Source organism: Lotus japonicus, chromosome 3 (genome assembly GCF_012489685.1).
Source record: "Lotus japonicus ecotype B-129 chromosome 3, LjGifu_v1.2".
Lineage (NCBI taxonomy): Eukaryota > Viridiplantae > Streptophyta > Magnoliopsida > Fabales > Fabaceae > Lotus > Lotus japonicus.
Window position 1 is genome coordinate 74,581,772 of NC_080043.1, and position 71,597 is coordinate 74,653,368.

The 71,597-nt window shown below is 35.9% G+C and overlaps 7 protein-coding genes and 2 non-coding genes across 11 annotated transcripts; 3 read left to right on the forward strand and 6 right to left on the reverse strand.

Annotated features, from left to right (window-relative positions):
• Window positions 1-3,610: 3,610 nt before the first annotated feature.
• On the reverse strand, window positions 3,611-5,412 carry LOC130745864 (protein TIC 20-I, chloroplastic). The gene is made up of 3 exons (XM_057598267.1): window positions 5,264-5,412; window positions 4,991-5,175; window positions 3,611-4,371 (listed from the first exon to the last, which is right to left on the reverse strand). The coding sequence occupies exons 2-3, from the start codon at window positions 5,163-5,165 to the stop codon at window positions 3,731-3,733; spliced, it is 816 nt and encodes a 271-aa protein (XP_057454250.1). The 5' UTR covers window positions 5,166-5,175; window positions 5,264-5,412; the 3' UTR covers window positions 3,611-3,730.
• Window positions 5,413-5,507: 95 nt separating this feature from the next.
• On the forward strand, window positions 5,508-5,579 carry TRNAW-CCA (transfer RNA tryptophan (anticodon CCA)). The gene has a single exon. It is a non-coding gene; the product is annotated as a tRNA-Trp (tRNA).
• A 10,871-nt stretch (window positions 5,580-16,450) lies between these two features.
• On the reverse strand, window positions 16,451-18,247 carry LOC130744712 (uncharacterized). Its single transcript, XM_057596869.1, has one exon. The coding sequence runs from the start codon at window positions 18,245-18,247 to the stop codon at window positions 16,451-16,453; it is 1,797 nt and encodes a 598-aa protein (XP_057452852.1).
• A 7,748-nt stretch (window positions 18,248-25,995) lies between these two features.
• On the forward strand, window positions 25,996-31,288 carry LOC130745863 (probable sulfate transporter 3.4). The gene is made up of 13 exons (XM_057598266.1): window positions 25,996-26,400; window positions 26,600-26,648; window positions 26,748-26,955; window positions 27,217-27,388; window positions 27,816-27,881; window positions 28,087-28,200; window positions 28,292-28,408; window positions 28,541-28,667; window positions 28,765-29,051; window positions 29,151-29,341; window positions 29,447-29,532; window positions 30,336-30,412; window positions 30,608-31,288. Exons 1-13 carry the CDS (start codon window positions 26,071-26,073, stop codon window positions 30,749-30,751), a joined length of 1,968 nt encoding a protein of 655 aa, XP_057454249.1. The 5' UTR covers window positions 25,996-26,070; the 3' UTR covers window positions 30,752-31,288.
• A 328-nt stretch (window positions 31,289-31,616) lies between these two features.
• On the reverse strand, window positions 31,617-34,421 carry LOC130745865 (uncharacterized). 2 transcript variants are annotated; one of them, XM_057598270.1, is made up of 4 exons: window positions 34,277-34,421; window positions 33,587-34,101; window positions 32,425-32,651; window positions 31,617-32,072 (listed from the first exon to the last, which is right to left on the reverse strand). In XM_057598270.1, exons 2-4 carry the CDS (start codon window positions 33,808-33,810, stop codon window positions 32,065-32,067), a joined length of 459 nt encoding a protein of 152 aa, XP_057454253.1. In that variant the 5' UTR covers window positions 33,811-34,101; window positions 34,277-34,421; the 3' UTR covers window positions 31,617-32,064. The 2 variants fall into 2 exon arrangements, with proteins under 2 accessions (XP_057454253.1, XP_057454252.1); XM_057598269.1 differs by having other exon boundaries at window positions 34,200-34,421.
• A 4,546-nt stretch (window positions 34,422-38,967) lies between these two features.
• LOC130745866 (uncharacterized protein At3g28850-like) lies at window positions 38,968-40,373 on the reverse strand. The gene is made up of 2 exons (XM_057598271.1): window positions 40,164-40,373; window positions 38,968-39,932 (listed from the first exon to the last, which is right to left on the reverse strand). Exon 2 carries the CDS (start codon window positions 39,808-39,810, stop codon window positions 39,292-39,294), a length of 519 nt encoding a protein of 172 aa, XP_057454254.1. The 5' UTR covers window positions 39,811-39,932; window positions 40,164-40,373; the 3' UTR covers window positions 38,968-39,291.
• A 1,781-nt stretch (window positions 40,374-42,154) lies between these two features.
• TRNAR-UCG (transfer RNA arginine (anticodon UCG)) lies at window positions 42,155-42,228 on the forward strand. The gene has a single exon. It is a non-coding gene; the product is annotated as a tRNA-Arg (tRNA).
• A 6,222-nt stretch (window positions 42,229-48,450) lies between these two features.
• LOC130745867 (heat shock 70 kDa protein 15-like) lies at window positions 48,451-54,897 on the reverse strand. 2 transcript variants are annotated; one of them, XM_057598273.1, is made up of 10 exons: window positions 54,731-54,897; window positions 53,242-54,424; window positions 51,560-51,787; window positions 51,396-51,491; window positions 51,052-51,279; window positions 50,096-50,284; window positions 49,849-49,995; window positions 49,536-49,685; window positions 49,305-49,435; window positions 48,451-49,070 (listed from the first exon to the last, which is right to left on the reverse strand). In XM_057598273.1, exons 2-10 carry the CDS (start codon window positions 54,412-54,414, stop codon window positions 48,854-48,856), a joined length of 2,559 nt encoding a protein of 852 aa, XP_057454256.1. In that variant the 5' UTR covers window positions 54,415-54,424; window positions 54,731-54,897; the 3' UTR covers window positions 48,451-48,853. The 2 variants fall into 2 exon arrangements, with proteins under 2 accessions (XP_057454256.1, XP_057454255.1); XM_057598272.1 differs by having other exon boundaries at window positions 50,096-50,290.
• Window positions 54,898-66,762: 11,865 nt separating this feature from the next.
• LOC130744714 (transcription repressor OFP14-like) lies at window positions 66,763-67,386 on the reverse strand. The gene has a single exon (XM_057596873.1). The coding sequence runs from the start codon at window positions 67,384-67,386 to the stop codon at window positions 66,763-66,765; it is 624 nt and encodes a 207-aa protein (XP_057452856.1).
• Between the last annotated feature and the right edge of the window lie 4,211 nt (window positions 67,387-71,597).

Genomic DNA, 71,597 nt, shown 5'->3' on the forward strand with positions numbered 1-71,597 from the left:
ATTAATTCAATTTTAATCAAAATAATCTATTTATACCTCCAATTTTCAAAATTGGATTGTAGACCCAAAAAGTAACACAAATAGGTGAAGAAAATAGAGAAACAAAATTAAAAAATATGAAGTGGATCGGAGGTTATTAGAACCCAACGATGCGGTGAAGCACCGTTTTTAACAAAATCCAACATCTTAAACCAACAGAGCGTTCACTCACAACTTAAAGGGGTGAAGTTCACAAGAAGTAGTTGAACAAGTGGGCTTTGAGGATGTGCGATTCACGTTCTGGGGTTCAAGTCGCAACAAAACTTTGAGGCATGGTGGTGCCATGGGGTTTCACATTCTGGGACGGTGGTCGCCGTGTTAAAGAGAGCAAAGGCTTGGTGGTGATCGTTTGTGGTGAGAAATATGATTTGGAGATAGATGGGACGTGGACTTAACAGACAGAGTTGATGGTTTTTTAAAATTTAATTCAGTAAAATTATTTTCATAAATTAATGTATGATAGTGTATATGCATTAAATTTATTTAAATTTTCACTAATTAGTAATTATTTTTTAGTAGTGACGAATTTGTTTTCGTCACTAAATTTTGCCTTTATAAAAAATGGGGTGGAGTGTAGATTTTAAAAAGAAATGGGGTGGTGTGTCATTCTTGCAAACCTTGAGAGGGGTGAGTGTATTTTACTCTAGATGATAAGATGAGAGAGATAGAAACAAAAAGAAGTGGAAATGAAGTGTTTAAAAAATGAGGTGTGTATATATCATTACTCGATAATCGATGGGGAAGAAAGAGGGAGTTGAGTGGTGCTTTGCAGTTAAGGCACGGATTTACGAGAATGCCACTGGGAGGGAGGGCACTGACCTATGCTATGTGGATAGTGAAAATCTAATCAGGCGTATTTGTTACGGCTTGCAAATTAGGACAGCAAGCTCTATGGAGTATGGAGGCAAAGGTGGCAGTGACGTGTTCTCCTCGGTGGTTACCTGGGCTGGGGCTGCCTTGCCTTATCACAATCGATAGTCATGATAATATTTTATCGCGCTCACAATTAACGCACTAAGTGGTAGAAAGTTGGCAAATGAATTTTTTCCGTTATTAACTAAATGGCAAAGATTAAAAGATTTATCTTTGATTGTTAGAATTGATTTTTCATTCTCATTATAATATTTTGGATGTATTGATTCTTTTTTTTTTGGTACATTTCTTAAAGAAAAGACTGGGGCTTGGACTATGACCTTAAGGTGATGATGCCCATTGCATCTGCCAACAACATAATGTTGATTCCCTCAATCGGGTTATCAATGGCCACGAGAGCTTCATCATGCACGCACAATGTTTAGTTAGGAAATTCGCACAAGTATTACCTTTCTCTTAAAGTGTGGTGCAACATCACATTTCAAGCACAACCCAAGAGCTCTTTAATATCTCAAACAAGGAAGGCGCAAGCATGTATAGGGGAAGAAGTAGACTTCACCAGCGAAACAACATCCAAGGAGTCATATTGTCAATCCACCACCCGAAAACCACGATGCCAAGCTAGAGACAAACCATGAAAAATGGTGAGTAACTCCATATGAGGACTATGAGCCATGAAGAGCCCCAAAAAAGCCACACATCCACTTGCTCAAACTATCCTTGAAACAGTCCCCCCAAAAACCACCTCTGCTAGGATTTCCTCTCACACTTCTATGAACATTCAACACCACACTATTCAACAAATTAAGCACTCATTGGACCATTCTCAAAGAAGGTGTAGAGTGTTGAGGACCAACAAAACAATGATTAATATTCGGGTGAAGCTTGCTTCTTCCCCTCGACATGCCTACACCTCCCTTGTTTAGGATATTAAGGAGCTCTGAGGTCGTGCTTGGAATGTGATGTTGCACCACACTCTGGGACAATATTGGAGGAGTGAACATGGATTCTTACCCACTATTACAAATCGTGTAGTTCGCGGAGGGGACCAAACCACACCGGAACCGATGTTTCACTTTTACCGTAGTCAAAGTTACTACCAAAATCAATTATATCAACGGTTAATTATGGCAACATTGATCTAAACCTTCAACGCCACTTCTCAGCCTTTACGTCCACAAGGAACAACGTGACCGACTTTTTACCCTCTCCAGTGCAGTAAATTCACCTATCCCAAACCATGTTGAGGGGGCTAACAATGCTGACCTCAAAGGAAGGGTTAAGATGCTTGAACTGGACAACGGGGTGGTGGAAAAGTGTCTTATCATTTGTTGAAGGAATAACCATAGTTTCTCGAACCGAATAAAAACATAAACATTGTCATCATCATGTGTAACCTCTCTTACCAGCTTGTTCTGTCCTTTGGGGATTGACTGGCTGCCAAAAGAATTTGCCAGGCATTTACCATGCACGCTGTATGTCGGTGGTTAAATGGCTCTTTGCTTATTGTACAAGATATAACCTAACTATGAAAGTGTTATAAAAACATATTAAAGTAGGGTCTTTGACCCTCCAAAATATCAACAAAAAAACATATTAAAGTAAAACAAAATTATAAATCAATGATTTTTTTGAGTCACAGTCAATTTTTTTTTTTACTAAATCTATAAATAGACGCATTTGCGTTTAGAAAAACTATAAATCTGAAAGTCCAACTTGGGTTTTAACCCAGCTGGGCAGTAATGGGCCTGGCCACGATAACATATTTGGAAGAACCAAGTTAGACCAAAAATTCAATGGAAGGCCATGATGGAATTATCCTTTTAGTTATAACATGTCTCTTATTGAATTATTACGTTATGATTTAGTATTGCAGTTGACCAAAAACAGATACAGTATTGCAAAATTGCTCTATTAATATTTGTTACTCTTGTTCTGCTAATCCAAGTGCCTTAAGGCTTTAATAGAATCTTCTATGAAAAAAAATTGAAAGACCATTGTCAGCACAAACAAAAAGCAGATGAGGAAGAATATCTTGCAGCCAGAAAAACAAAATGATGAATCCAAACACATCCAACCAACAAATTGCTGATGCAAAGAGCTATAATTCATTCACAATGCCACTTCACTTTCACCTTCATTTCCATTTCTCTTTTTCTCTTCTCTTTCAATCATATCACTCATCACATCTTACTTTCCCTCTCTTCTGTTCTCTCCACTTCATTTCTACTTAAATGAGTGTAAATGAAACTTAATTTTGGTGCAACCTACAAGTGTGTTGGTATTCTAATGAAAAATATATACGAGTTGCCTATTCTCATCGACAATTCTCCACTATTTTCCCGTTATTGACAAGCAAGTGTAGAAAGATATTGCTCAAGCATGTAAAATAATACTTCTAAAAGTAACTAAGAAAGAGGCTGAGCAAGCCTTGAATCACACCACGAGCAAATAATCCCTAGCTTGCCCTGAAACTAAATCATGTGAAAGATTATTAATGCATTGTGTCCTATCAATCTCAGATTCCTCGTTGTGGATTAGATAAGTTCTTTAACATGTTTAAAATTGCCATCCCTAAGTAAAGACTATGAAAAGAAAATATGCATTTGTCATGAAAAAAAAATATTAGAAAGGAAATGCCAAGAGAGAGAAAATAAACCCTGAGAATACAAACTTGATCCATATCAATAAAACGAAGTAAGAAAAATCATAAACATCAAATAAATACTAAAAAGACTACTTGTTCTTCAGTTCCCCTTAACAAAAACTCTGATACAACAACAATTAACAGAAATGTAAACTTTTTACATCTTCCTCATTAATCATATGGAATTTGGATATATGCAGCGTCACAGATAAAAGGGATATCAGCATACATACCGACAATAGCACACCTTATGCTCTCTATGACAGTAAAGAGATAAGCAAAAGAAACAGCAGTCCAGAAATGCATTCCTAGTTTACCCCAGTAGAGTGACAATGGCATCCAACGGCTCACAGTCCCTATAACCTGCAGGGCTATCTCCAATAGCATTCCCATTACCACATGAAACCTGAAGAAATGAGGCCATTCTTTTCTCCTCACAATTCCAAGATATGCAACAAAAAAGTACGCCATGAGAAACCAGCTCGGCAGGCTACCAATTGCCATAAGAAAAGGGTATGTGTAGAATTCAAAGAATTCCAAAAACGGGTGCAGGTTGTACGCTGTCTCTGCATACATCCATGTCTCATGTAAAGGCATGAGGTAAGGGAGGCATGCTAGTGTTCTCCACCACCATCTTGGTTTTTTTGTCATGGGAGGGAAACGGAAGCTAGACGGTACATCCTTCGCTGCTCGAGGGGCCATAGAAGACTTGCGCACCCTGGGTGGTAACACAGGGACAGTACGAAACAATAGGTTTTGACCCCCACTTAAAAGTAGGCTAGATGCACTAGACATGTTTGACAATGCAATTCCTAGCAGAGAAAGAGTTATAAACAATTATACGAAGCCCGATTTAACAAATCTCTAAACATTATACTCATAACCCCCAAGAAGATGTTATATGAAAGCATCACATTCAATAAAATCATACATGGCCATTGAGGCCATTTTTATAAACATCATGTAGGGTTTTGACTTTTGATACATTCACACTCACTATCTCTCCATCTCGTTTCCACCCTATTGGAGTTAGGAAGATAGAAGAAAGTTAGTCAGATTACCGTTATAGCTAATTAGGAGACTTAGATTCTGCAATATACAAAATCCTTGTATCATTTTCATTTCATTCTCAGTAAATCTAGTTCCTAGAATGAAACGAATAATACAAAGTGTATTTTATACATTGCAGAATTTAACCGTCTAAACTCCTAATTAGTTAAGACCGTAACCTAACTAACTTCATTCTATCAACTTAACTCCAATACACCGAATTTTTTATCTCTATCTTTATTTTCTATCACATCACTCATCACATTCTATTCCCTCGGGTGTGGACAAATTTTTATTGATCAAATAATAGTTTCATAACTCGGAAGCTTCAACAATTCACATCATAATGATTCAATTTCAGTAAATGAAAAAGCCATGTACCTCGAGGAACCAAGGATTTACTTTCCAAACTATGTCCCCATGAACTCCGGATATTTGAAACAGCAACCTTAGCAGGCAGTTGAGAAGCGCAACTGAAGACAGAGCTACTACCTCTGCAAGGCCTAGTATTGAGAGGGGCATACCCTTGGTGCACAATGCATCCGTTTCGAATCATGTTCGGTCAACTAGTAAAATGACAAAATCACAATAAAAGATTTTACAGCATCTACTGAGAAAATTGAAGTGAAGAAGCAAGGGGAAGAAAACAGATACCTCAGTTGTAGTTCGTGGCTCCAGTGTTGAGAGAATTCGAAAGCTTACGCTGTGCGCTTCATGGTTAGGTTTATCTGCTCTTCCATCTCATCTCAAACAACAACGAGAGAGAAGATAAAACCGTATCGCTGTTCAGCTGGTTCCGGCTCGGGTTTCGGGGAATCGCGTTGGGCCTGGGCCCAACCTCATCAACGTTGGGTTAAGCTCACGAATAGATATTAAAAATTGGAATACTTATAACATCGGATCTGTGGCGCAATGGTAGCGCGTCTGACTCCAGATCAGAAGGTTGCGTGTTCGATTCACGTCAGGTTCACTTTTGGACTGATTTTTATGGCCAAAATAAACGAGCGAAAATTGGGGTTATTTATTTATTTTCTTAGCTAGTGGGCCTTCAACTCATTTTTACAATTTTTGTTTGTTTGCTTAATTGGAGCTGTTTATGATAAAAGAATATGGATATGGATTTGTGGTCTCTATGAATATGCTTATTCCCTAATCTTGTTTGTTTGAAAAGTAAATAAATATACTTTCAATTTAAAAATGCCTTCTCTCAAAATAAGTAACCTTGGTATAGTTTCCAACTAGTTGAAAAACCCGTGCAATGGTGACTTGATTATATTATATTTAATATATAATATTATATTTTTGTAATTTTTTATAATTTTTTCGATGGGTTACTTTTTTAAAATTTATTTAATCTATAATCTACGGATCAATATGCATGATTTTGAAAAAAAAAAATGCATGATTTCATTAAAATTTAATCTACAATCTACGTATCAATATGCATAGTTTTTAACATTATTGTTTTTTTTTACTATCCTCTCATCAATAAATTTCTACAAAATATCCATTATTGTTTTTTTATTTTATTTTACAGATATTTAAAAACTAAAACTAATTTTAAAGCTTATAATGTATTAATATCTAACGGCACTATCAGGTTTGATAAATAGATGTATTATGAACCTAGGCACTTAAGTTAGGCTCTGAGCGAAAAAAAAAATTCACTTCTTTCTAATTCTTCATTCTTTATTTAATATTTTTATATTTTTTTCCACCTTGAAATCAAATGTAATATAGAAAAATCAAAACAAATTTATATTATTTCGTGAAAATATAGGTAAAAAAAAGTGTAATTAATTAATTATATTATTATTTGCTGCCTGATTTAATTATTTTTAAGAATTCATGTGTTATTGGTTTTTTGTTTTGGACGAAATTGGGATAATATGGGGGTGGATAGTTCAATTGGATTAAAACCAACCTAAAACAAAATAAACCACACGTAAATTAAATATGTCTTTGTACTACCCAATCACGTAATCATTTTTTTGAAAACAAATGGTAAAAAGTAGAAGAAGAGTACGCGTTGGGTGCACCTTGTGAAAATTGGGTATGAGACAAAGAACATGAGAAGCATGGTATTTTTTTTTATGCCCTTTAAAATATAAACCATAGTTGTAGCATGATAATTTTAGTTTCCTAAATGCCAGACATTGTAACACACACAGCCAAGAGACACACAAAAAGCAAGAGGAAAGGAGCGATATCCATAACCCAATTAATTATTTTCCTCCATCAGTCAGCAAGAAAGAATTAGTAAACCCAAATGATGAGGATCATTTCCTCTATAAACCTATTACAGAAAGGGAAATTTTTTCCTCATGTGGGGGTCATTTGTTAAAGAGTCGATTAGATCCTCAAAACTCGACAAGTGTGCTGCCAAGTGCAAGGGTGTGATGCCCCCAGGGCCCTCAAGATATACTAATTTGTCAAGAATTATAATAGCCCATTTCATGCTATTGTAAAATGAAATCAAATGCCCCGGAGAAATTATTTTAACTTCAAGTTTTTTTTTGAAACTAACTTCAGGTTTACTACTCTAGTACAATCTGATTATGTTTTTTTTTTAAGTTAATGCATATTTTAATCTATATCTTGCATCCAATAACAATTAACCTCGTTATGATCGGAAAAATAAAAGTAGCATAGTCGTCGTTCTTGATATATAGAAAAGAGAGGTAGATTGAAAACAACCAAAATAATAAAATATAATTAAGATTTATAATTTAAAAATGAAGACCAAAATTTAAAATTATCCTTTACAAACTAAATAACAAAATATGAAAGTAAAAATAGATTATGTCTTCGGTCACAATCAAACAAAGCAAACTGCTGAAACAAAAACCGGTTCAAAAGAGCGATATTTTCTCATCCATCTTTAATCTTGTTCTTCTTTCTTAATCATTATTGGAACCTTGTTTGCTGACATCTGAGTATCGTCACAAACATCAATTGTGGCCTTGATTCAAAAGTTGGGATTCATGTGTAGTTAGGGACAAAAACATATTTAACCATAAATAAATTGATTAATAAAATATAAAAAATTTAATTAATTTATTTAAATGTGATTGGTCCACCTAGATCATGAGTTATTTAACTCAAATTTCACCATGAGTTATTTAGACAACCTCAATAATACTAAAATACAACGCTGTACAATGATGATGTGTTTTCACTTTCCATTGTTGTACTTTAGCTGGGATACATGCATTTTGGTCTTCTATCAATACAATAAAATAATCTTAAATGATGCTCTACATTCTTTGACAATGTATTTCAACCTTCAAATTTTTTTAGTTTCACAGTGATACATGTACTTTTTAGTCTTTTGCCCTAAATAAAATTTTCAAAATAAATAGGTTTTGCACAAGTAGGTTTTTGGTGTCCCATACACTTCAAGTATAAGATAATTATTCGTTTAGGAATTCACTTGGCCTTGATTACGTTCTAAATATTTTCAATAGGTTTGAACACTTGCACTCTGATAAAAGTAGACTAAATTAGAGGTTGGGTTGCCAATTGAACCATATCTTGTGGTCTAAATAAGTTATTCCACTAGCTGCCTAGGATTTCATGTATACAAAATTATCTTCATACCTCAAATTCACTCATGAGTGTGCTTGTTGTTTTGTGATGAATGTTTATAATATGTGATATGATAAGAAAAGAAAATAGAGATAATATGAAAAAATATGTGAAAATTAAATGAGATAGAAGAATAAATGAGTGTGCTTGTTGTTGAAGTACAAATGCGAATGAAGTCTCATGTTGAATGAAATAGCAGGTTTAATTTATAATTGTAAGAACTCATTCACGCATTCTCTTAATATTTTGTGATGAATGTTTATGAATGATATTTTATTATGCCTAATAAAAATAAATTCATGGAAGATGTGGTGGCCACTGGCCACGGGGGAAATTAATTTATTTTCAAGTAACTTATACTTTATCACAATCTCATTATAACTTATAATGTAATCTTATATATTATCAGATCTAATATGATGTGCTAAAGGAGCACAAGAGAAAACCAAAAGAGCATTATGCTTTTCTATAAGCCCAAAAGAGCCTTGTGGTATATTCCAAGAATAAACTCCACTTGCAAATTATCTCAACGCTTTCTTTGACCCTTCACATCCATCCCTTATGAGTGACTCAAAAGAAGCACTTATTTACCATAACCAATTTCCCAGGCAATTCTTCAATTCGTGTATTGAACACTTGTCTCCTGCTATCCGACAAGATTGTGGATTATACTATTTCATTGTGCCCTAAGCGATGGAACCCTGTTCTTGTTATGTTATATTGGTTCAATTTAATCTACACTATGCCCAAAAATATCAAAGCTTGGCATTAGCCTGGCTTCTTCATAATGCTAATTGCCAAGTATTGCTTAAATTATTCAGTTGAATAATTAGGAAGAATTCTACAACTTTGGAATTATTATTAAAGATGTTTGAGTCCAAAAGTAATTGCCATTCAATTTTATGATCTTTATGTGAAGAGACCATTTTTTGTATTAGAAATGTTTTTTATTGTTGTTAGTCTAAGCTAAAAGTATCCAGATGGTTGGCAATAGGTCTATATACATTTTGTTAATCATATGGGAATCTATTTGTAGTTTTTCGCTTTTGATGCATTCTTGTTAAATTAATCTATCTATTACTAAGAATACTCTGTGAATATAGCAGGTGTGTGCTTCTGCTCCTATCACAAGAGACCCTTAATTAAATTTTCATTTCAGTATATAAAGAGTAGCTTTGAGAAACTTTGTTTGATCATTTGGAAAGAAGAATCCAATTCCTTTTAATTTGGTTGAATTAAATTAGGAGGTCTATGTCTAACAGCACTCATGATTTGATTTTAGACCCTAATTATGATGTCTAATCGTGAATGCCAAGAGACTTTGAGAGTCTATTTCATGTTCGAGACTTGAAATGTGAGATCCCAAGTTTCAATACTCCAAAATGAGGTTGTAACAGTTTGAAGCATTATAACTTGGGATCTCACATGCATCGATCCCTAAATCTCAAAATTGAAAGAGACTCTTAGGGATCGCTAATTAACGTTCATGTTTGAACAATATAATTACAATTTCAGCTGAAAATGAACACATAATATTACATTTTATCATTATCTTTTTTTCATATCACATATCATTGTGTCACTCTTTTTGTCATTTTCTCGGTGTCTACCCAATATTTTCCGTCTAATAATTAAAACCTCAACTGTGATGTCCTGAAACAACTAATGGCTATATCTCCTAGCTCAGCTGTCATTGATTGCAAGCAATCTGGTCCTATCAAACTATTTTCACGGTAAACGGAGAACCTTTCAAAATGTGTCTAAAGAGAAAGGTAATTGCATATGGTCCACCATTTGTTCCTTTTGATTTGGCAAGTATTCTGATCCATCAATTGTGGATACCTCATAAATCTTGCACTACAACTTTTCCTCATCTTGTACAAACCATTTCCTGGCAGCTATCAAACAAAACTCCTCTCGCCGCATATACAAGATTGTTGCTTCTAGTGGTTCTTGATGAAGAGGATTCACAATTTAGGTTGGAGAAACTTTTGACTTTGTGACTCTGCGGTCTGCGCACCAAGGAACTATGAGAAGTCAGACAACTACTACTCAACCTTTTCTCCAATTTACTTAGCCATTTGCAGGTTTTCATGGAAAATAAATTTGTGAAGTAAATTAGCAGCAAGAAAAGAGATTACACTGAACCATCCGCGGGGACGATATATGAAGTTCTTTTGTAAGTTTTCTAAAAAGGTTTTTTATTAATAGGTTTTAAAACATGAAATAAATCACCTATAAGAAACGCTAAAAATAGCGTCGGTCACAACACCAACACTAATTGATGTTGGCTGGACCGATGCAAAGTCCTCATTAATTTTAAAAACATCGTTTCATATGAGAAAAAAAAAGTAATGTCAGTCTGGCTGATGTTAATTCACGTCTCTTAAGCGCACTCAAATGACGGACACTAATGATATAATCCAAATCCTCTAGGTCGATATATGGTAAATAAAATGCAAATAATAAATAAAAGGCTTAATTGCAACTTTTGCCCCTGACGTATACCAATTCCACGATTTTAGTCCCCCACCTAATTTAATTACATGGATGGTCCCTGACTTTGCTGGCTGTCTGCAACGTTGGTCCTGCCGTTTATTTGTTAACAGAGGATGCTTACGTGGATGTCCAATTGGAGAGAGAGAAAGAAGGACTGAAGAGAGAGGGAAGCATGTGAGTTGCACGTGAGACCTTCAACGATCATATTCTACCCTCTTCCTCCTTAAAAAACAGAGCACCGTGAGGAAGATGTTTCGAAGCTTGAGATTGAGCGAAAAGTGAAGAGATAAAGAACGAACGAGTCCCTGGAGGCGAGGAAGAAGGTTGAATCAGTTGCTGGTCTCTTTCTCTCTCCAATTCGACTTCCACATCAGCTAAGTGACCATCCACATAAACCTCCTCCATTAACAAATAAACGGTAGGACCAACGTTGCAGACAACCAGTAAAGTCAGGGACCATCCGTGTAGTTAAATTAGGTGAAGGACTAAATTCGTGGAATTGGTAAACGTCAGGGACCAAAGTTGCAATTAAGCCTAAATAAAATGAGGATTAGGGTTGTCCCATTCCTCAAATTCTCACTCTCTCACTTTCTCTGCCCCTCATCCTCTGTGTCCACGTCATCCTTGCAACCTCCTCCTCCCTCAAATCATCCTCCTCCTCTAGTGATGTCTTCATTTCCTGCTCTTCCTCGTTTTAATTGTATCATATATCAAATTGACCATAAACTCTAAAATATTTAAAAATAATATGAAGATTTGATGATTTTATGTATATGAAAATTGAAAGAATAACCAAATTTGTTTAATTTTAAAAGTAGAGGTACATGTTAAGCTCGAAAAAATATAGGGACCAAAATTACAAATGTTCAAACTAAAAGACTAAAAATGTAATTAATCTTGTTTATGGGTTACTTAACTTGCATTCAACCAAATTGATATTTTTCTTATTTTATATTAAAAAAAAATCATCCTAGTGTGAGAGTACCCACAAAATACATCTATACATTTTTACACTTTTTTAAAAATAATTCTATATGAACTTACTATTTAAGAAAAATCCTTTTTAAAATTTAGTTTTACGATACAATTCTCAGACACAAACTCATTCTTTCAAACTTAATTCTACTAAACTTAATTTTTATAAACTTTTTGAAATTAATAAACTTAGTTAAATTGACCAAACTTAGTTCTACTAAATTAAAAACAAACTCTGGTCTTCAGTGCTATTTGATTTACTTAAAGAGGGAATAAAATATTTGGGTTTAACGGAAGGACTAAATTTGCCTGACCCAAATCATCCAATGTAGTCAAAAGGTGGGGCTAGAAATATTTAAGATTTGAGTGGCAACTCAGTCTGACTAGGCATGCACTTGGTGCCAATTATAATTTTTCTGTTAACTAAAACTAGAAGTAAAACTGTTATTAATAATTAATAGCATGTCTAAATTAACAACTTATATTAATCAGTGGTGCCTTAATCAGTATATAAACGAGCGACATATCTTAAGAATTTAAGTGTGCGTTGTAGCTTCACATTAGTTAAAAATGACTAATTAACATAAAAATAATTTATAAGATTGGATAAAGATATGATGCTTCATGCTTGGTCTTTTGAATGATGTAACTCTTCAATGTTAACTCAATTGCTGCAGACTCTGCTATTTTTGGCTCTCCGTGTCTCCCTTCTAACCGCAATCGCATACAGGATGTAAAAGGCTTCAATATACTGCAGCCGTCTCTTTATTTTAAATAACATCCGTAGAATTTGGAGAATTTGTTCTTGGAGTTGATATAGCCACTGAATTGGGTGCTGCAGCTAGTAATGTCTGCAATGGAAACGGATCTCATATGACATATGCCCCTTCTCACGCGCACTTTGCCGTATTAGGAAGCGAAAAGAAAAATATATGACTCGTTTGGTACGCCGTATTATGCATAATAATATAAGCTTATACAATACATTATGAGTTTATCCATTGTTTGATGATGACATTGTATTGTATAAACTTATCCATCAAATCCTCTTATACGTTAAAATGACGTATTATTTAATCCATCATGTGAGTGATGGATAAGGCATGATAAGGTTGTGACGTATATAAGTCACCATCACCACCACCCTCCATTGCTGCCAACTTACACCACCATTGGCCCCACCACCGCCACCGGTGTTGCCGCCACCACCCGATCACCACCGCCGCCGCCACTACCGCCCTACCGTCACCACTGGTGTTGCTGCCACCACCACCACCACCATCGTCCTACCGTCACCATCGACACCACAACCACCACCCTATCGCCACCACCACCATAATCGTCGCTACCACTCTATTGCCACCACCGATACCACAACCACCTCCATATCGCCACCACCACCACCATTGCCTCCCCCCTCCACCGTAGTTGCCACCCTACCGCAGCCGCCACCGCCTTACCACCACCACCACCACCCTATCATCGCCACCACCACAACCACCATCGCTGCCACCACCACCACCAACCTATCTCCACTGTCACCACTACCGCCACCGCCACCAACCTACCACCATTGCCACCACCACCACCAACCTACCACCACTTCCATCACCACCGCCACCACCGTTATAATCACCTCCATATTCGATTTTTATTATATATCATTATTCAATACTTCACTAAACATGAAATTGCATTAATTTAAACGATATGGTAAATTATACAGAGTATGGCCCAACGCTGGATAGTATAAGAAAGTTATCAGGGCTTATACTATCAGGCCTAATACTATCAGGTCTTATACTATCATGCCTTATACTATACATCGCACCAAACGGGCCCATAGACTTTTGAAATTGGTTTCTCATAACATGGAATAGTTTATGATTAATCAGTTTAACCGTTTAACTTCTTGATTTGACTAATAGTTTACACCAAGTGAGATACTTTTTTCACATTAATTTTAGTCCTTAAATACTATTTTAACAAATTTAAGTTTTACAGGTTTTAATCCTTATAGTTTCATTTATTTAGATTTTGGTCCTTATGTTTTTAGAGATTTTAATTCCTATATTTTTATTTATTTTTAATCTGAACTATTTATTTCTTATTCATTTTAACTTTGAATTTATATTTTTTAGTTTGCCAAAACAAACAACCCCAATTTCATGTAATGAATTTGTCCCTAACAGTTTTAAATCTAGTCCAACTTATTGGCGAATATTGCTCGTTCGTGTATGGAAAATTCAAACAAAATACATATTTTTTCAGGAGCTCAACTCCTAAAAATTTCAAGATTAAGGAGGATTGCCTTGGAACAATATTGGGATGAGTGACCTCCTAAGAAGAATTCTGAAGGATAAAGTATGCGAGATCAATACTAGTATATTCTAACTTTTAAGTTTTATGCAACTTGCAAATTGTTACTACCAGGGGCGGAGTCAGAATTTTGACATCAGGGGGGCCAATTAGATCAAACAAAGCCTTTATATATGTATATTTGAAAACACTTTACAAAATTATAGTGTACAATAGTAAAACGATGTTGTTTATTTCCACCGTGATTTTGGTTCACCATGCTTTTTGGTCGTTTATCCAAAACACACTCTGATTTAAAAGAAGAAAAAATATTTTTTCCCACAAATACAATAGTATATTTTGAAAGAATCACATTTTTCATTAAGTATGTTAAGGAGAAAAATGTAAACATAATTAAATATGTTATAAGTCTGAAAACGTAATAAATGAACTTTTTAGTAATTTTATATCTAAAATTAATTTAACTTTAATTTATTTTATCCGAATAACATTCAATTTTTAAAATTTTACGTATGATTTTCATAAATAAAAAATTCAATCTTTTATCATTCTTTTTATCAAATTTCATTATATCAAACATACTTTTATCGAAAGATGATCCAAATGGACTCCACATGTGTAAATCAAATGATATAATTGACTTTTTATAAGTAGAAGAAATGTATAACATATAATTAATTTGAGTATGAAAGATATTACCAACTTATAATTTTGCGAAAAGTAAAAGTCAAAATAAATAATAACTCAACAAATGTGTTTGTTTTCTTAAAATGATACTCTATATTCATATATCACTACCACAAAAAAGGGCTTGGGTAGCGGTTCCCTTCAGTGTTGGGTAGCGGTTAAGTGTGTGATGCTGAACTCAGCGTTGCTAAATTTGGGTAGCGGTTCCAAACCGCTACTCAATTAAAATTTAGGTAGCGGTTCCAGGAACCGATTCCTATCGCTAAACATTAGCAGCGCTTGCAACCGCTACGCACGTGTGAAATGTTTTTCCTGGAACCGCTACCTAACTCGTTTTTTTTTTTTTTCAATCGCTACCTACACATTAGCAGCGGTTATATCCGCTACGCAGGTAGGGTAATATTTTATAGGAACCGCTACCTTACTCTTTTTTTTTTTTTTTTTAAATCGCTACCTACACATTAGCAACGGTTATAATTGCCACCTTTACTCTTTTTTTGTTTTTTTGTTGACAGTCCATTTTTTTTTAACAGAAACCAATAAATTCTTATTTTGACGGAATAAACCAATAAAATTAGAGCAATGCTAATTTCATAGTTGATACTCAATCCATATATTTGCTGAAACCATAACAAATTCCATATAGTTCTGAGATCTCAAATAAATTCTACCCACAAACTAAATAAACAGACATTGATTGTAAACTACACTTAGAAACCGAATTAATTAAAAATTGTCCATAAACAAATTCCATAGATCTAAGATCCCGGAAACCAGATACCAACAACTACATTGTAAGTGGCAATCCTCTCATGGTAGGCATAGTCTATTACCATTTCTCCAAATGAAACAACCAGTGAACTTGTTTCTTTGCAGTTAGTCTTCCTTCTCAGTAGCAAAGGCAACATAGAACTTCCATTCAGCAGCAAACCTCTTTTTTCCTGGCATCAAAAACTTATCTGTTAGAATTATTTAGATTAGATAAAGATATATAAAAATAATCACCATTTAAGTTACATTACTTGTATTCTAGAAGCTGGAATATGTGCATAAATTGCAAAGTTTAACAAAAAAAACTAGCACAGTGGATCAATATATCATACAAATGACAGCCATATAGGAAGCATGAGAACAATAATTTGAAAGACTAAGATAATTACAACAGTATCTTATCTTATATATTAAAGTCTACACATAAAAGTATTTAGACAATTAAAACCAACTAGCAATCAAACAATCAATCAACCACACCAACACAACCAACCGGCATCATGAATCTGAATCAGAACTTTAAAGACACACCCCACATCTACCACCAAAACAATTAACATTGGCTCTTGACAACACCACCCCTATCACGCATTGTCAAACTTTCAACACAAGAGACTTTGGCCATGCTACAAAAGCACCTAATGCATCTCATATAAGCCGGGCCACACAATTGTGTCTCTCTAACTAAATGAATAGTTAGATGAACCATTATGTCAAAGAATGAAGGTGGAAAATACATCTCAAGCTCACACAAAGTAACAATAATTTCATTCTGTAACGCCGGCAACTTATCAGGATCAATGGTCTTGCTACAAATAGCCTTGAAGAAGAAACATAACTTTGTTATGCTACCTCGCACCTTTTTGGGTAAAATGGAGCGTATAGCAACGGGTAGAAAATTCTCCATGATTACATGACAATCATGAGACTTGAAGTTCTTCAACTTCAGGTCTTTCATCGATACAAGGTTTCTGATATTTGATGAGTATCCCTCTGGAACTTTCACACATTAAGAAAATCACAAAAAACAATTTTCTCATTTCTGGATAAAGTGTGAGCAGCTGGAGGGAGATATGTACGTTTTCCCTTTTGCACCGGTTCTAGTTCAGTTCGTATACCCATCTTAAGCAAGTCTAGCCTCGCATTGATGCTATCTTTAGTCTTTCCCGGAACATGCAATAATGTAACAATTACACTATCACATACATTCTTCTCAATGTGCATGACATCAAGAAAATGTCGTACGTGTAATGATTTCCAATATGGCAATTCAAAGAAAATTGATTTTTTCTTCCAACCCAGTGAGGGAAGTTCTTTAGCGAAATCCTTACCAAATTTACAGTCCAAGTATTTCACTTTTTCAAATAGACCATCACCATCCAATGGCACAGGAGCTATTCGTTCTTCTGAGTTCCCATTGAAAGCTTTCGTCCATGTCCGATACTGATGATTAAGATGCAAAAATCTACGGTGAGCGAGATAAACAGTCTTCTTACCATGTTCCAACCAGATTGAATCTGTACCATCTTCACATATAGGGCATGCACATTGTCCTTTAACAGTGTATCCTGACAAATTACCATAAGCTGGAAAATCATTAATAGTACCAAACAACACAGCTCTTAGTGTGAATTTTTCTTCCTTAAACCTGTCATACACCTCCACACCGACCTCCCATAGTTGTTTCAAGTCCTCAATTAGAGGAGTCAAGTACACGTCTAAATCATTCCCCGGTTGTTTGGGCCCAGAGATTAACATAGTCAACATCATATACTTGCGCTTCATGCATAGCCATGGAGGTAGATTATAAATCATCAACATCACTGGCCATGTACTGTGGGTGCTACTTTGATTGCTATGTGGGTTAATTCCATCAGTTGATAGTGCAAGGCGTAGGTTCCTTACTTCTTCCCCAAAAAGAGACTCATCATCATCAATGATTCTCCATTGAGGTGAATCTGCTGGGTGTCGAAGCTTTCCATCATCAATTCTTCCTTCTGCATGCCATCTCAGGTTCTTTGCATCTTCTGCGCTATTGTACATGCGCCTAAACCTCGGTATTATGGGAAAATACCATGCCACCTTTGCTGGAGATGATTCATTTTTCTTATACCGGGGGGCTGTACATCGAGGGCACGTCTTTAACGTTGCATATTCATTTCGAAACAAGATGCAATCTTTTGGACAAGCATGTATTCTCTCATAGCTCAATCCAATTGAACAAAGCATTTTTTTAGCCTCATATAATCGGTTAGGAAGCACGTTATCCTCTGGAAGCATATCTTTCAAGAGAGTTAGTAACTTCGTGAAGCTCTTGTCAGTCCATTCGTTGCCGGCTTTCAAGCTATACAGTTGTAACACTGCTGACAATCTTGTGAATTTAACGCATCCATCATATAATGGCGTCTCTGCATTAGTTTTCAACCTATCAAACATCTGTGGACACTCTCTGAAATCTTCTTCAACCCTGTTCACGATCTCTTCAACACGATCGCCCTCATATGCATTTGTCTCGGCATCAACATTGAGAGTATGACTCACGTTAGCCTCCAAATTACTAGATTCATGTCTTCTCTCCCCATGCTTTGTCCAGCAGGTATAACTTTCATCAATTCCAAATCGTAGTAAATGCTCTTCCAACTCAACTACATTAACTCGCCTTGAATGACAACAATCTAAACACGGGCATATTATACTATTGCAGTCCGTAGCATGCTCAACTGCAAATGCGATAAACTCTTTCACTCCATTCTCATATTCGTTCGACAAACGGTTGGTAAACATCCACTTTCGATCCATACTTTTTTTTAATCTATCAAAAATATAAATTAATCACGACTACTTGTAAAAAAAGCATAGACTAATCTAGAAGGTAGGGAATATGTGCAAAAAAAAACTTTCATCTTAAAAAACCCAAATTTTGAGAAAATGACATCTTTCATAGTACTTGGTTATATGGCTACCTAGCTGTCTCTCTTTTAACTTTCATCTTTGTAATTCAGGTTCCCTCTGATACGATTGTCCTACACGATGCTGGGACAAGAGGTTCGACAATCGCTTAACAATAAACAAAACTTAACAACAAAACAATAACACTCAGAAGTTGTTAACCCAGTTCAGTGAAAACTTTCACCTACGTCTGGAGGGTTTGCACCCAAAGAAAGGAAATCCACTATCTCAAGATTCAGGAATTACAGACACTCATGAACACCTCAGTTCATAGTTCACTTCCTAATCTACCCAGTGTATTTCTACTTAGAATCTCAACCTAAGTATGAGAGCCCCTCTCACTTCCTCTCAATCACTGCCACAATGATTGGTAAACACAATGAACAATCAGAGTTTGAATGTAATCAAACAACACAGAACCCTTCTTTGCTTTATAGAATCAGTGAGCAAAGAGGATTCACAAATAACAAAGGACGAAGCACAATAACAAATCCTAAAACACTCAATCTCTCTTTCAGCTTCGGTAGTCTTCACGTTTTAGGTCTTCATCCTTTTATAGACTTCAGCAGCGGTAGCATGGGCTTTAGAGTTAGCACGGGCTGAAGAAACAGATTCCAATAACAGCAATTTGAAAACGTAATCTTAATAGATTCGGTTTCTTACTGCACAAGTAAAGATAGAAATCAATCTTTTAACAAAGATTGTTTCAACAAATAACAACCCAACAACTAAAACCCTTCTGAGATAGTTACTTGCTCCTCAAGTAACTCAAAACATATCTTCAACAAATCTTCAGAAGGCCCAAAACAGAAACACGAGCTGAGGACTGATGTCCTAGCCTCACGAGGTCAGATGCCACACGGCATCTGCTTCGACAATCAGTTGTTTTGACAAAATGCAAGGCAACATGTTCCAACAATCTCCCCCTTTGTCAAATTTTGTCTAAAACAACTCACAATCAGAGAGGATAAAAAACTAGAGAGACAATTCTCCCCCTTAGTCAGAGCTCCCCCTCAAACTGATGCATCTACACAACCAACTACCATACTTCAGAAGACATAGTCGGAACAACCACTTAGCAGCACAAACACAAAACCAAAGGTACAATCAGCCTTAGCACATGATGACACCAAAATAGATTAGCTTGAACATCATCGTATCAGAAATACTACCATCTGAAGCTGGCAGCACATACCCAGAAGTACAGCTAACAGAAATACTGCTCATCAGAAGCACCGTCAGAAATACCGCTCATCAGAAGTAACATTTCAGAAAACAAACATAGCCATCGTCTTGAACTTGTCTTCAGACCAGAGCTAACACTATCAGAACACACATAGCACAGTAGAAACAGAAGCAACTTCACCTAACTTCTGAGAACATGAACATCTGAACCAAAACAAACTTCTGGAGGGTTGTAATCTGCGAACATCTGAACAGAACCAACTTCCACTAACTTCTGAACATAAACAACTTCTGAACCACAAACTTCTGAACATAAACAACTTCTGAACCACAAACTTCTGAAAATAAACAACTTATGAACCACAAACTTCTGAAAATAAACAACTTCTGAAAACACTGTTCACACACTTCTGAAACTTCAAAAACAGCTGAAAACATCTGTCACTTAAACATCTGAACAAAACACATGCATACTAGCAACTACTCCCCCTTTTTAGCACAAATTTGCAAAGGGTGCACGAATACAGCAGAAACAAAACAAACTAGTCTTCAGAACTGGAGTCCTTTCCTGCACTACACTCTTCAGATCCTTCCTCCTCTTCATTACTCACATTCGGAGCAGCAGCACGGTGTTCACCATCTTGACGTTCTTCTTCCTGTAGCTTGAGTAGCAACGCATCAACTCTGAGCTTCCTGGCAGTGCTCACCCTGATTGTCTCCTGCAAGGCCTTGGAAACCTCCAGTAATTCAGCAATGATGGCTGGCCTTAGCGTCAGATTCAGTCACAGGAGGAGCAGATGTCCTGCTGGTTGGTAAGGCAATGTCTAGAACATGTGACTCCATAAACAAACGGTGATCCAAAGTGATTGGAACTCCACGAGACATAGCCACATCATCTGCCCTCAGAATCTGAGGATGTTGCTTTAAGATTATCTCAGTAAGAAGTGAAGGAAATGAAACAGGCAGCTTCACAGCACAAGTATCAGCATGCTTCAATGTCTGCTCAAACACAAAAGTTCCAAAGTCAAAGGCCATAGACTTGCCAATCCTATAGATCAATTTGGCAAGCGTTGCAGAAACACCAGAAGTATGTTGAGTAGGAACCCAATTCACTGCACCAATCCGGTTAAGAATAGCATACTTCACACTCAGATTTCCAGTAGACAACAACTTTTTGCTGGGCCACTTCTTCACATGACCGGCAGTAAGCTCCTTGGCAACATCATCCATGGACACTTCTTCATCAACAAATTCAATAGCACTCCGTCCAAGTGCTTGATTGATCACAGCAGGGGAAAACAATACACATTCAGCCCGTACATAGACTTTTCTGAACTCTGCACTATCAGGAAGTCCCACATCAACAGAGAGATTCACCAGGAACTCTCTCACAAGCTTCTCATAGCACCTTCCAACATTCTGAATAGTCTTCATCAGACCTGCTTTCTCAATAAGTGCAATAACATCTCTGCATTCAAGAACATCAGAACCAACATCCCTTTCCTTGGCCATTCTTCTCTTGCAAACAAACTTCCACTTCTGAACATTCTCTTCTAAGTGGAAGGACACTCTATCAATAGGGACATCAGGAACATTCTGAGGAACACGCTTACCAGAAAACTTCTTTTTATCAGAAGATCGAATGTCCTGAACACCGACTTCAACATCTGACTCAGAGTCTTCAACTTCAACTGGAATCTTCCTCTGCTTCTTCTCAGTGGGAGCCTTTGCTTCCTTTTGCTTCCCCTTACTCTTCACACTGGCCTGTCTGGATTTCTTTGATGGAGTAGGTGTGATCTCAGGAGAAGAAATCCTTCTTTTCTTCTTCATTCTCGCAGCAACACTATCAGCAAAAGTCCCAGTCAGAGGAACATCATCAGAAGCATCATCAGAGATTTTCTGAACAGAGGCTGGATCAGCATCCTTCGACGAGGATGAAACAGAGATATTAGGCGTGGTAGCATCGCCTGAATTTTCATGAGAAGTGGAATCCTTTCCAGGAGTTTCTTGAGCAGAACTTCCCTTAGACCCAGTTGTCTCAACATCAGCCACAACATCAGGCACAACATCAGGAGGCGATTTCACTGGAGAATCTTCATCATTGATTTCTTCTTCGTCAGGAACATCCTCAAGGATAGGAACATTCGGAGCTTTGCTATTCTTGACCTGTGATTTGTAGACCTTACACGTTGGGTTTCTTGATCGCATCTTCTTGGAGGCTTTCTTGGACACAGAAGACGGTTGAGAAGGATCACTCTTCAAACCCATACACTTGACTCCTTTAGCAGTTCTTTCAATCTTGGCCTTGACAGATTCCTTCTTTCCTGAACTTTGAGACATGACGAATCGAGAGGAAATACAAGCAAAGTACAGAACAATGAAACAGATTTGCAAATCAGAGATGATGAGTCTTGAAGAAGATAGATGCACAAGCGGTTGAGAGAACACAATTTGCCCGTTGGAGGTAGTTATAGGAAATGTGAACCATGAAGTAACTTTCTCTCTGCTGATGTCACAACGGCTGTTAATGATGACCAAGAATAAACTAGCCGTTGACACACTAGGGCACGCTAATTGCTATGCATCAGAAAGACAAATCCCTAGACTTCCTCTTAATTTTTCAAAAGTGATAGCATCAAGGGGTTTTGTGAAAATATCAGCCAACTGCTTGTCAGTTGTCACATGCTCCAAGTTGACAATTTTATCCTCCACCAAGTCTCTAATGAAATGATGTCTAATATCAATATGCTTGGTCCTGCTATGCTGTATGGGATTCTTGGAAATATTGATTGCACTGAGATTGTCGCAGTACAATGTCATGACATCCTGTTCAACATCATACTCTTTCAACATTTGCTTCATCCACATGAGTTGAGTACAACTACTTCCGGCTGCAATATACTCTGCTTCAGCTGTAGACAATGAGACACAATTCTGCTTCTTGCTAAACCATGAAATCAAATTATTCCCTAGGAAGAAACATCCACCAGATGTGCTCTTTCTATCATCTGCACTACCGGCCCAATCTGCATCACAGAAACCAACTAAAGAAGAATTTGTATCATGAGTATAGAGAATACCATAGTCACTCGTGCCATTGATGTACTTGATAATTCTCTTGACTTGTAGCAGATGACTAGCCTTAGGAGCTGCTTGAAATCTTGCACATACACCAACTGCAAAGGTGATATCTGGTCTGCTAGCAGTGAGATATAACAAGCTTCCAATCATGCTTCTATAGAGACTTTGATCAACATCTTCTCCTTGCTCATCTTTGGACATCTTGATGTGTGTAGCAGCAGGAGTTCTCTTGTGACCAGCCTTTTCAAGACCAAATTTCTTGACTAGGCCTTTAGCATACTTACTCTGAGATAGAATCCTCCATTTGTTTGACTTGTAGTCCTAGAAAATAGTTCAATTCACCAACTAGGCTCATCTCAAATTCAGATTTCATTTGTCGGACGAAATGCTCCACCATTGAGTTTGACATTCCTCCAAAGACAATGTCATCCACATAAATCTGTGCTATCATGAGCTTACCTCTGTCATTCTTCACAAACAGAGTTTTATCAATTCCACCCTTGCTGTACCCATTGCTTACAAGAAATTCAGTTAACCTTTCATACCAAGCCCTAGGTGCTTGCTTCAAACCATACAAGGCCTTCCTCAACTTGTACACATGATCTGGATGATGCGGATCTGTAAATCCTTTAGGTTGTTCAACATAGACTTCTTCATTCAAATAACCATTCAGAAAAGCACTCTTCACATCCATCTGATAAAGTCTGAACTTCAAAAGACAAGCAACACCTAACAAGAGTCTTATAGATTCCAGTCTAGCTACTGGAGCAAAGGTCTCATCAAAATCAACTCCTTCTATCTGAGTATATCCTTGAGCAACAAGCCTTGCTTTATTCCTTGTGACTGTTCCAGCTTCATCTGATTTGTTCTTGAAGATCCACTTAGTGCCAATGATGTTTACTTCTTCAGGTCTAGGCACTAACTCCCATACTTCATTTCTTCTGAACTGCTCTAGCTCTTCTTGCATAGCATTTATCCAGTATTCATCAGTGAGAGCTTCATTAACATTCTTGGGTTCTATCTTAGAGATGAAACAACTGTGAGCAATTATACTTCTGGATCTGGTAGTCACCCCTTCTTGAAGATTACCAATAATGTTTTCTTGAGGATGATTCTTCTGAACCCTGATTGATGGAGCTTTGTTTGTTGTGATATCTTTGTCTTCCTTTTCATCAGCACTTGTTTCTGACTCATTGTCGAGGGCGGTTGCTGGAGCATTAGCTGGAACATCAGCACCATCATCATCTTCATTCAGAACTGCTTCTTCCTTCTTGCTTGGTTCATCATCCACAGTCACATTCACAGATTCCATCATGGTCCTTGTGCGAGAGTTAAAAACTCTATAAGCTTTGCTGTTCATAGAATACCCCATGAAAATTCCTTCATCACTTCTAGGATCAAGCTTCCTCATAGGATCACGATCTGCAAGAATATAACATTTACTTCCAAATATGTGAAAGTATTTTACAGACGGCTTTCTACCTTTCCATAGCTCATATTGTGTAGAGGATGTCCCTGCCCTGATGGTGACTCTATTATGTATGTAACAAGCAGTACTCATGGCTTCAGCCCAGAATTGGTGTGGAATCTTCTTAGCATGTAACATTACTCTAGCTGATTCCTGGAGAGTTCTATTTTTCCTTTCAACAATTCCATTCTGCTGTGGAGTGATGGGGGCAGAAAATTCATGGCTAATACCTTCAGTTCCACAGAACTCCAAGAATTTTGAATTCTCAAACTCTCTTCCATGATCACTTCTGATTCTTACAATCACACAGTCCTTCTCATTCTGAAGTCTCAAACATAAATTCTTGAATATTTCAAAAGTCTCTGATTTTTCTCTCATAAATTCAACCCATGTATACCTTGAAAAATCATCTACACAGACAAACACATACCTTTTTCCTCCCAAGCTTTCAACCTGCATGGGACCCATGAGATCCATGTGAAGCAATTCCAGAACCTTCGTCGTGGTCTGATGCTGGAGCATCTTGTGTGGCACCTTGGTTTGCTTACCAATCTGACATTCTCCACATAGCTTTCCTTCTCCCAAGCTCAAATTGGGCAATCCCCTTATTGCTTCATCAGCAATGATCTTTTGCATGCTCCTGTAGTTGAGATGTCCTAGTCTTTGATGCCATACATTCACCTCATCTTCTTTAGTTAACAAACATATGGAAACATGAGCTTTTTCTTCTGATGTCCACATGTAACAGTTGTCCTTTGATCTGACTCCTCTCATCACAACTCTCTCATCGTCAGTGGCGGTGTAAAAAAAAACACACTTTTTAACTCGAATAATTCATTATACATTTACAATTTGGTAAGAAATATTGTGGCATAGAAAATAACATTTTCTTAGCATAGATCAGTCGTATATGTTAAGTCTTGCAAACTTTACATTTCAGATGTCAAATTTTGAGTGTGAAGTGTGTGTTTTAGATGTCCCACATGTTTTTGGGGTAGAGCTAAGCTAATCCAAATTCTGAGACTTGCATTCCTTTACTTTTATTTGTTTTAGGGTGAGATGAGATGAAAGGAAGAGAATAAAAAGGAGTTATGGTAGCGCGAGAACAACTCTCTCCGTTTGGTTTGCACCAACGAGAGAGAGAGAGAGAGAGAGAGAGAGAGAGACATGGGCCCTACCATCTTTTCTAATCTCCTAAACTTTGAAAAGAAACATAACTCGGCAACGCGTGTTAGGCTTTTTTTCCGAATTTTTACGCATAACTTTGGCGGTGTAATATATATATATATATATATATATATATATATATATATATATATATATAATTCGGTAAAAAAACCTTGTAGCATAGAAAATAATATTTTATCTTTCCACTCTCCGCAAACAAACAAAAATGAGATATGATTGACCTCATTATTTCTCTTATCTCTTGCTACTTTAATTTTTTTCATACCAAACCACCTACAAACTCTACTCTCTTTCTCACAATTTTCTTTCCACTATCTTCTTTCTTCCTACTTTCTTTCTATATTTCTCCCCTTCAAACTAAATACACAGTAAAATGAAGAATTTTGATTTATTCGCACCACAATTTCCCTACCATATATTTTTCACTTATTTTGTCTTCCTATCTCTCTTACTTCTCTATCATGTCATCTATCATTTCTCTTTTTTTTTTTTCTAGGTGGATGTGTTGTTTGAGTGTGAATTAAAATCTATTCTAAAAGAAGAAAAAAACAGGGATGTGACGGAACAGCCCCTTCAGAATTCCAATAATAACGCCAATTTGTGAACAATAACCTCCACCGATAGGGACAGACACCTGCCATTGCTGCCATGGTTTTCCCTCTCTATAAATACAGAGCTACGCAGATCCTCTTCATCACAGAAAACCAAGTGAGCTCTTCTACTCTTCGCGTCTCAACTCTCCACTGCAACAATGGGTGTGAGCACCAATGGCAATAGAGTTGACTCCTTCACCACCACCATCAAATTCCAAGCTGAGATAGCAATGCCGCCGTTGGAAATCCACAAGGTTCGCCTGCCACCGGAGCGCACCACCCTGCAGAAACTCCGGCACAGGCTCTCTGAGATCTTCTTCCCTGATGATCCACTTCACAGGTTCAAGAACCAAACATGGCTCATGAAGATTTACCTTGGGCTTCAGTACTTGTTCCCCATTTTCCAATGGGCCCCTGAGTACCACCCTACCCTCCTCCGCTCCGACATCATCTCCGGTCTCACCATTGCCAGCCTCGCCATTCCTCAGGTCACTAAATTTTCCTAACTTCAGTAACCGTTAAAGTCTCACATTGACTAGAAATATGTTCTGCTCGCCCAAAGCTATGTCATAGTTGTAGTCACAATTGCATGCATGTGCTGTGCCTTTGCTTTTTGGCAAAAATTGGAAATGTAAGTTAAGATTTCATTGAATTTATCTCTCTTTTTTTTTTTTTTTTTTTTTGCAGGGAATCAGTTATGCAAAGCTTGCAAACTTGCCTCCTATTATTGGATTATGTTAGTAATTATCCTCTGTTTCTGCAGGGCATTGAATTGTTTTGTTTTGTATGCATTGTCAATCTTTTAATCTGAAATATGATTATGGATATCGTGCAGATTCAAGTTTTGTGCCTGCTTTGATATATTCCCTGCTTGGAAGTTCAAGACATCTTGCTGTTGGTCCTGTTTCCATTGCATCTTTGGTGATGGGATCAATGTTAAGCGAATCAGTTTCTTATAACCAAGATCCAATTCTGTATCTGAAATTGGCTTTCACTGCCACTTTCTTTGCTGGTTTATTCCAATCTTCTCTGGGTATACTAAGGTATTAAATTAAATCATGCCCCCGCTGAATATAGTTTCTTTTTTATAGGAGAAAATAACATAACATCATGCCTCACTTGACATAGAACAGACATTACTAGAGGGGAGGGGGAAAAAATATCAAAATTCACTGGCAACAAATTCCTTTTCTTATTTTTTGTTAAAAAAAGTTGAGTTGAATCTTTGGGAATTTGAAGGCTAATTTTTTATTGGCAAGTTATATTTTAATGATTGAAAAAATAACCTTTGATGGTGTATACAGGTTAGGCTTTGTAATTGATTTTCTCTCAAAGGCAACACTAGTGGGTTTCATGGCTGGTGCAGCGATCATTGTGTCACTACAACAACTCAAAGGGTTGCTTGGAATAGTTCACTTCACCGGCAAGATGCAAATAATACCCGTAATGGTCTCTGTTTTCAAGCATAGGGACGAGGTATGTATTTTTTTATTTTTATATTCTTTCCAATACTACAGAAAAAAAATTGAGAATTTTTTAAAAGGACGGCTACAATTTAATCTATATATTTTGTAATTATCTTTTTGCAATTTTAAATCTGACGGCTAACATTCTAATAGCACTTATTCTGTTTTAACAAATATAAGAATTAACCACTTTCAAAAAAAAATCAAATATAAGAATTAACACTATCAATGAGACTGCTAACGCTATTTTCTTTAAGATATTCTTTGCTTTTGACTTTTATGTTAAGAGATCAGATTCCAATTATTCATGAAGTGAAATATGGAATAGCTAGGCCATTAAGGGCCACTTTCAAATGTTTTTGTCCAAGTGATGCACATTTTAGCATAATTAAATATGCATATATGCTCATTTAATTTTTTTGAGAAACTTTGTGCAGTGGTCATGGCATACCATTTTATTGGGAATCAGCTTCCTGGCCTTCCTGCTTATAGCAAGGCAAATTGTAAGATTATTTTATCTTGCATATACTAATAACATGTATCATATGGGATTAGGATCCTCTCGTGTACTGCGTGTCTATTTTAAACACAAAATTGCGAAATGAGAAAACAGTAGGTTTTCACATGAGAGAATCCTTATTCGTCTGCTCTTTTTTATGACAATTCACCTGATTCTTAAGATCTGAAAATTCTGTATGGTTGCAACAGAGCTTGAGGAAGCCAAAATTGTTCTGGGTTTCAGCAGCTGCCCCATTGGCTTCAGTTATTCTGTCTACCATTTTAGTCTCTTGTTTGAGAAATAAGACCCATACAATTGCAATTGTAAGAAAGGACACTCTAACTTGGTTATTTTAAGCACACAAGAGATGCTATTTCTTCCTAGTAACACTTTGTTTTGTGTTTTCTCTGGCAGATTGGTGAACTGCCAAAGGGACTTAATCCACCATCATCAAACATGTTATACTTCAATGGTCCTTATTTGGCCCTCGCTATCAAAACCGGACTTGTCACTGGGATCTTGTCTCTCACTGTAAGCTGTTTCAAACCTAGAAACATAACTGGTCATGAAGAAGTTTACTAAAGTTAATGTGTAAACTTTTTAAAAAAACATGGTGTCCACCTTAGGCTTAATAGCTTAACTCAACTGGAACTTCTGTTTCAGGAAGGAATTGCTGTAGGAAGAACATTTGCTGCACTTAGAAACTACCAAGTAGATGGAAACAAAGAAATGATAGCCATTGGTGTTATGAACATAGCTGGCTCTTGCTCTTCATGCTATGTCACAACAGGCAATGATTCTTCTCTCATTTGACCGTGTGAATTGTAGTTATTGAAGCAATGAACTTCTAAGAAAATATCCATTCTAATTTTAAAACACACTTGCAGGATCCTTTTCACGATCAGCGGTTAACTATAATGCCGGAGCACGGACAGCAGTCTCTAATATTATCATGGCTTCAGCAGTTCTTGTGACCCTTTTGTTTCTCATGCCTCTGTTCTATTACACTCCAAATGTTGTGTTAGCAGCCATTATCATCACTGCTGTTATAGGGCTAATAGATTATCAAGCTGCCTATAAATTGTGGAAGGTTGACAAGCTTGATTTCTTGGCCTGCTTGTGCTCCTTCTTTGGGGTTCTGTTCATTTCAGTGCCTTTAGGCCTTGGAATCGCGGTAATCTTGTAATTCACCAATCTGTTTCCCGTTATTACAAAGCTGAAAATATGCTAATGCTATGCAATTAAAACTTAATGACTTCGCCAAAATCTTCAGGTGGCAATATCAGTCTTCAAGATCCTGCTTCATGTCTCGCGGCCAAACACACTGGTTTTGGGGAATATACCAGGGACAACGATATTCCACAACCTTAACCAGTATAGAGAAGCTTTGAGGATGCCTTCATTTCTCATTTTGGCGGTTGAGTCTCCAATCTACTTTGCTAATGCAACTTACCTGCAAGAAAGGTTAGATAAGGCGAAAAGTAGTGTTAATTTTATGTGAAGTTTCAGTCTAGTTTTTTTCTGAGTGATTCTAAGATTCCAACAATCTAAGAGCTTCTCCTGCTATAGGATATTGAGATGGGTTCGCGAAGAGGAAGAACGTGTAGAAGCAAACAAAGAAAGTACATTGAGGTGCATAATTTTAGACATGACAGGCAAGTATTCCATTTCACTTGCAAAGTTTGTTATCTGAGTTTTGAGCATGGTTATTTGTATCGGTATTGCACGATACGTATGGCGATACGATACGAAAATCACCCCAATGATGCGTGTCCCATGAATGTATCTTTTTGTGTTCGAATCGCGTCCTGAATCGCATGAATTGCAAGTGTATCACATGTATTGTATTGTCAGGCGTATGACACGATTCGAACACAATCTGGAATTCGTTGAATCCGAGGTCAGGTCTCGCGACCCAGTTCGTGATTTAAACATTTCAGATGCTTTTTTAAAAAAAAAAAAATTGGTCAAGAATGTTGTTTCAACTATTTTTCCTAGAGATTAGGGAGTGAGACATTTAATTTCATTAAAAGTAAACCTAAAAATTGTTGTTGCTGCCACGTTTGTTTTCTTCTTCTGTTCATCACTGTTTCAGTTATTCTCTGCCTCCTACCAACGTTGGCTTTCTTCTTCTGTTCTTCACCGTTTCAATTTCAACAATTTTTTTCCTAGAAATTAGGAAGTTAGACATTTAGTTTGGCTTATGGCTTGGAACTAGGTTGAACTTGAACTTTGTGAGATAATTTTTCTTCTTATGGCTTGGATATTTGATTATTTTGAACTATATTTATATGGTATATTAGTATATTATTCAATTTATGACTTAATTTTTTGTGTGTCTGTATCTAATGATACAAGTTATGATATGATACGATACACATACACGATACGTATCTCGATTTGATAACCATGGTTTTGAGAACATTTTTGCTTAAAGATATTTCTTTTTCTTTTTCAGCTGTTACTGCCATAGACACAAGTGGGATAGACACTTTATGTGAACTTAGAAGGATGCTGGACAAAAGATCACTTCAGGTACTAACTGCAAAGTGTTACTTCTTCACCTCGTTCTCTTTCACTACACCACTCCACATGCTTCCGAAAAATAATTTTTGGAAGCTACCAATGGTGGTGCAGAGAAAATGAGGTGCAAAAAGTAACACCCTTCAACATTTTAAGACTTGATCCAGTTTTCTTTATATTCTTTACATTTTTAATTGATTGGTGCAGCTTGTGTTGGCAAATCCTGTTGGAAATGTGATAGAAAAGTTACACCACTCAAACATTTTGGATTCCTTTGGGTTGAAAGGAGTCTATCTCACAGTGGGAGAAGCTGTGGCTGACATTTCATCCCACTGGAAAGCTCAAGCTTAATTTCCACAGATGAATCTCAAGGACAAAGGGAGATCACGGCTTCTAACTTTCACCACAAAACTAACATTGGAAGTTTTTCGCCAACCTGCTGAGTACTTTGTTTTAGTAAAAAAAAAAAAACCTTGAAAATCAGGGTGTTTCATATCTCAGGATGTTATTTTTATGTCTTCTGTTACTTTTGTCCAATTTTGGCTTTTGTTAGAGAAAAAGAGCATCCAAGCTTGAAATATGGTGACGATGACTTTATTCTGTGGACATTAAGGATAAGTATGAATATATTTATTTTAAGAACAAAGAAAGAATTCAAGACGAGTGTTTGACTCTTCTTTTGCACAACTTTACATCACCAAATTGTGCACATTTTCCGATCATTTTTATGCCTTTATTTTCAAAATTTCAAGCTCATATTATGCCACTTTCATCAATAGAACTAGCACAAGCACATACTATTGGAGAACGCCATCGTTAGAAGCAGCGTTTCTAATGCCTAAAGTGTAAATCATGCAAGTTCTCTTGTAACTTAAACAAGGTTAATAACCATGGCTCTGTGATGAATGCATTGTGATTTAGATGTCATTCATTTAACGTGAAAATTATGAAATGCTATCATCGAAGTACAAGATTAATGGTGATTAGATGCACCATGACTTGATTGGCCACATAAAAGGATTAACACTGGAATGAAGAAGAATATTCATAATTCATATCTTAAACTAACAAAGGCCAATTCAGATATTCATCAAGGTGAACCAAAACATGATGTACCTTCTACAAATTATTGGTTAGAAACTAGTGTTACTATGCAACACTCAGCAATCAATATAGAGGGAGTCAAGAAGATCAAGCATGAACGTGAGGTACAAAATTATCAATCAAAAGAAGTTGAAATAAAAATCTGACTGAGGTTAACAATCCAATAAAAGGTAGTGCCATAGAACTAATATATATTTCCAAGATTTTACAGATCCAAGAACTCGCAAAAAGGGTAAAAAAGAATAGAAGCTCAATCAACTAAATGCATCATCTTAACCAAAAACACTTGGAGAGTTAAAAACGAAATAGAATCACTTACACTAAGACTTTCAGAATCTTCTGAACAATCATGTACCTAGTCTCGTCTGATTATCTATGTTTTACTCTATTGCAACTAACCAATAGAAAGGAAATGTAGGTCTTTCAATGGCATAGCAGAACTATGTACTTTATGAAGTTCATGGGCTTTATCTTGAAGATCATCCAATATATAGAAACAAAAGTTGTTACCATCCTGAGGCACAACTCCCTTCTTCAATGCAACACTTGAGTTCTACCAATCAAACATCTGCAAGGAACTCAACTATGTTAAATCGAAGGAATAGCCAACCAATACAAATATTGCTATTCAACACACCATTACGTCCACATAACGAAAATTATTAGTTAACAAATTACTCAGAGAGACGACAACTTTTACAATTTGCAATAGGATGGTCAAATTCAAATAACTATATACAACATTTGCATAAATTAAGTTTGTCCCTCTGAGTTTGACATCCTGAACAATATTCAGGCTTCTGAAACAGGTAAACACATAACCAAGGAGGATACAAAACATAATATATTGCAGATAAAAAATCTTCAAATAGCACATCTCCATTAACCAGCTAAACATCAATAAAGGAGGAAGTTCTTACTTGAACGTAATCGTGTTATTGGTATCTCCTGGAGTTCCCGCCTGATACACAAATATTCACCTAGCAAAGCCATCACTGCAATTCCAGTACCATTCACAATCCACCACGTTATAGCAGAAGGCCAACCCCCGTACACAATGCATAGAAACAGATGGATGATGTAGAGAGTGGCCGAAAAATCCAAGCACTTCTTTGCTCTTTCAATCAAATACAGCATATATACAGCCCTGCATTAAAACCGTAGTGAGTTAGTGACCTTTGGCGTGAATACAACTTAAAGCTACTGCATGATTTCAGTTAACAAGCCAAGAAATACATAAAAGCTCATAATGTCTCCCTTGGTTCCTTCCTCCCACACAAAATAATCACAGAACAACAAACACCTTATTTGACAAAGTTGCTATTGGATTTTACAATATCACCTCATTACTTATTTTATTTAAACACCCCAAACATAAGATTTGATTTGTAAACCAAATCCTATTTCTTTACATTCCCAACAGACACGTGGACTTTCCTAAAGGAAGGCGCATCCATCTCAAAGCCGGGATTTTTGTTTCCTTTCCCTTACTGGAACAAAGCACAATCAATTCAACCCCCAATGAGAATAAAAACATTTAAGAATGAACACCCATTCGCAAACTTGTGAACATAACGATGCTAAACCGAACAAACAAAAAAAGCACGAAAGATACTAAATACTAGGTTACAATAATTTGAAAATTTGTAAAGGATCATCATCTTTGAAGAAGCAATTAAGATTGAAAAATTGCACCATAACCCTGTGATTAAAAACTATGATAAAACCCAAGAGGGGTAGCTAAGTTGGCAACGCAGACTGAGTGTGTGGGAAGAGCTCACGGGTTCGATCCCCACACAATACACTATGGGGGAGGGATGATGAGCCTTAATAGTGACTAAATCCTAAATCTGGTGGCATCCAAAGGGTGACCGGGTACCGGATGTTTATACAACAACAAAAAACTACGATAAACTATTAAGGAGAGGAGCCAGTCAAAATCAGAAAGAAGTAAGACTAACACAATTGAATATAATTACTAGTATTAATTAGCAATCAATTATAGGCTAGCCAATTAACAATTCTTGCACAATGATTTCAACAAACCAACTAGGATGAGTTTAGGTGGAATAGAACAATTACCCTGCAACTGAACTGAGCAAAAATGAAGCAACAACAGACCAACCAGTAACCGTAGATGTAGAGATTGTAACATAGTCAAAGAAATACACGAGGCTCATCCGCGATACGCGAGTTCCAACAAGTAATGACAACAACAATCCCAATGTGATATAGTACATGCATTGCAGACAAACAATTTGAGCAACAATAAGCCAAGGGTCCCATACCACTGCACCATAGAACATGACGCCGACCCTGCAAAGTGCAAACTCACTCACTCACAAACAGTCCAAAACCTTCTCCCACAAAATTTGCCTAAAGCGAATCAAAACACCAAGTTTCAAGCTTTTTCCGCTACAGCAGCCAATCTCACCGACCCAGATGCCCAAATCGCAATAAAATAAGCAACACCACTTGTCATTCGACAAAAGTTATCAAATTTCGAGACCCCAGATTCTTTAAAGCAGTTTAAACCCAAATCAAGGTTGTTGTCACGTTCAGCCGAAGCGTAAACGATGGTTCGTGTGCAGTCAGATCTGGATTCAGGAAGTGATAATTGTTGAGAAATTGAATGTAAAACAAAATTGATATGATAAAAGAGAAAATAATACAGTTCATGATTGGTGAATCTTACGAGAAATTGAAGAGCGTGGAAATTCCTAGTTTCTGGGAGTATTGAGATGAAGAGAGATTGTGAGAAGGGAAAATTACAGGGTGGTGGAGGACTCGCCGGGAAGAGAACGTGTTGTCGGAGAGAAAATTGAAGTGTTTTGCTCCGGCGATGGCGAGAGATGAAGAATTTGGGAGAAGAATTGCAGTGACGTGAACTATGCGTGATGTTCAGACCGGAAGTGTCGTTTGTTAAATTATATTTTTATTATTAATTTATTTATAGATTTAGATGCAGAAAAATATAATAATTAAAACTTACTATAAATCTACTTAAAATGGATTTATAACTTATTTAATTATCTCATTATTGAGTAGTATCATTTTAAATAAGCTTTCAGGTATTTTCCGATGTACAAAAAAAAATAAGCTTTCAGGTGGGTTTGTCTGTCATTCATATTGCTTGCTTCTGGTGAAGGTGTTCAACGAAACTATGGATACTAGTGGTTTCTGGGACACGGAAACACTTGCTAAAGTCAAGAAAAAACTTACATGGGATTGGAATGTTCTGATTGAGTTTGTTCCTCGAGAGAAGAATAATGTTGATGATTTTTTGGCGAGATAGACTTCTTGTGAAGGCTTCCCCAAGCGTGTGTGGCAGTTACGCCTGCATGTGATGGTCATACAATACCGTTGTTTTGATATTCTTGGCTAGTTAGTTTGTTTTGAAATCTTCCTCTTGTAACAAAAAAAAAGTTTTCAGGTGTTAAGAAGTTCAGCATAATTTTGATTATTTTCACGCTATCCATTTTAGTTCATTAGCTTGTTGGTCCATACCTACATATAAGTTCAGTGTTCTACTTAATTTTTGAAATTGACCTTTAGTTAGGCTAACAGACCAGACCGAGTTTTCAAGATGATCAAACTAAGCAAAAAAAGAAAAAAAGCCTGTAACTTGAAAATTTAGGGCCTGTTTGATTGTGTTTTCAATTTTCTTATTTTCAAAACTGTTTTGTAAAATGATTTTTAAGAACTGTTTTTTAGAACAATATATAAAAAAAACTTGTTTGGTAATTAGATTTTAAAAATTGTTTTGGACATGAAAAAACAAAAATACTTGTTTGATAAATTTGTTCTAAAAACATGTTTTCGAAACAAAATAATAGAAAACTCGTTTGAATGCATCTTTAGGAAAAAAAAGTTATTAACATAAATTTATTGAATCAAATTAATTTTCTTCATAAGGATTTTTTTTTAATTTTCTTCATATATTTTTATTAAATTGGTATTCTAAAATTAATTTTAGCTTTCCATTGAGATGTGCTCTACTTCTTGAATGTCATCATTCCATTTACATGAACCCCAATGTCATCGAGGTATTAATCTTCAAGCTCATTTTCTTCATCAGTATTTGGTGGGTCTTGAGTGGAGGAATGATTACTCGTGGTGCAGTATTTCTATTGAATATGATACCCAATAACTTATAATGTCTTTTCTTCTGAAATTGAGCAGCATGTTTATGTGTCTAAAATAATAAGTTATTAGTCAATTATTGCTTTCAAAGTGGATAAAAAAATGAGAAAGTGCAGCTTTTGCTTCCAGTAACTTATCACAACTAGCATCACCATTCTTTGCTTTTGATGCCCAACAAAGAAACAAACAGAGGAATAGGTTTGAGTGTTCGACGCCCTTGAAGCACAAAACAAAACAACAGGGGAAGCAATTGCAAAGAAAGTGAGAAAATTAAGTAATATACATGTACAAATGGTTTTTTTCTGGAAAGGCCAAATTATATATATATAAAATAGTATCAATTGGGATGCTATAAACCCATGTACAAGTATAAGAGAAAGCAAGAAAACATGAACCAGGTAGCAATCTGGTTACCCTACAGCGGCACAAGCCAAAGGGAAAAAAAAACACTATGTAACAGTATCAAATAGGGGTGTACAAGACCCGGCCCTACCCGCCAACCCGTCCCGGCCCAAGCCTTTAGGGTCGGGTTGAACTCGGCCCGATCATTAAAAGAGACCGGGTTCGGGTTGATTTTTGAGTTACCCGACTTCGGGTCGGGTCGGGTTCGGGTTGACACTCGGGTCACCCGGCCCGTCCCACATATATATTTTATAAAATTTTAATTTGTTATAATGATTAAAATGTGATACATGGTGCTCAAATTTATCTTACCATGTAGATGAAATTAAAATGTTTAACATTTAGCTTATGAATTAAATAAACGTTGGTCAAACTATTGACACTTTCATGCTCTAACAAGAGAAAATCATGTGTGAGTATTATGCACATGTGAGATAAGTGAAGAAATGATCAAACAAAATGTAAACCTCTCACGTGCAATAGATTATGTTCAAGTTATTTCTTCTAAAAAATAGTTCCAACTTATAACTCTTTTAGATTATCTTTAAATTTTACAATTAGTATCAAATAGTCTTAAACTTATTGTCCCTCGGGCCAACCCGGTCCCGTCCTACATAGACCCTTCCTAAATTGGACCCGCATAATGTCGGGTTGCTTCGGGTCTAGGGACGGGTTAGGGTCTATGAATTGACCCGATCAATATTTAGGGTCGGGTTAGGGTTAACCAAAACCCGTCCCAACCCGTCCCTTGTACACCCCTAGTATCAAAGATAAACCAGTCACAATCCCAGCAAAAAGACCAACACCCTACAACCTTCAATCTCAATTTAGCAAAGAAAAATTACCAGCGCTTGCAGGAAGGAAAATAGCACAGCTAGGAGACCAACTCAGTGAAAAACGATCACAGCAGCAACTCAAAGCCTCCAGAATTAATGATTAAAAAAGAAGAAGAAGAGCATAACACGTTTGATTTTGTTGAAGGAGCAATTGCAGAACCACACAAACAGAGAGAGAGGAAAAACGAAATAGAAGAACCAAACACCCAAAAGGCACAGAAGAGGAACCCAGAAGAAGAACCACAACTTACTTCACTGAATCATTGAGATCACGTGAAATAAGAGAAGATGAGGAGAAAATCCTTATGGCAAGAGAAATAGATGAAGAGGAGGAGCAATTTACCTGAGAAGGAGAGGAAGAGGGCTGGCGGCCACTCATAGTGAGAGCGAGAGAACGAGCTTGCTAACCGAGAACGAAAACCCCTATTTTCTAATTTCCAATAATTACCATTACTGCCATTAATGAGAGAACATAAAACAACATGTTCTCCGTGTTTTCTCAAATCTAAAACAAAAATAAAAAAATAGAGAACAAAAACAACTTTTTTCTGTTCTGAGTTTTTTGCTTTAAAAACAATAAAATAGGAAACAGTTTTTAAATTAATTTTTTAAAAACAACTTAACCAAATAGGATTTTTTGTTTTTTAATTTTATAAAACAGAAAACTGTTTTTAAAAACAGTAATCAAACATGCCCTTAGTCCCTATACATATTTATGCAGTTTAGCCTAGTTCAGGATATTTCCACCCTAAGTGTGATTCCGACGAATTTGGGGAGGATTTTCTTTTCTAACTATTATCTTGACGCAAAATTATCTTAACTATATGTAAATACTTTCCTGGCTTTGGGAAGCTTTTCTTATGAAGTTTTATAGGGTTTGTTTTTTGCTTGGAGCTTGTGTTAGGTATAACATTTATAGACTTTAGTTTTTTTCTTACGTTGTTGAGGTATCAGACCTCTTTTTTGTTGGGTTACCTCCCTTCTTATCCCTTGATCAGACTCGTAAGTTTTTAATGATGATATATAATCATTTTGCTTAAAAATATGTACATACTTGGTTAAAAAAAACTAATAGTGTAAATGGCCATCCATGCAATTTTTTTCTTAAAAATAATAATAATATTAAATATTTACATCTTAAAATTACTGCTTTTATTCTAAGAAATAAAAAGAAAACAATGATAGATATTATATATCTTTTTGATGCGATATGTAAATTTTCTTTATTAAAAAGGGATAGAAAGATACTTTAAGTTTAAGGGCATTCATCGCAACAAAAAACTATATAGGCCGTTGAGCTTGAACAAGTGAATCAATGCTTCAATCTATAAAGAATTATCTTTATACTATCAACTTGAATGATTAATTTCACATCAAAGGGTATTAGATACGTTCAATGCCAAGAAATAAAAGGTATCACTTCATGAATTATTTAAATTAATTCACGAGATGGATTATTTAACCTAAGTGGCGGATCCAGAACCCCGAGGTCAGGGGGTTCAAATTTTTTAAATGAACACATCTATAAAAATATAATTAAAATCAATTTTAATATGTTTATACATCAGAAATTATATAAGTCATAGTTGATACAAATAGATGAGTCTTGAGTGCAAATAGGTGCAAATAGAAGTATTAAAGAATAAGGCATAAATAGAAGTAATAAATGACTAATATAAAACTGTTTGTTTTTCTTGAAACTTCTTTAAGCTGAAAAATATTTATGCATTTGTAACTATTCTGCAGGTGCCAGAAGAACTGGTGCATTAGTTTGAAATTATAACACCAGTCACGGATTCTTGTTAATTTCAAATAAACAGAACTTGACTAAGTCACAATCACAAAGTCTCTCCTTGAAGTTGATCAAATAAAATGTCAGCCCAACATGTAGCAGAGTACTAATATTTTCTTACACCTTACCTGAGTTTATTAGTAACAATTAAAATGTGGTATGGTGCTGAATAAAATGATCAAACATTAGTGCTAAATGCTAAATACTAAATGATCAAACAAGCTCCCAATGTAATCTCTGCCAAACATTACAGCTTTGAAATTGTCTAAGGGAGAAGAACACATATGAAGTGAGAGAATGTAAATGCTATCATACAGTATACCCTTGTAACTCTGCTATTACAGTTTTGCAAGGAAATTGTACACAATCCATCTTTGATTTCTGAATAAGGAAATTGAAAAGTATATATGAAGTAAAATGCACTGGTTGTGCAAAGGGACTTAGAGTAAGAGACCTTGCTATTCACTCTTCTACTTTCTTCCTCTTCTTCCTTACAATCAATGAAGCAAATCAAGATTATACTGTACAACAAAAACTACCTATAAACAAAATACACAGAATCACAACTCAAAAAATTGGTTTAAGTTGTGTTAAATGTCATCACAAAGAGAGAACTAGCAGTAGCACATGGGGCAACGTATTAGTCCATTTTCATTGCAATCAGGACAACGCTGGAATCCATACTCGCCTACCTCACCATGATCTTGTTCTTCTTCATCATCATCATCATCATAGTAGATTTTACAACTTCCAGAACAGGTTTCACAAGGCACAAACCTTATATCATTGTGATCATCAATCCTCTCACAACAATCAAGCAGTTTCTCAAGTTCCCCATCCTCATGAAGCTTCTGAATCTCCTCAGCTCCACCAATGTATTTCCTCCCAACAAACACCCTTGGCAATCCTCCAAACCCATCAGTCAGTAGCTCTCTAAGCTCCTCCTTGAACCCCAAATGCATTGACACATCTCTCTCATCTACCTTGAAGCCCAATCCTTTCAGAATCAGCCTCACATTGCAGCAATCCTCATAAGTCTTTCTCACCCCTCTCAGGCTTGTGAAATACAACACCACCTTGTCACCAGAATTGATTTTCTTTTCCTCAAAAGAGAAAAATCTCGTTTTAGCCATGCTCTCCTTTTTCTCTTGCAATGACTTCTGGAATGATGAAACCACTTGAGGGTCATCATCAAAGTCTGAAACTTCAGCCTTGAGATTTGACCCCTCCTCAATGAAACTAGCTTTGAGTTGTGCTGGATCAACATGGCCATTGGTTTTGTAAAATTGATGGAATATGTCACTCTCATGTAAAACTCAATCTCATTTCAGTACAATTTCTTATACACAAACTAAATTCAGCGAAAGGGAAAGAAAAACAAAACAGTAGCAGTTGTGGTTTTCAATTTCCCTTCACATTTCAATTTGGGGGATTTCAATTTGGGGGTTTTGAATTTGGGGGTTTTCAATACCTAAACCTAACTAACCTTCAACAGCAGCAGAGATGGACGATGTTGGTGTCGGTGCCGGTGGTGCCGTGGTGGTGCGTTGTGCGGCCGGTGGTCCTGTGGTGGATTTGGTGGTGGTGTGAATCGTGAGTGAGGTGAGGTGAACCAGAGAATGAAGTGCGTGAGAGAGAGAGAGAAAGGAGTGACCGAGTGAGTGCCTGAGTGGGGTCTGGGTGGCTGGGGCCTGGGTTCAATTTTTAAATTTCAGGGGTTCATAAAAAAAGCATTATAGGGGGGTAAGTAGGAAAAAAAATTTTCCAGGGGTTCAACTGAACCCCTCAGCTCTATGTGGGTCCGCCCCTGCCTACTATGCGCACGATTGAGTTAAACGAGAAAATTTAACGTCTTTTTTCAAGATCACAATATAGGCATGACCCTTCATATCAAGACTAAGCTACGATGTTTGACGGCTTCTATCGGATAATAAATACTCATCGGGTTACGCCAAAGTCAGCATACACGTAAAAGAGTATTATCTCCCAGATGACCAAGTTTCATAAACAAGAAATAATTGTTTGATAAATGGTATTAGACATGATTATAAAAGTTTAACATTAAAATGATTGATAATTTAATTCAAGATAAAATTGTTACATATAAACTACTTGAAGGTATATATTCCCTTAATTCAATAAGATTTTAGAGATATGTCATATGAGCTTAATTTAATTATATAATTTTACATAATGATGCGATTCTCTAAATTCTTATTGATTACATTCTCAGCATACACAAATTATTCACAACGAAATTTCCTTCCTAGCAGTGGCGGAGCACTTTCCCCTGCTTAGTCACCCCTGGCTTTTTGAAATTTCTCAACTAAAAAAATTATTGGAGCAGAGTAACAGTAGTAGTAGCAGAGGTGAGAGGCCAGAGAGCACAACTCTTGCACCTTGAGATGAGAAGAGTGACTACTTTTGTTTGGGGCTGGTGTGGAGTTTCTGTGGCTTTGTGAGACACCATCCTTGGAGGGAGCATGTTGGCGAAGGCAGAGTCTCTCTCTCAATTCTCTATCACTAGAGATTTCTCCAAATACCCATAGCTTCCGGGCGTTGATTGCATGGTGATCATCATCTTCTGATTCAGTTCCAATGCCCCCAAACACTTACTTGACTTGAGATTGAAATTGAAATTGAAATGAGGAGAGAAAGAGAAGAGCATAGAAGGAGAATGAAAAAACCTCAAACTCTAACACAAGCATGACCCATCCAAACAAAACATAACTTATCATGTGACAGTTTTTCTCAACTTTTTCAATTTTTCAGCTTTTGAAATTGAATCACTAGTCCTTGAGCCACCTGGCACTCTCACCACCATAACGTGTCCCCTCCCCTGATTACTTACACCATTAGGAATTTGATTTCAGATAACCATTTTTCCTTTATTTTCTAGCACATTAACAAATTCCTAATAATCACTTTTTTTACAAGAGGAAACTGATATAGCGAAAGTATTCTGATTGGCAAAAGGGTGATATAGCAAAAGTATTTTGATTTGGGTGAAATTACAATGTGTGGATTATGTATCTGAATTGATAATCTTCGTATTTTTCTTCTAATGTTTTGTCTTCTTTATTGCTTGTTCAGTGTACTTTTAAGTGAGATTTATTCGGTTGTTGTCCACCTTGTATTCAAACTAATTTTATATTTTTTATGCTTATATAAAATATTTCTTGCACTCAAACTAACCATTTGTTCTCACCAAAATACTTATGTCTTTTTTGGCACATTTATTATTTAATAAGAATTGAAATTTTCTTACAAATTATATTTCTTTAGATCTTAGTCACCCCTCTCTGAAATTCCTGGCTCCGCCCCTGCTTCCTAGATATTTAACTAACTTGAACTCCCTCTTTCAAATAAAAAAAAAAACTTGAACTCCCATCCATTTTTTTTTAAAAAAAAAACTGTTTAAAGCCTGTATACAACTAATACTATTTATAGAAAACTTACTTATGTAAGTACATAACTGACCGCATAGCGCAGTGGATTAGCGCGTTTGACTTCGGATCAAAAGGTCGTGGGTTCGACTCCCACTGTGGTCGTCTTGCTCAAACATGTTTTAAGTTGAGCTGAATTTTAGTTTTAAATTTTTTTAAAACTACCAAATGATTAATCAAACCGGAATTGAACTAGAAATATGAAATAATGTTTTTTTTTGCCAATGTAAAATTTTTATTTTTTGAACACAAACTTTTCATTTCATTCTTATTTATATTTTCTGTTTTACTCTCCTTTTGCTTTTGATCTTTTACACAAACTTAAAAAGACAATTTCAAATGCTTAAAAAATATATTACAATCATGCATTTGACTTTGGGATGAAAGTTTATGTAAAGTCTCAGTGTAACTTTTTTTTAAAATCAGTGTAAGTTTTTTTCATACAGATATTTAATTGAATTTCATCAATTCAGAAAATATTTTTTAAAAAAATTAAAATTCAAAATAAGTTTAATTATTCCTCTACCATGATATATTATAATTAGATATCCGTGTACCATTTTGCACTAGTTGTTCCTTCCCAGTTCCCACACTTTTTATTCACATTTCATCACCACAAACATCAGACAAGAGTTTTCATCTTTTCTCCGCTTAGTTTCATTTTAGTCTGTTTTACTTTATCCTTTGAGTTTTATTCATGGGTCATTTTTTCTTCTTTAAAATCCAATGATCTCTCATTATAATTGTTATTAATATTATTTGTACGGGTACCTCTTTTTGGTGTAAGACAGCCAGACAGGTACATGTACCTCTAAAGATGATAAAAAAAAGTTAATTATATTTTAAATCCTTAACATTCGGAGTCTAATTTAGGTTAGCCACTCAAAACTTTTTACAAAGTTTGGGCCCTTGGATTTTTAATTTATAGGAAATAAGGACAAGTGATGTCATAATACTTACAAAACCTGATTTTGGCTTGGCCACGGGCTTACATGCATATTCATTAATTCTACATGGCCAGTTTTTTTTCAAAAGCCCTACATGGAAAACTAAAAATCCTAGGTTTTAATATTACCCTAAAATTTCTTATGTTAAATAATTCATATTCCAACCTTAAATTAAACATATTAACTCCAAATTGATTGACTCTAAAATCCTTCCTATTGAGCAGAGAAGACTTCCACCCTAACCAAGAGCACCACAAAGGAGATGGAAGGAGGTCGATGACCATTACGAATCAAGAAGCTAAAGATCATCTTGCATCAGACGACAGGTCATAGTCGCATGACGGAGGAGACGAAATGCTCCATGAGCATGAGCGCATTCATAGACGAGGAGAAGTTGAAAGTCTTGTCATGTGACTATTGCTCCCATTGCGAGTGTGTCGATAATGGTTCGTGAATCGCAGTTTTCGCTTGCATAGCTTCTCTCAAGCTAAATTCCTTGTTCCCTGGATTTTGATTGATGAACCACCAACTAGATATAATCTTTGATTCTGATTTTTGCCTCTATTCTGTTATGTTCTTTTCTCTTTTCACTTTTGACTAGTGTTTTTTACCCGCGCGTTGCACGGGGAATACATCTATTATATTTGATAGGTCAATTAATACCTTGATCATTAAAAATATAATAAACAACTGATGAAATAGAAGAGTATGAAATGATGAGCAAAGTGGATAAAAAGTCTTAAATTAAAACCCTTGTTGCATAGATTGAACTTCGTACAATTGAATAACTAATAAAAAAATTGGTTAACCAAATCTCAAATTATGCAAAACATATTAGGGGATGTGGTTTAATGATGGCTAATAAACAATAGCTGATTTAATCTACAATGAAAAAAAGAGAAAAAATTATTTATGTATGTGATTATGCGAGTTCATTTTTTACACAATAAAATAAAGGGTTAAATATGTTTTTCGTCCCTAGACTTTCAGCGAGTGTTGGTTTTCGTCCCTCACCGGCATAAAAGCTGATTTTAGCCCTTGAACATAAGAAAAATAGCTGGCTTTCGTCCCTGCCGGAGTGGTGGCGCTGACCACCGTCTCCACATGTACCGGTGAGCTTACGTGGTCCTTCCATGTCAATTAATGAGGATGAGGTTGATTTTTTTTTTCATTTGTTTTTTTTTTCAATTTCATATCATAATTAAGTTATTCTTTTTCTTTTTAAAATACAAAAAAACTAATTAACATAAAATTAACAGAAATACTTAAATCCTCATTTTTTATCATCAGTTTAAAAAAACAAATTAAACTCTTTTTTATCTTCAAGAGATCTTCATCTTCATGAGAGATATACACACAGACCGAAGAAAACGTTCTAAAAAACTTCCCGTCTTTATCTTCTTCTTCTTCAAGTGTTTTTCTTGTTTCTAAACCCAGAAATTAACCCAGTCCCAGAAACCCCAAACCCAAAAAATCCAAACACATCAAACCCATAAACCTAAGATGTAGAAGAAGAACAAAAGCTTAATTCTCTTTCAACCTGGATATTTCTTCTCCATCAAAACCCCTACCACAAACCTCAATTTTCTTTACTAAGAAAAACCCCAACCGTAATCCCCACCCATCCCATAACCAAGAACCCTCACCCAAAACCTGGAACCAAAAATTAAGAACCCAGAAGCCAGATCTTAGCTTGCTAACATGCCCCACCCCACCGTAACTCCCCACCCTCAGCACTTGCAACCCCAATCCAACCCAGAAATCTCAACCAATCAGCATCACACGTATCAACACCCAAACCCTCCACCCCCACCTCAGCCTCACCTAGAGCCATCCCCAACCCTGCCAAACCCAAATCGAGCCACCCCAACACATAGACACAACCCTCAACCCCAACCCACACAGATTGAGCCACCCCGACACCACCAAACCCAACAACCAGTGGAAGAAGCAGAGAAAATAATCAAGAACCTAGAAGAAACAGAAAGTTCAGAGCTTTGACTTCGAATTGAAGAACAAACATGGATCGGCCACTGTTTCCTCATTCTAGATCTTTTTTGTTATCCCATATCTGGATCTTTTTTTTCTTCCAAACCCAGAAGAAAAGGCGGCGTTGGCTAGTGGTTGGTGGTGGTGGCTCGTTAGGGTTGGGAGTGGTGAAGAAGAAAAGGAGGAAGAAGAAGAGGAAGAAGAAGAGAAAATACGTGTCACAGCATCTGATGAACCTAATGGTGATTTTGTTTTTTTTTTCTTCTGTTTTTTAATTACTTTTTTTTGTTTTAAAAAGAAAAGAATAAATAAATTATAATATGAAATTGAAAAAAAAAACTGAAAAAAGAAAGAAAAAACCACCTCATCTGCCACGTAAGCTTGCCGGTACATGTGGCCACGGTGGTCAGCGCCACCACTCCGGTAGGGATGAAAACCAGCTATTGTCGTTATGTTCAAGGGCTAAAATCAGCTTTTACGCCGGCGAGGGACGAAAACCAACACTCGCTGAAAGTCTAGGGACGAAAAACATATTTAACCCTAAAATAAATTAAGTTTGACCCATATCAACATGAAGTCGTTTCACATTCTTCATTAGCCTAAAGACAATAACACAAATTATAGATATGAAGAATCACTAATAAAGCATTCAGAACACATTTTAATCTTAGAAAAAAAAGAATGTACCGCGAAATTTGTTATTGTATTTGATACATTAATTAATACTTAATGAATGTACTTTCTTGTTAAAATATATTTCTTCCCGTAGGAGAATTTAACTCCTATAATAATTTGTACAAAAAAAAATTAAGATTTGATTAGGATTTATGTTGTTTATTTCATGGTTTTATCTTAATATAAAATCTGTGATATAAATCAATAATACATCCCATCAGCAAAAACCCTCTTCCTGCCTACCTCCACCATCTCCTCCATGCAATTCTCATCTCATCTCTCCACTGAACGGAACCACCCCCACAAAATCGTCTCATCTCTCCACGGAACCACTTTGCCATCTACTTGCAATCGCATCCCTCCGATTTGCTGTCTTTGACTGATTGGGAAGGTTGCAGATGGAGGTTTCAAATTATTTTCTTCCTTTGCTTGCATAATATGTTATGGTTTTTTTCAATTTTATTTTACTTTACCTTTAACTTTCATTCACTCATGTTTGACTTCAAGGTCAATTTCGTTCATCACTTGCCATGCTAATTTCAAATTCTTTTCTTCAAGTTTTTTTATAGATATTCCACCAAAAGAGATTCTTTGGAATCCATGGATGGTGAGTCCATTTTATATTCTATATGGAATTTTGCAATATTTTTATTTGTTTTTTATGTTTTCTAATTCTCCTTTGTATGTGATTCTATTTTATTCGTTTTTCTTATTTTGCATCTAAAATTTGTGTCCTATGTTATAGGAGGTGAAACATTGATCTGTGTATGTTTTGATTAAAAAAAACATGAAGAAAAGAATTTGAAATTAGCATGGCAAGTGATGAACGAAATTGACCTTGAAGTCAAACATGAGTGAATGAAAGTTAAAGGTAAAGTAAAATAAAATTGAAAAAAACCATAACATATTATGCAAGCAAAGGAAGAAAATAATTTGAAACCTCCATCTGCAACCTTCCCAATCAGTCCAAGGCAGCAAATCGGAGGGATGCGATTGCAAGTCGATGACAAAGTGGTTCCGTTGAGAGATGAGACGATTTTGTGGGGGTGGTTCCGTTCAGTGGAGAGATGAGATGAAAATTGCATGGAGAAGATGAATTCCATGGAGGAGATAGTGGAGGTAGGCAGGGTTTTAAGAGGGTTTTTGCTGATGGGATGTATTATTGATTTAAATCACTTATCACAGATTTTATATTAAGATAAAATCATGAAATAAACAACATAAATCCTAATCAAATCTAAAATTTAAAAATGTACTAAATAAATATAGATAAAAATTATCAAAATCTAGCAAATCACAATAAAAACTCATAAAATCCGGAATTAATTAAAAATACGAAAATTCAATAAAAATACCATAAAAAATAATTAATACTCTAAAAATAAATAATAATATAAATTAAGATAAAATACAGAAATAAACAACATAAATCCTAATCAAATCTAAAATTTAAAAATGTACTAAATAAAAATAGATAAAAACTATCAAAATCTAGCAAATCACAATAAAAACTCATAAAATCCGGAATTAATTAAAAATCCGAAAATTCAATAAAAATACCATAAAAATTAATTAATACTCTAAAAATAAATCAAAAATAAATTAAGATAAAATCAAGAAATAAAAACCTAAATCCTTATCAAATCTAAAATTTTAAAATGTATTTTTTTACTAAGGAGAAATAAGGTAAGGGAAAATCAGGGCACATGTGGCAAGTGGGGCCAAGGAGAAAGAGCTTACATGTAAAATATTAGGTGTGAATTAATCTGGGAGCGACACGTCACTAACTTGGCCTGTGAGAGCGACACGTCATGCTAGGAGTTGTTCTTTTCTAATATATATATTGATTGATTCTGTAACTTTAATACTAATCAGTAGTGATAGCACTTTGTTCCGGATACATTTGAGCAATGTAAATTGTTGAAAGTATCTGTTTTCTCGAGTACTTTGTTGTGTTGTTCTGTACAAACTACTGGTTCATATCAAGTTTTATTTGAACGTTTCTTCCATAACCTTAAGCTAAAAAGTGACCATATTATCCAAACAACTTGAAGATTGTGGTGTTTCCATTCGAAAATATAAAGTGAGGGCTATTCAACGAGCTATAACAAGCTCACTATTTTTCAGTGGTCATCGACCTCCTTCCTTCTCCTTTCTCGTGGTTAGGGTGGAAGTTTTCTCTTTAGGATTCAATTAATTTGGGGTTGATATGTTTAACTTAGGACTAGAATTAGGATTATTTAACTTAAAGATAAGAATTTTCAGAGGGATTTTTATTTTTCCATGTAGGGTTGTCCCTAAAAAAAAGGTCAAGTAAGATCGACTGATTGATGAATATCTACGAAGATCGATGACCAAGCCACAACCAGATGATGTAAGCACTATGGCATTGCTTGTCATTATTTCAAATAATTCTTTTTCCCAAGGACCAAAAACTGTGAAAAAAAAGTTTCATGGACTAGATTGGATTAGAACCTATATGTCAGGGGCCTGAAACATATTTGACCCTAAAAAAACCTCGGCCTTGTGAAACATAATCAATAAAAACATTTGTATATAAAACATTTGTTTTCCACAAAACCTTTTCCAAATAAACAGTTATATCAATCTTGCACTCAAATTTACTTTCAATCTCCATTTAAGGGAGAAATTAAAAAAGAATCATAGAAACACCTAAAAGATGATAAGCATTAGACGAAACAGAAGAAAAAGAAAGTGAAAATCCCACATAAAATGAAATTAAGGTATTGTAGGGGAAAGTAACTTTATAATCTAAAAATGGTTACACATAATCTATAAACTTGGATAACGTCAATTTGGCCTATTCCCACCGCATTTGGGAAGACAGACCAAACATAATAATTTTCTCTTCAAAACCTTTTTTTGAAAAAGTCCGGATTCTAGACCATCATAATAATGTTGATTGAAACTTAAGTAACTAACCAGCCAACAAACAAAGGGTTCTACACCAGACAGCCACTCACTGTGATCCTGCCCAAAACCAAAACAACTTTTTCCAGGCCAAACTGAACTGATATGATTATCATACAAGGTAGTACATATACACTACCCACCAGTCTAGCATGAACTTGAGATGAGAACAAACCAACATAAAAAGATTAGGTAGAGCCTGAGTTCTCTGGCTTATCAGTCTCCATTGGTTCAGAAGAAGCTGGTGGGACCTGATTACCGTTATCCCCTCCATTCTCATGAGTGTTGGCATTAGCATCCCCCTGAGGTTGCTGCTGCTCACCACCCTGAGAAGGTGGGGTTGGTGGTGTTTGCGGCGTAGCTGGCTTGGCTGGCCTTGGTTTTGTCATAATCGGCTTGCAGAACCTAGTAAAACACATATACTTGAGTCAGAAAACATAGATGAACAATAACAAAGAAGAGGGAATGATGATACTAATCCAGTATGTTTCCCAAAAATTTAAAGAGTGACATGACAAGTGATCCTTCCCCAGATGGACTGGCTTTTATATAAATACAAGGCCTCCGGGAGGGACTGCCGAAAAAGCCTACATAATCTGAATACAACCTACCCACGGCAACATGAACTCAAAAAAGTACCTATCAACAGCCTCAGCTTTCTTTCTTATTTCAGCGGACAAGAGTACAGGATTGGCATATTTTGGAAGTGAGTCCTGCTGCTGCTTCTTCTCCCTAAGCCAGTTCTCAGCTTCAACACACTCATTTAAGACCTACAAACAAATTTGAAAAGATAATAATAATAGTAAGAATAAAGACAACTTCAGATTAAATTACAAGAAATGAAGGAAAGAAAATTGACAAGCAAATTACCTTCTGTTTCTCATTGATCTCAATGTGATCAAATTTAGGATCCTTTGACATTGCAGCTTCTCTGTAACTATTTATACAATAGACGAACTGATCAATTATTACACCCCTCTCCGTGTATTCTTTGTAACGCACTTCGATTGGATCACCTTGCTGCAATCATACAAATAAAGGTCCATTATGATTGCCAATGTTAAACTAACATGAAAATACCTCTTGGCACTGAAGTTTATGCATAATAAGGATAAAACTCAAAGGAAAACAAAAACAGGACTCTCATATCAGGAACAGTGATTCTCTTATGTGAAACGCTTACCTTTTTTAGTTCTTCAAGTTTGGCAACATATACACCTTTAGTTTCATCTTCACCCTCCTCATATAGCCAATCTTCCACAACCTGAAGTTTAGCAGTAAAATCCTCCCGCTCTGAAGCAGTGACAAACTCTTGGTACTTGTCATTAAGCTAGAACAAAAGCAAAAAAATTAGTTGAGCAATTACCAAATGATGGGCATTTGATTTAAGGTTAGGCCTTGGGTAAGAGATATAAAAAGATAAAACCCACCTTGTTTCTCATATCATAAACATAAGCCTCAACTGCATTTTTCTTGTCTTTTGTTTCTTCCATCACACGATCTTGCAAAGCCATTTCAAACTCCTTCTCTAAGGCTTTCTGGATATCAATAGGTACCATTGTTCCATAAACTAATTCTGCTAAAGGAATGTTTGTTCTCTTAACCTTTTTCTTTGGAGCCTGAAACTACAAAATAGAAGCCTAGTCAGTCAAAGAATTTGTGTATAAGTTAACCGTGCGGGATAACTCCAATGGAAGCACAAAATACAAGAGGCAGAGTACATAACATGCATACATGTATGTAAATTACTAACAGTTATCCACAGAAAAGTAAGATTTACATTTAGAGCCCATTTGGTACGGACTTATTGGAACGCATCTTCTAGAAAAAGTATTAAATAAGCTCCAATAAGCCTCTTTGGTTTGTTTCCAAACAGGTTCTTACTCTGAAGCAATATACTATATTAATCAATCACAGCCCAATGCAAAAACATGGAAATACCACAGTAAAACTCAACAACAGTGTCATGTTAGTGACACTATTTAAATTTTTTTCAGTTCGTTTAAACTTAAAGATGTTTGAAAAACTTCCATCGATGCAAATAGACATTGATGAATTCGAAAGATGAAAATGAAGAAGGAAAAACTTCTTCAGTTGGGGCAAAAGTAAGTTTACGTTCACTGAATTGTTCTGGAAACATGTTATTAACTGTGGTTACTATCATCTTATCAACTCCCCCCACCCACCACCCAAAAAGAATACGTAAGACGAGAATTCCCATACAATAAGAAGCTTGTTTTAAATTGTCAAAAGATCCAATGCAGACAGAAAGTCACTAAAAACCATAACAAGCTAAGAAAATGCTGTAAAATAACTCAACAATGGCATAAAGAAGGTAAATAACATATTGAGCAAACACTTGAATATTCCTTTCAATAGTACCAACCTTGGAACTATCAGAATCAATTTGCACAGACTTATCCCCAGCCTCAGGGATGCCGTTTTCAACCCCAGGGGTCTCAGGACTAGCCTTTGCATCTTGCATATTCACATCAGTGTCATTGGAGGTCGGAGGTGTAGCTGCATCAGCAGGAGCTTCATCAGTGTCCATCTTAGTATTTTCCCTTGCTGATTCTGAGGAAACTTGAACATCAACTTCTTCCTCTTCCAGCAGCTAAACAAAACAAGTTGAAGTTGTTAGTTCACAGTAGCAAATGCTCCTATTACAATCATTACTTCACAAGAGAGGTTGTGGTAGAAGAGAAAAACAAGAAATCACTGAAGACTTACAGTAGCTGACTCAACAGATACTATTCCCTGCAGATTCAAACGAACTTTCACTTTAACCTTTGCCTTCTCACTTTGTGCAGTTCTGAAAGGACCAATCTGCATACACTCAAAAGAGTCAGAGGACTGTCAGCAGAAAAAAAAAATGTAACAAGAAACTGACTTACGGTGTATGTGCTGATCCTAGCTGGTGATTGCAGGCCACTCACATCACCACATTGTACATCAACGGAAAATGTTCCGGACCTGTAGAATGTCAGAGCCTTGACACTTGGTATGGGATTACCCTTGGGAAAAACAACAGAACTTTGTTGATTATTTGGTCCACTGTCCTGTGCATCTGGACTAGAACCTTTCCATGAAAGAGAAATCGAGAACGGCAGGCTTTCGTTGACCTTCACATTATGAAATAAAATAACAACATCATACTATATACAAATCTTATTACTCCCTCCAGTTTGTTTTATAAGGCCCCTTCAAAAAAAAATATGAAGGTCCTTAATATAAGACACTTTACAAAGTTTTAGAAGCATAAATTTCTTTTTCATATTTGGCCTTCATGACTATTGACTTTCTTTAATTCCCGGGTTTTGACTAATGAGCAGTTTGACTTTGAATAGGGCTAAACTTGGAATGTTGCCATAATTTTTTAAAGACCAATGCATCAACTTATTTTAACATCTTTTCCTAACTTGTATGATTCGATTCAGGGGACCTTATAAATAGGACCACAATGAGTCTATCACAATTCACAGCAGGGAGAAAGCAATTTAAAAAGCACCAACGAAGCAAAAGTGTGAAATTCATTTAAGTCCTAAACAAAGGTAGATTCGAAAGATAAGTAATTAAAATAGCATACAATTTGTGGTTATTGAATTGCGATTCGAATTGTGAATCGGAAGACCTAGTTTAGTTTCAAAATCGTGAATCAAATATTTTTGGGTCATAAGATACGTGATACAAAAAAATCAAGTCATAAATTGAAACATAATCTGATATATCATATCATAAACCTTAAAATAATCCAAGATCCAAGCCATAAATCAAAGTAAGAAGAAAAATAATGGGTGCTTGCAAATTTCGAGAATTCAACTCCTCCGAAAAACACCAATGACATGACAAAATACAAATTACTTACCTACTTCTTATGCTTAAATCGTAGTAAATAATCATAATCTAACTAATTTGATCATTCACCATACCCAAGGTCAACACTGGCCTGCAGCAATAATTAAAATTGCACGACAACAATAAACAAATATCATACCAGGAAACACGTGAGTAGATTGAGAGAAGTGTCGAGAAGCACAGGGGAACTAGAACCGATAAACAACACAACAAAGGAGTCACGATTGTAGTAGGGAACTAGGGATCAAAGTAGGGTTTGATTTGTTTGAGAATGTGACGTGGGTCTTTTGAAGGGATATTAGTCGGCTACTACTGACCCTTTTCATTTAAAATAAAAAAAAAATACCAGCCCTAAAATGACCCGAAACCGACCCGGGCCGCGCAACTCAATCCAACTGAAGTGTGACCTAACAAGTGTGTTTGACTCGTGCGATTCAGCTGCAAATCGTGAATGTTGAGATTCAGCTCTGATTCACCGATACAGACTGAGATTTATGTTCACATTTTAGATTCACAGTGCAATTTGTATTGCTACCTCAAGGAATCGGTATTGTGTCGAGATACGTATAGTGAGATGCTAAAATTTAATATTCCTAAAGCATGCACAATTTATAAATAAATAGGTACTTAAGACAACAACCAAACAAACTTAATAAACCAACTGTGGCACATGTTGATCTCCTCAGTTAAAATAGAGAACAAACCAATGGAAGAAACTTACCTGAAATTCTCGTACTTTAAATGTTGGACTAAGAATTGCGCATTGCAATGCACAACCCCTAGCAACACACTCACTGGCATTCATTGTCCGCCTAGGCTCCTTTTTGAAAAACTCTGTCAATATTTTGTTTATAGCTGGCACACGAGAACCTGAACCGACGACCTCAACCATGTGAACATCGTCAACCGCAAGATCTGCTTCAGCAAGAGCCTTCTCCAAAGGTCCCTTCACACGCTCCAAGATTGGAAGACTCAATTGCTCAAACTCATCACGCTTGATGAAGCCCCTGACATCCTTCTCCTCCATCAAGCACTCAATGTTCAGAGGCGCCTCAGAATTTGCACTAAGCATCTTCTTCAGCTTCTCACAAGCAGCCCTGAGCCTTAAACAGGCTCTAGCATTCTGCAACACATCAATCTTGTACTCGTCCTTGAATTTCGCAACAAAGTGATCGAACAAAGCCTCGTCAAAATCTCTACCACCAAGGGACCTATCGTACGAATGAGCCAACACTTTCAGCTGCCCCTTCTTGAATCCGGCAATGCACACTTGCATGCTAGCATGTCCAATATCGACAAAGGCGACGTTCAGCTGGTCAGTCTCAGAAAGATCCGTTTTGTAAAGCCCATAGGCCAAAGCAGTCGCAGTCGTCTCATGAATCAAGTGAAGCGGGTGCAAACCAGCAATCGTGGCCGCATCCAACACAGCCCTCCTCTGAAGATCCGTAAAATAAATCGGGATTCCAATGCAGCAATCAACAACCGCAGCCCCATTCAGATTCTTCTGGGCAATTTCCTTAAGATTCGACAACATCATCGCAAACACCTGGGTAGGCGTAAACGTCCTAGTTTCACCCAAATACCGCGCGTGAATCAAAGGGTACCCGTCCGGTCCTTCGGTGACTAAAAAAGGCAGTGATTTGAGATCCCTCTGCAGCTGAGGATCTGAAAACTGTATTCCAATCAGTCTCTTCATCTGTGAGATGGAATTCTTGGGGTTCATCATGGTGGTTGCAGCACCAGCAGTGCCGATGAATCGTTGCTTGTCGCCAAAGCAGACGATAGCAGGAGTTTCGCGCTTGGACTCGTCATTGAGCACAACATCAATCCCTCTCTGCCTGGCAACTGCAACAATGCAGCTCTCGTTACCGAAATCGAAACCCACCACGCTCATCTTCCTCGATCTGCCACCCCAAACCAGAAAATCCAAATAAATGATCAATTAATACGGAAAATCAAATCAGATCAAATCAAATAAAACAGCAATAAAATAAAATAACCGACACAACAACACTAAGCATTAAGTTGAGCAACACAAATTCAATAAATAAATAGATTAAATCGGAATCGGAATCAAATCCAGGTTGAAATAGCAATTACAATTGAATTATGAGCAGAAAGATAAGTTTAGCGATTGATTGAAATTTGAAAGTGAAAGGAACATGGCACATGCAAACAGATCTGAAGGTGAAGAAGGAAGAGGGTTTTACCTGGGAGAAGTGGAGCGAGGGAGTTTGGAGATTGTGCAGTAGTAGTTCTGAACAATCTCACAGTTCTGAACGAGACCTGTGCAGCCACACGTTAGAGAGAGAGAGAGAGAGAGAGAGAGAGAGGGTGGGGACTGTAATGGAATTTTGGAATTTTGGAGTTTAGGTTATATATGATTTGATGATGTTTCGTTTGCATTTGTTTAATTTTCTGAGGTGGTTCCTTCAGAGGCAAAAAGGAACACAGTATGTTAGATGGTAGGTCCTACTCCTAATCTCGGACACGTCACCTCTTCATGGCTTCTAGAACCATCTTCTCCGCTGGGTTGTTTGGTGGTTACATTTTTTCTTTCTCTTTTTGTGATCCATGTTCATTTGATACTCGGGGAAACTAAAAATATGTTACCACGCGACACTGGCTAATATTGTAGTTTTCAGTCTCATGTTGTTCTTGTAGGTTTTAATTTTGGTTACATGAGGAAAAATAAAGATAGAAGCAAAACTAAGGACAAGCGTCTAAATACAATGACGCATAAATTTTAGTAAGGGGCTGATTCCACACCACTCGCGAAGATCCTTCCCGATATCTGTCGCATTATTACGCTCCCGTGGTACATGTTTAAATAACACTTGTCAATCCTTCTTTAACCATTCCCTCACCTGCAAAATGGTCTCTTGCAGGTTTGTGCTAATATATTTACAACTCATCAGACCCCGTCAGACATGCCCAGAAGAGTACCAGATTAGAAAAGATACTTCAGTTATTATGTTATAGCCACCAGATAATGTCATAATGATAATGAATTACCATATTTGTTCATGTGGATATTTGTATCTCGGACTTTACTTAAGAAAAATGGTTAAGTTGTTGTTTTTACAGGGTTTGATTATAGAAGTCTTAAAATGAAGGAACTTGTAAATTCAGCGGAGTAGGAGTTCAAGGTGTATAAGAACATGCTCATATTGACACGTAAATACACATCAACTATAAAAGAAGTCCCACAACATTTCCACCAACAGTTGTATCCTTTCTTCATTCATCTAGAGCTCAAGAACCAGGAGACATAATCAAAACAACATCCTTCCCTTACCTTCTCTTCTAGTGTATCGCTTGGAGACAAATAATGGGTTGGGAAATCCATTCATACAAAGAGCAATGGAATATGGTGTTGTCAATGGCGGATAGCGTAGCGTAGCGGCAAGCCCAAAAAACGCTATAGCGGGTAGCGCTACGGTCGCTACGCAGATTTTTTTTTACATTATATATAATTATACTACATATATGTATGTATGCCAGTTCAAAAATGATAAATATAACTGAAGTCTAAAATTATTATTCACTCATAATTAGCTACAAAAAGACATGAGTGATTAAAACAAAGCTTTCTAGCTTGTAAGTAGACATTAGTGTTCTACTACTAACTTCTAAAACCATGAAGATCAAATGAAAGCTCATACTAGTTGCTAGTATACAAAAGGCAGCAATGTTCTAACTTATATAAACATAAATCATCAAGTGAAGGCTTCTTAATCAATCATCATCCTCTAGCTAGAGGTCTTCCTCTTTATCACTTCCACTAAGAAGGATGGCTTCCTCTACATTATTGTGGAGACAAAAGAATGAACAGAAGCAAACATGTGGAAACAGAAGCATGAACATGTGGAGACAGAAGCATGAACATGTGGAGACAGAAAACAAAGCATGAAGAACCACGAGCATGAACATGTGGACACAGAAAACAGAGCATGCACAAAACAGAGCATAAGTAGAACTAAGATTGAGTCCCAAAGAAGAAGAAAAATCTGGAACAAGCATGGGGAATAGAGAAAAAGAAGATGGAAAACAAAGAAATAAGACTTGGACAACATAGAAAATCAGAAAAGGAGAGAAGAGGAGAAAAGAAAGAAAGAAAGAAAGAAAGAGCATAACAGAGGAAGAAAAACAGAGCATAAAAATCCTAACTTCAAACCACTGTTGTTCGAAGAAGCCCAGAACCTCCAATCGCCGGCAAATCCGCCGGAAGTGGTGTGGGTGTAGAGGAGAAAAAGAAGAAGTTTGAAGAGGAAGAAGGAGTGTGTAAAAGTGAAGAAGAATCTGTAAAACAGTAAAAGAGTAGAAAGTCGTACGGTTGACAGAGGAGAGTGTTGTAGAGATATTTCAATATATCAGGGGAAAAGACAAGTTTGCCCTCATTTTTATAACCTAAGTAGGGGTAAAGTTGGAATTTCGACTTCATCTCTTTCCCCAAATCAGATCGCGCCATAGCGGCGCTATAGCCCGCTATTGACAACATTGATGGAATCCTTTTACTCTCCCACTTAACCAATGCCAAACTCGAATTTGAGCCCTATCGAAGATCTCTTCTACTTGTCTCCTACCTCTCTTAAAAATTAAACCATTTCGGAACATCCAAAGGGACCAAGCCATAGCAAACCACACCAACCTAAATGCTTCATTCTGTTTTGTTGTCAAATTCAACTAAACATGTTGCAGAAAATGGTCTTTGTAGTTTCTGGGAGACACTACGCAATCACCCAGCTATCGGTAGCATCGTGTCCATAAGCCGGAAGCGAATTGGGCATGTAACGAACAAGTGATCCACTGTTTCAGTCCCCTGCGAGCAGATAGCACAGCGCAAGTCATCATCAGTGGACATAATTCTTCTCTTTAGTAAGTTTGCCTTTGTTGGTAATCGGTCTAATATCATCCTCCAGATAAAAACCCACACATTGGATGGTGCACGAGAATCCTACAGCAGTTTGAAAATCAGTTCACTTGGTTCTGCTGGAAAACCTTTGATCAATTTATATGCAAATTGCACTGAGAAAACACCATCTTGTTCCCTATTCCAAACTCAAGAATCAGGGGTCCCATTCAGCGATTGGAAACCCCCAATTATTTTGCGAAGTTCTGTAGCTATCAGTTCTTCTCTCTCGCTGAGACATCGCCTCCATCTAAACGACCATGTCATCTCCCCTGCACTCTACTATGTGATGTCCCTTAAGCTGCAATTTTTATGGATTGATAGGTGAAAATTTTTCCGGTATCTACATTTCAAGAGCTCACTTCCAGACCACACATCTTTCCAAAACTGTATGGTGTTCCCACAGCCAGTTTTTCGCTGCAATCTTGTGTCAAACCAGCAATCGTTTTCATTAGAGGGATAACACACTTTAAATAAGTCCTTCCACCAAATCGAATCCTTATTCAAAGCATTCAATCTGCCCTCCTCCACTCTATTACCATAGCAAGCCCAAATAATCTTGGTGCAAAGGTCATTGCCTCTCCTAAAAAATTTCGACCTCCATTTTCCCAATAGAGCAAAGTTGAAAGCATCCCAATATTTTACACCCAAACCTCCCTCCTCTTTTGGTCTACATACAGAATCCCACTTCACCCACGCAATCTTTGAAGTTAAGTCCTTTCCGCCCCACAAGAAGTTCCTCATGATCTTCTTTGCTTCCTTCAAAACACCTCTTGGTATGCGGAAGTAAGAGAGGAAGAATAGAGGTATTGAAGTTAAAACACTATTCAATAAGCACACCCGTCCTCCGAAATAAAGGGTTTTTTGCTTCCAAGAGGATAGTTTCATCCTCAATCGACTCAACACCGTTTGCCATAGGTTGGCTCTTCTAGGATTTAGGTCGATTGGAATGCTTAGATACACAAAGGGAAGACCTCCAATTTTGCAATTCGGGATGGTTGCAAACATTCTGAGATCATCACTAGGCACCCCAATTCCCACGCAACGAGTTTTGAAGAAGTTCACTTTTAAACCTGAGGTCATCTCAAAGCACCTAAGGATGCACTTGAAAGAGAGGACATTTCGAAGTGAAGCATCCCCAAAGAGGAGTGTGTCATCCGCAAACTGTAGGATTGTTATCTCTATCTTTTCAATCTCACCCAACTTCACTCCCGTTAGTTTGTTTAGCTCCATAGCTTTCCTTACAAGACATGTTAGGTCTTCCACCACAATCAAGAATAGAAAAGGAGCTAGTCGGTCACCTTGTCTCACCCCTTCTCATGGAGAACTCCTCGCTTGGGCTTCCATTCACCAACACTGAAACCGAGACCGAGCTCAAATAACCATCAACCCACTTAATAAACCTCTCGCAGAAATTCATCTTCCTCATCATATATCTCATAAAAACCCAATCTACTTAGGGTAGGAGTGTGAGACTATATAATTATTTAACTATATAAACCTCTTTAGTTTGATTGGGGTAGAGCTCTCCGGGTCATTCAGAGCAAGCTAGTATAAGAAAGTGATAAATATAACTTGTATACCAAAATAAAAATAATATTGCTAACTAATTTCATAATATAAATTTAACTTGTGTAAGAAAGTGATAAATTTCATAACTAATACATGTAATGATATATGATCTCACTAATTATTAATAAATATTACCATTAAAGCTGACTTATACTACCTCCTGCTCTAATTATAGAGCTTTGTTAAAGTAATTGGGCTTAATAATGGGTTTTTCTTTTTTGTTGAGTTTTTTATGGGCACATGGTTTTTTTTGACGGTTGTGTCTAGGCTTTAGGGTCTTTTCCTGGTTTCTTTAGGTTGATTACTAGGTAGTTAACCCGTGCGATGCACGGTTGCTTTTTTAAAAAAATAAATTATAAACCGTATTATTCAATATATGTTATAATATTAAATAACATCTTTTCAATGTAAAAAAAATATTCAATAAACTTTATTTCAAAATCCTTTCACTTTTTCCCTTTGATACTATTTATTTCAAAATTTGTTACTGTATAATAAATGAATGAATTGTAAAATCAATATAGTAGACAAGGCAATGAATTTTTTGCATTTACAATTTCCAACATCTATTTAGAAATGCAATTAATATTTATCAAAAAACTGTTTCCAACATATGATTTGGTATATTATAATTATAAAATTAATATTTAATTTTCACTAATAAAAGTAAAGCTAAATTATAACAAAACATAAGAAATAGAGATTGAAAAATGAATATTAACTATCATAAGAAATATATAACTATCATTCAGTTTTCATTACCATTTTGAAAATTGAATACTACTGATTTTTTTTTTCTAAAGTACATATTGAAGAGAATGGCATCACTATGGGATTTCTTTTTGTTAAGCCAAATAAATAAATTAACGTAAGAAGTAGTACTTCAACCCTTTTACACAACATCTAGATACATAACAGAAATAGAGTACAAGCATCACTATGAGAATTCTTTTATCCGACATTAGATGACGATAGGGCAACCAAGATAAGCTCAAAATAAAAAAGCAAGCCGAAGAAACACAACCGTAGCTCCCTCACTATTGCTCCAAGCACCATTAGCCAGCCCACCATTAGGGACCTCCACAACACTCCTATTATTTCCCACATAAACCAGAAAAACATACCATAACCATTTTGCAGTTTCCATAACAATTTTGACACAACATATTTACTAAATAACACAACCATTTTTGTGAACTTGAAGCCACATACACCCCAGCCTTCATTGCCTATTTGAAAAAACAGTTCATACCCTCCTTATTGTCCCTTCCATATTTTTTCCAGAATAATAGCATAAATAAGACTAACTAACTAACCTCCATCAATTTTTCTGCAATAGGGCTTTTCATAAAATCAAACTATTCTCCTCTTCTAGTACAAAACTCAAATATCATAATACTCATGTCGAGATGAAAGTTTACTCCACATGCAATATTTAAACATTAATAAATTATCAAATGAAAATCAAAATTTGAAACAAATTTAATATACCAAAGTTTAATACCAAGTTCCTACCTATCAATATTTACCACTATTGAAAAACAAGACATCTAAGGCAATTAAAATACATGCTAACTCTATAGAAGCTATCCATGGGCATAGTAGAAAAAATGAACTTAAAGTAGACCTTCATTACATGGGATAAAAACCCTTATATGAAACAACTTTCGATCATCCTCATGCTTGTAATTCATTACAATAGCAAGTTCTAAGAGTTCAAAAGGGAGCTCAAATTTGCTACAATCAATCAATGAAAAACAATCACCAATTTATAGTAAAACCTTAGAATCAAATAAAAATAAAAGCAAGAATAAGAGAAGGAAAGGATGTGTAGAGATATATACCATGGGAATTTCATCCTCTTCATTAGTGGTGACGGAAACATCCTCACAATGAGAGGGACATGAGCTCTGATACCCAAAACAATTGTATCAACTTAAACAAAGATATCCTTACATTGGGAAGCCATATTTTACTAATATTTTGAAAAGAAAGAGAGGAAGCTAAGTTGCTTCACTGCTAAACCTTATACATAATTGTAGTTCATAATTCTAGTCCATCCCTCCACCCCTATCAAAGAAAACACTAAGAATATTACATTGAATTTTATATGCTTGCTAAAGCCACCTAATACAGATCCACATAGCACACAAATCGTGGTTGTGCTAAGATAGATGACTTGCTGGTTTTTTCACATCTATCATAGGCATACCATATTCATCCAACAACTAAGACCATTATCCACAAAACAACAAAAGCAATCTGGCCACCACCTTCAAGTCCAGCGAAAAACATGTATCAGCAACTACCTATTGTACCATTGATGCTAAAAATCAATTGAGAAGCAAATGACGCAGCAAGGTGGCTTTAAGATAGCACGCACAAGGATCTCAAGGGGACAAGCAGATTAAAAGCTAATGTTCGCAGCAATAATATCCAAGAAGCCTTTTCAGGTTTCACTAGCCACCAAAAATCCTCAGCCCACACCCATAATTTAGCAGTTAACAGACTGAAGGCGGAGTGCAGAAATTGAATTAGAGCGCACTAGCTAGCCAGTAAGGAGATACATTGCAGCAACAAAATACATCACCATGAAATGTGCTAGGTCCCAAAAACCAGATTACAGAGATTCCAGGCACACTATTGGGTTTGAAGACCATTCGAACAAAGAAAAGATGAACCCTTTCACCTTTGATTTTAACCAAATCCAAGACTTGTACTGAATCGAATCAAAGGCACTTGAAAGTTCCAGGCCTCCCCATTAAAGACCAACCTGTTTCTTATATTCCAAACAAACCAAACAGTAGCCAACCAAACAAAGCACACCCCACATTTTCTATCCTTTCCACAACAGTTTCCAACAAATTTCAAAATGTGCACTTTACCTAGCTTGTGGCATAGCCGTGGAGACTCCTAGCTAGTTGTAAACCGAATTCCAGATCTTCCAAGATTTAGCACATGCGAAGAAGAGAATGAGATATTACACTGTAGATATTACAATTTCACATCCCTGGATTTAAAGATGGAGTCACAAACAACGTGTTCCCAAAATAGTCATAAATTAGTGGAGTTTCGTGAACCAAAGTCTTCAAACACTACCATAGAAGAATTTCAAAAGAAGCAGTTTCCAAGCATTGCTGCTATGGCCCTGATGAGAAAGGCAATGAACAGTTTGAATCCATATAGCTTACGAAAAAGCCAACGATGCCATCAGATAGGAAATAGCAAATAGCAACCTAAACAGATTGGTTTTCAGAAAGACGATTATGGCCGATAACAATCCAAAATACGAACCTATATATACCGGTGATTGGGGGCAAATCAAACAAAAACAGATTAAAGGTAAATTGAATACAAAACATCATAAAGTTGGCAAAAAAGTTCAATTGTACTACAAAAGGTAAACTCTCCTTCGCCCCATCTAATAGAAACCAAAAAAGGTGCTACAAAAGGTAAAAGTAGAAACCTGACACAATAAAAGAAGGTCTACATTTCTGAGTAACAAAACCTTTTTTCCCCATCTAAGAGAGTAAAGAGAGAAGAGTAAAAAAACTGGGACATGAAAGGTTGAGGCCGGCACAAAAGCACCCAGCAGAGGAGGCTGCTAAAGATAAACCCACCTTAAAAAAAAAAACCTTAATCCTGAACGATGAAATAAAAAATAAATAATTCAGGAAATTAACTTTTCAATCCCAACTTATTATATATTTTTTGAAAATTGAAATCAATATTATTTGATAAAAGAAGCTTGGATCCAAGCCTTTACCGGTTTACCCAAGTAGCTTCAGAAACAGAACATAAAAAGGGCACATCCTAACTTATTTAATACTCAATAGTTCATACAATTTTTTTTTTGAAATTAATAGTTCATACAAAATTAAATTACATCAATTAGTTTCGATAATATTTTTCCTCAAATTAAGTCTTCACATCCTAACCATCAAATAAATCTATTAATAAATTATATTTAAATATTGTTTTTTTACAACAAAAACTGCTCAATTATATTTAATTAAAACTTTTACTTTTTATAAATTAAATACATAATACCTTTGTAACAAAAAAAATACATAATACCTTTTCACTATTTTGCTTTTAATGATAACCTTTTTTTTTTGAAGATTTGCTTTTAATGATAACTACTGAATTAAAAAAAAATTGTATCATACCATATATTTTATTATTATAAGTCGCTACTATTTCATCAACAATAGATATGAAATATCAGTACAAAGTTTTACATTAACAATTAATCACAAGTTCAAAAAAAAAAAATCAATCACATTATGCTACATACGAAAAATAATAACTTTGATTCTAAATTTTAATAAACATTTATTTACACTAACACGTTTAATTCTGAGTTCAAAAAAAAACACGTTTAATTCTTTTATCAACTATATAATTAAATAAGATGAAATATGTCATGTTAAAAAAAAGATGAAACCTAATATAGCACAATAATTATTTGTATTCACTCTAATACAAATACAAATTATACAGACAAAAAGAACTATCCAATTACGTTATCTTATCAAGTTCAAAAAAAAAATTACGTTATCTTATCTATTATGATTTTTTTTATCTTAAGATCCAGAAAATTTAACTTATTTTTATAGAAATACATCTATAAAAATCTTAATATAATATATATTAACGCATGTCATGCCAACAAATATTTTAAACTCAAAATAAAGTAAAAAAACATTAAACTAAAATACTAAAAAGACTTTTAAAGCTAAAAGGTTTTTTAAAGTTTATTACCACCTAAAAGATTTTCAAAAGTTCATTATAAACCAAATAAAATAACCTAAAAGTAACAATAAAAGTCCCTTCTGGTGCACTTTCAGCACATTGAATAAAAACCCTTATGTGAATAGTAGCAAAAATGCTATCCCTTTGTCGTAGTTATAGATAAATTTAAATTGTCCAATTTCCAATGAACACCTACAAAATATAAAAATGAAACAACTTGAACAACGATTTTCCCATTTTTATGGCACATAATCATTTTCACTAACTAAAAAATATGGATCATATATCAAATGATTTTATTTCTCAATACTTAATTTCCTAATTTTTTATTTCTAGTATTTAGACACACAATTATTAATTTCGTATCATATATCAAATTAATATTAATCTCAATATTTAATTTCATAATTTTTTATTTCTATAATAAGCCCACAATTATCTATACTATCAATATTTTTTTTTAAATACTCTACACTATCAATATTAATATCCACATTATAAATATTAAAAAATATTATCTACCAAAAGAATTATTACAAAGAGCTATAAATTAACAATATGAAAATTTTCCATCATACTCAACCAAAGTAAATACAAACAAAAAATAACTTTTGAAGCATAACCTAATAAATTTTAAAACTTCAATTTAAACCAAATAAAAAACCAAAAAGTAACAAAAAGGATCCTTATGGTGCACCTGCGAAACATTTATGAAAAACCTTAATGTGAATAGTGGCAAAATGTTATCCCTTTGTAGTAGTTATAGATTTCGAGTTTAGGACGTTTTTTCGTTCTGATACTTTTTTATCCCTTCGACTAGGGTGTTCATTATGTCTATTTCCTCAAACTTTTATCAATATAGATTTTGAAAAAACAAATTGTACTTATTAAGAAAACATTTAATGTAGTTAATTAGTATATTGATTTTGAAAATTTTAATGCAATCTTTCACATTTACTTAAAATTAATGTATTGATTAGTGGGAAAAACTAAGTTTTAGTGATAATCTTAATTTTGGAATAAAAAGTTTATCTAGAAAAAGGTAATAATTATTTCTAGAATATAATTAGGGATCTTATATAAATGGATACTAAGGTCTCTAAAGAGTCTTTTTTTTTTGAAATCTCTAAAGAGTCTTATACTTAGGGACGAATGGTGTATATATTTTTATATTATAATTAATATTTAATATAATCAGTAACATATGAAGTCAATAATAATTCATTAATATTATCATTAATGCAATTAATTTTTAATGGTTGATAAATAATATATAAGTAATCCAATATATTATATTTTATTGATACGTATGAGTGGTGTTATAATTAATGTTTATTAAAATTATGTATATAAATAGTTATTAATAATTAATTAGTAATTTCACTAATTCAACGTTCAAGTCAATTTAACTTAATAAATATTATCTTTGAATTACTATTTAATACAATTATTAACTTAAAAAGTTATTGATAATTAATTTCTATCGCCATTAAGGTGAGATTAAGCTTAATTAATTTCATAATATAAATTTAATTTATATAAGAATTTTTTTAATTTAATAATTAATAAAATTGATATTTTTGGTACGTAATTAATAGAATTTATAATATAAGTCTTAATTTTTTGTTATTTTAGGGGAAAAGAATACTTTATACAATTTACTATATATGGTCTCATACAATATATACCATTTATGTTCCAAATGTGAAATTATTTTTCATTTTTCCATGCATCATCAATAATATATTTTAGAAATTAATTTATTGTAAAAATTGTGTCCTGAAAAGTAATTCTATAAATTTTTATTGATGTTGCATCGCAAAAGAAAATTATGCATTAACACCAAATTAAATAACATGTACTATTAATTATCTATTTTCATCGTTCTGCATGTCGCTCTTAGATAAATTTAAAGGAAGAAAAAATTAACTTACTTAATAAAGAATTATAAAAATTGAAATGTACTTATTACTAAATGTTATGTGTAGAACAAAATAACTCAAGTGCTTCTTTTATATAGGATACCCCTAATAATGTTATCTACCAATTTTATTTTTTATTTTTAATTTATAAAATTTTCACATTTAATTTGAAATTTTCATATAAAAAAGGGTTAGTAACAAACAGACTTAATATATTAGTGAAAGTAATTTTTGCAAATCATATATATTCTCCACAGAAAAACGATCATGTTTGAGTTTGGTATGACACCTATAAAAGATAAAACTCTTTCTACCAAGTATTTAACGCAAGTGAATTAATGGTAACTCAAACTCAAGTTTTGTGCTTAAGTTGGAATTCTCGCATCAGTTGATTTACACACGGTGGTACATTAGTAAAAGTATGATACTCTATGCCAACAAAATATATATATATATATATATATATATATATATATATCCTATAAGTTTTATTTAATAGTTATATAGTCAAATCCTCATACCATTAATAAAGGACCCGGATTCCCCGTTGTTATTAAATCCAGCATTCACTAAAGTCAAAAGCATGAATTATAGAGCAGTTATGAAATTACGAATTTACTAAAGTCAAGGACATAAGTTGTCTCATATGAACCATCATATACATTATGAGAACGAAACACCAAAATATACGCAAATACCAACATCCCACGATGTTTTAATCAAAGATGTGCAAATTATGCAAACCATATTGCAGACGAGATAGCAAATTCGATCTCATATTTGAAAGGCAAAATAAAAATTTCATCTTTAAATTTGAGTCGTTAGATCAATATCAAAAGCTACATACCTTTAATTTAAGTGAAACCAAATTCTTATGAGAGAGAAGGGAATTTTCATCCCTAACTTCAGGGAAAACTTTTATTTTCAATAACACCCGAAACCAAAACATAAAAGTTGTCACTTTTCATGCAACCAAGGATAAAATAAGAGAGAAAAATTAAAAAAAATGAGAGAAATTAAGCTCAAATTTTTGAGACCTTGAACCTAGTCCATAAAAATACTTAAATTCAAAATTGATGACTCAACCCAATTTCACTCCTTCAGCCTTCTTCCTTATCTCCTTGCTGATCCTCACACTCTTTGCAGGTTCCGGAGGATTGCGCATGAGGCTAATCATGTCCACATAAGTAGCAAGAATAAACTTGTGTACCTGCTTCTCATTCATGTTCATGTAAGAGAACAAAAGTTCTTCCATGAAATCCCAGTCCACATTCTCATCGTTCCTCAGCCTCGCTCTCACTACGCCTTCCATCGATTTCTTGAATTTCTCGTAGGGGCTCTTTGTGCACGACACCAACACCGCGACATAGTTATTGGACAATGTGATTGTCTCCTTTGAACATGAACCATCGCAATTCTTTGTGGGTGTCGTGGTTGAGCTGCTCGACCCCGAGAATCCACGGGTCACGAAGAACCTTCTAGAGCCTCCGAGATCTGGTGATGGCTCCTCGAATGAAATTGAGGATGTCGGACTTGGCATTGGATATTTTCCATGGGTGTTGTTATGGACCTGGAGGGCATTGTTGTTGTTGATTTCTTTGTCGTATCTGAGGAACAGAGTCCTGAAATTCTCAAAGAGAAAATGGTCAATGTCATCTAGAGTGGCTTCATTTTCATTCTTCTTTTTGTTTCTCTTATCATCCATGGAGAAAGAAGGAGGGATGAGGGGCTTGCAGCCTCTGAGGATCCATTTCTTAGAGGGTAAATAGATTTGTGAGCGAGGATTTTTTTATCTTGGAGAGGTAGTCACTGAGGGATTTCCTAATGTTCTTCGGCATGTCTGCAGTTTGAGGGTTTGAGTGAAGTGGTACAGGTTGAGGAGTGTGTTTTATAAGTAGAGTATTGATGGCAACATTCACTTCCATCCTCTCTTTTCAACATTGTTATTTATTGGTCATTACTCATGTAAATGTACCACTAATTTGAAAGGATTAGTATTTATTCACACTACAATCACTGCCACCAAAAGAGATATGTTATGTGATAGAAAAATTTGTGAGATATAAGAATAAAAAATGAGTGAAAACAAAAAGAAATAGAGTTAGTGTGAGTGCACAAAAATTAATTTGGAATTAAGACCCACGTTTTTGTTGTCTCTCATGAAAATGGAATGTTAAAGTAAATAATGATAACATTTATCTACTAAATAAATAGACTTAAAATTTCTTGATAAATAAAGGTGTGTATTATTATCTTAATGGTTATAGGTACATTTATTATTCATTTAACACCCAAACAAACACTTTAAATTCACCATATTTTTTCTATATCTCTTCCTATTATATTATATCATATATTACAAATTATAAATTATCATTATATCTCTTTTTATATGACCTTTACTAACAACTTAAATTTTGGGGATAATTGATTCATTAACATGGTATCAGAGCCTTTATGACCAAACTTTCTAAAATTTGATTTTTGTCGCCAAATTTTTTGAATACAAATTTGAATTAAAAGACATAGTAGGTAAGCATGTACATTCTTTGATGGGCAGGTGGGCCAACATCCTGCCTACTCGGTAGCGTTCGAAACGGGGCACTGACTGCTACACTATAAGGAAATAACGCTGCACCCTCACTAACACTAATTGGTTCTGGCGTAGTGGTAAGCACGTGATCCAAACAGTGGTATCAGAGCAGGTCCCTTGTTCAAATTCCACACAAGGCAAGCTGTGCAGCTGGGTTGGCTGGCAGGTGCTGGGGGGGATTGTTGGGTCGGTTGACCAGCATCCTTGCTGCTGGGTAGTGTTCGAAACAGGGAGTCGGCTGCTACGCTATAAGGAAATAATGTTGCGCCCTCACTAACCCCAATTGATTTTGGCGTAGTGGTAAGCGCGTGGTCCAAAATTCTTCACGCTTAAAAACCAAGTGAGAAAGCTCAAATGACTCTTGCGAAAGGGTTGTGATAAAAATAAATAATATAAAACCATTCATGTAGCAATTACCCAACAGTTTAAGATTCTGGGATAAATGGTTCATTAACGGAGCATCTACCAACATTTTCATTTTATGAGTGATAGAATTTGGAGATGAAAAATACTTTGTTAACACTAATTACACCTCCAATTTTAATGAGAAATAGAAATAGAAGTAAGAGAAGTGAGTGGTATATATTGTTGTGTTATAATAAGAAAAGAAGAGAGATATATGGGAATTGCAGGAATAACATTTAGTTTGATGTCGGCCATGTTTCTAATTATTTTCTCTGTATCATAGGGACATCGCAACCAAGCACTCTTGATCCACCAAGATATTCTTAGCATAATCTTTGGCATCTGAAGAAGGGACTCCATCTTAACTCTGATTATGTTGTGATGTACAGTTGGTGCCTTTAGTGAGATTGGTCTGTTGATACTGCCTTGATTCTTCATTTTCTCCCTGTTGTGGCCCGAGCCTTTATTTGTTGGTCTAAATTTTGCTTCTTGGTAGTGATAGTGTCTAGTTTTGCTGTTTTTGTCTTTGTCTTGCGTACTGTTTGTTTGTTCTCTTCTTTTTTCTAGTGTTTTCTATTTTTTCCGTTAGTTCTTTTCGGTTGCTCTCTTGGGAGGGCTATTCCAAAGTTTCACTTTTTCCATTATATTCATAATATATATTTCTGTTTTCGAAAAAAAAATGTATGCACCAAGCCTCTTGGGAATCAAAGACTTCCTTCCTAAATATTTTTGTGTTCCTTCTCATCTACATAAACCAAACCAAAGAATGGGGGATTAAGTCCCAATTTTTTGTGTCCATTAATGTTGTCATGTTAGGCCATTCTACTGCTATAGATTGTAACGAGCTGAGGTAGACCCATGAAATCCGTTCTCTTCTCAAGATGGTGTTCCAAAGTTCTTATACCCTTGAACATAGAAGAAATAGATTATCAGTTGATTCCTACCAACTTCCACTTCCATTGTCATCTAGAATTACCCCTTCTTCTAAGGTTATCTTCGGTGGCTATCTTATTGTGACATGCTTGCCAGAATAATAAACTTACTTTGGGTGAGACTTTTTATTATATGACCAAGGACCATACTTTCCTCTTCCTCATACATTTTGTACTCTACCTAATTACACAAACCTTTTATGGAAAAGTATCAATTACCATTGACACACCAAATCAAATAATCCCCTGGGTTTTCAGCCGAACATCTAAAGTTTATCAAGTTCATGAAGGATGCATATATTTTTCGTTCCCAACCAATGATGATCCTTCTAAAGGAGAGATCCCAAAACCATTTACCTCGCACAAACAACCCTACATCAGACATTCAAGTCGTTTTACTGGATCTAAAAGCATATATCATGGGGAACTGTATACTTATTGGTTTAATATCAGCCCAAGGATCTAACCAAAAGCGCATGTTCTTACCATCACCAACTTCGCATATCAGGTGCTCTTTCAACCCCACTACGAGCAAAGCGTCCTCCTTGAGGACTCCTGTGATGTCCCTCATTACTATTGACCAGGAACCTCCATCTTCCATAATGATGTAGTGGACTGGGCGAGACCCCAGGGTCCCTCGCCCAGGATGCTTACACTTAAGCACGGGACAGACCCAGGTCTTTTGGGCCTCGCACTCCGAGGCCCAACTGGCCCATTTGGACAGACTAAAGGCGCGAAGGCCCAACACATCCCTTATAAATTGGAGGGGAATACCAATTGTAAAGGACTATTGGCTCATTTGGCAATAACAACATTGAAATTCAATTATATTTTCTCTCTCTAAACAGTTATGAGTTCATCTCTCTAAGATTTCCGATCACACTCCACACACTCTAGGCACCATGCCTTGATTCTATGTTCTTGACCGGAACATTGGCGCCGTCTGTGGGGATCGGTAGATTTTGATTCCCGGACTACGTGGATCGTGATTTGAAGGGGAAATTCTCTGGTTTTCTGTGAGACATTTCGTTAGTTCTTGAGTTTTTGGTGAACGTTCGTAAGTGCCAATGGAAACACGTCGCAAACGACGGGAAAAAGACCTCGTGCCCCGGCGTACTTCGCCGTCCGCGCCGCGTTCGGGGCCGTCCGCGCCGCCAGACGATTCATCGCGAGGAGGCAACTCCAGTAACTCCACCGGCTCCGCTCCCGCCTCCTCCGTCTCCAACACCTCCGCTGCCTTCGCCGCCAACGTCACCGGAACAAAGAAGGTCGCCATAACAGTCACCTGTGGACTCAGGAGGAGAGACGCAGGCACCTCAAGCTCCGATCTCCGGCCAAGATTGGAGACGCTTGATCAGCAGCATCGACGAGATAAGGCAGCGGAAAGATTATCTTCAGGAACAGCTAGAGTATTATCGTTACGAGCAGCAGGACGAAGGAGAGCGTGAGGCAGAGGCGGTGGCTGAATTTGAGCCATTTTCAGCAGCGGTAAAGGAAGTGGTCATTCCAGATAATATGAAGAACACAGTCCTCGAAACATACAGCGGAAAAGCAGATCCAAAGGAACACCTACTGTATTTCAATACAAAGATTGTGATTAGCGCCGCTTCAGACGCGGTCAAGTGCAGAATGTTTCCAGCAACTTTCAAAGGAACAACAATGGCGTGGTTCACAACTCTTCCGCGAGGATCCATCAACAACTTCCGAGATTTTTCGTCCAAATTCCTCGTCCAGTTCTCAGCAAGCAAGACTAAGCAAGTGACGATTGAGGACCTGTACAACGTGCTGTAGTCTGCAGGGGAAACTCTGAAACAATACGTGAAACGTTTCAGTGCTGCGTCGGTAAAAATTGAGGAGTCGGAGCAGAATGCCTGTGCCCGGGCCTTCAAAAATGGTCTACAACCTGGAAAGTTAAACAGCAAACTGAGTCGTAAGCCGACCAAATCGATGGCAGAGGTACGCGCGCGGGCGAACACGTATATCCTT

Excerpts from the sequence above, each read along its gene's own strand:
- LOC130745867 (XM_057598272.1), bottom strand. The coding sequence starts at position 54,414 with ATGAGCGTGGTGGGTTTCGATTTCGGTAACGAGAGCTGCATTGTTGCA. Across the intron at positions 50,291-51,051 it reads TTGATTCTGATAGTTCCAAG|TTTCAGGCTCCAAAGAAAAA; the intron begins GTTGGTACTATT and ends TCTATTTTGTAG. Across the intron at positions 49,686-49,848 it reads AACTTGAAGAACTAAAAAAG|CAAGGTGATCCAATCGAAGT; the intron begins GTAAGCGTTTCA and ends GTATGATTGCAG.
- LOC130744712 (XM_057596869.1), bottom strand. The coding sequence starts at position 18,247 with ATGGATCGAAAGTGGATGTTTACCAACCGTTTGTCGAACGAATATGAG.
- LOC130745866 (XM_057598271.1), bottom strand. The coding sequence starts at position 39,810 with ATGGCTAAAACGAGATTTTTCTCTTTTGAGGAAAAGAAAATCAATTCT.
- LOC130745863 (XM_057598266.1), top strand. The coding sequence starts at position 26,071 with ATGGGTGTGAGCACCAATGGCAATAGAGTTGACTCCTTCACCACCACC. Across the intron at positions 26,649-26,747 it reads GCCTCCTATTATTGGATTAT|ATTCAAGTTTTGTGCCTGCT; the intron begins GTTAGTAATTAT and ends GATATCGTGCAG. Across the intron at positions 28,409-28,540 it reads CTGGGATCTTGTCTCTCACT|GAAGGAATTGCTGTAGGAAG; the intron begins GTAAGCTGTTTC and ends CTTCTGTTTCAG.
- LOC130745864 (XM_057598267.1), bottom strand. The coding sequence starts at position 5,165 with ATGATTCGAAACGGATGCATTGTGCACCAAGGGTATGCCCCTCTCAAT. Across the intron at positions 4,372-4,990 it reads TAAATCCTTGGTTCCTCGAG|GAATTGCATTGTCAAACATG; the intron begins GTACATGGCTTT and ends TTTCTCTGCTAG.
- LOC130745865 (XM_057598270.1), bottom strand. The coding sequence starts at position 33,810 with ATGTTCTATGGTGCAGTGGTATGGGACCCTTGGCTTATTGTTGCTCAA. Across the intron at positions 32,652-33,586 it reads TTGCTCAGTTCAGTTGCAGG|GGCTGTATATATGCTGTATT; the intron begins GTAATTGTTCTA and ends GTTTTAATGCAG.
- LOC130744714 (XM_057596873.1), bottom strand. The coding sequence starts at position 67,386 with ATGGATGATAAGAGAAACAAAAAGAAGAATGAAAATGAAGCCACTCTA.